The sequence below is a fragment of the Rhipicephalus microplus genome, chromosome 6, assembly GCF_043290135.1.
Source record: "Rhipicephalus microplus isolate Deutch F79 chromosome 6, USDA_Rmic, whole genome shotgun sequence".
NCBI lineage: Eukaryota > Metazoa > Arthropoda > Arachnida > Ixodida > Ixodidae > Rhipicephalus > Rhipicephalus microplus.
In genome coordinates, this window is record NC_134705.1 from 114,858,254 (window position 1) to 114,930,342 (window position 72,089).

Sequence of the window (72,089 nt, forward strand, 5' to 3'; positions counted from 1 at the left end):
CAGCCATTGGCATCTACATTGAGCACTATCTGACAAGAAAGGGTTGCTACGTTATACTCGCTGGGTGTAACCTACTTAGTTTTAGAAAGGTTTAGCGAGTGTTGAGCCGCAGTGCCATGAATGCAATGAACTAGTATATACCATGAACACGAGGTGGTTAAAGGTGAGAAGTAGATACAAAGCACAAGCCGTAAGAAACTGAAACCCTCATTCTCCTGTCTCCCATTTCCAATTAGCAGCTATTGGTATGTACATTGAGCACTATCTGACAGGAAAAGGTTGCTACGTTGTACTCGCTGGGCGTAACCTCCTCTGTTTTAGAAAGGTTTAGCGAGCGTTGGGCGGCAGTGCCATGAATACAGCGAACTATGGTATATACCATGAACTCGAGGTGGTTAAAGGTATGAAGTAGACAAGAAGCGCAAGACGTTAGAAAGTGTGTGTGTGCCACCTCTCGTTTAGTCCTTGGAATGTCCGCTGGATGGCGTGCTTCTATATGGGGAATATATGATGAAAAGTTGTGAGATGGTGGTACCATAAAGTTTCTTAATATACACCAGAGGGAACTCTGGCTGTAGTGTCTATGGGAGCTGCAACACACGGCGCTTCACCGAACATGGGAATGATGGGTAGTACACACATTTGTCTATATTTCGTACTTCTGGTCTGCTTCTGGCTCCGTGCCTGTCCGTGTGGCTTGGATCTGTTTTTTCACGAAAACAAAAATTAGCAAAGTTCACCGCTTGCGATCCACAACCTTATTCTTTTAGGCTTACCATTTCGAATCAAGTCACTAAGTTCAAAAGAGTTTGTTCTTTCTTTCAAAACAAAACAGAAACACAGCAATAAACGAATTCGCAAGTACGATTTGTCGCCCACATGTATGACGACCAGGCAAGTGTGTGTACTACCTATAATTCCCATAGTCGCTGAACGATCGCAGCGCCAGAGTGCCCTCTAGTTAATTTTGGGAAACTCTATGGGTGGTACTTCGAGTGTTGTATAGATGGACGAACGGACACACAGACAGATGCATGGGCGGATGCATGGACGAACGCAGGGACAGACGCATGAACAGACGCATGCACGTACTGGCGGATGGACACAAGGACGGTCCCACAGACAGACGTATAAACAAACGGAAGCAAGAAAGAATGGACGGACGAATTCTTCGCTCCACTCTCCATCATTCAGTCCGTGGATATGCTGCCAATTTTGTTTAATTGCCAGACTAGTTGTTATGTGGTTTAGCGCAATTGTAAGCCACCGGTGTAGTTGTTAATAGTGTTACATGATTTAATTCATGTGACTAGATGCAACAAAGTTCTTGTCAGGAACGTGTTTTAAGACGAGCTGTTTGCCTGGTTTAGACACAAAAATGTAATGTGATAGCCCGTTACGCTACTTCACGTGACTTCAGTTCCAAGACAAGTTACTGGGTGATTTTATTGACGGCACTAGGAAATACATGAGCGATTTAATGCCATGACTATAGTTGCGAGCTGTTCGCTAGGGTGCTATTTCTTAAGGCTGCGTTATTTAGTAACTTGCCAGTTTCTACAAGATTGTATAGGATTTTAGTGACGTAGCAACCACAACTACTAGGCTTCTTGCGTTCCACACCGGATGTGCTAGCACACGTGTTATGGGAGCGAAGCAAATGATTAAGCAGAGGACGAGGCAAGTGCGTGCCGCTTCATATAATGAAAGTTCCTGTTTGCACAACTTGGCACAGCAAAAAGCTTAAGCAGCTCTGTCAATGAAACTTTCGTTGATAATGATGTGATTACAATCCAGCCAACAACCTCTTACGTTGAGTTCTAATGGTGGAGCACGGGCAAACTTTTCGGCTTCTTTTGGAACAAGTAGGTTCCCATAGCAGAGTAATTGCGGGAGTTATATGTGCAAACAAAAAGTCCGAGTGAACTAAGATCGAGAGTGACTTTGAGGAGCAGGAAAAGTTGCTTCACCGAAATCAGCAGAGTAGCCCGAAATACAGCGTAATGCGCTCCGTTTAGCACGTTCGTCCACTTCATGGCACCACCGCCGTCACGTGCATGTTTAGTGACAGCTCCAAAGCTGCAGTTCCGGGACGAGCCGTTCATCGGACTGTGTCACCGACAGTCCTAATATGTATGAAACGGAATTCAAAAGCAATATGAGAGGGCAATCAGCGTAACGGAATACTTATGCCCAAATTATTCTGGGCAACATAAGAACTTATGCTTCCTCGTCGCTTCCTAGCTTGCTTCGGTTGAGTGCATTGTGTTCCACTCGCAGATTCAAAGGTGCTGCTCTACACCAGAGTCGAGTGTTCGCCCTCAGAGTTCATCGGCTGCTTCTATTCCGCCATCGGAACTCAATATCAGACCACGATTACTGGGGCCAGGAGCCCTACCCTATGCGCCACCGACGTTCATGCATGGGCGGGAACTTCCTGTATCTCTCATGTATTTGCTCTGGCATGCTGATACTCAGTGGCTGCGCCGCTTTCATTACTGGTGGTTGTCTGGTATTGTACCAGAAATAAATCACGAACAAAAAATTTCTTTCATAACGTCATTGGTGAGGTCACCAAATAGAAGGAAATGATGAAAAATTGAGAGAAGGAGGCTTGCCACGGAAGCCCTTCTTCCCCACTTCGCATACAAACGGAAGACGATCGTGCCTTCCTTCAGGCCCGCTGGGGTGATGCGGTCAAGTGTTAAATTTTCATAATCATTTTTCCAATTTCGTTCGTGTGTTGTGAAGAAGCGAAAGTTAAGCTGATTGATATCTCAGTATAAGACGAAACTCAATCGACACAAATAAATTGAACTTTTTATTCCATAATTTGTATAAAAAAAACATAGACAGAGTGTAAAAGTGTCAATCTATAAAATCAACTTTAACTAACAATAAACTTATGGACATAATGAGCAAACATTGAAGCCAGAATACCCAAACCATTGCGAAAATAATCAGTAATCCCGAGTTGGACACGTCGTTTTGACTCAATCTTGTTTGTTATGACGTCGCACATACTTTGCTTACAAAACTTGGGTACCAAACAAGACTGCAATTGAGAGGCATGGGGAGGCTTCAAGCGAGCAGAAATTCTTTGAGAAAGAAGGTCGCTGGAAACAGTGTTGCAGCAAGTTGACTTGTCCTCATCAGAGAAAGGCCATTGCCATGACAAAGAAAGTTTACTTGTCAAAACGGTGGCTTCACTGGCATTTTTTGTAATATTATTTAAAAGTTCATGACGTGTATATGAGTCACAGTATTAGAAGTAAAAAGTCGCAAACTTTCAGAGTGGCTACAAGGAATTCATGAGCAGGAAGTAGCCTATGTTTACTTGCCATCCTTTCAACTAAACGCAGACCTTCCTCTGCTGATAAAGCCAGCCTCTGTGTCAACGGACATATTGCAAGTATGCCGGCTCGGCAAATCCTGTTTCATCAAGGTGACCTTCAGAGGGGATTGCAGCCAGTCACATGTCAAGGTTGGTCACTTTCGTCACACTGTCCGACCATTCATCCCAAGGCGACTGCAGTGCCACAACTGTCTAAAACTGGGTCATGTTAGTGCTGTGTGTAACAACAAGCAAGCATGTCCACGTTGGGACGGACTCCACAAAGCAGAGCCTTGCCAAACAGCTCTCCTAAAATGCAGCAACTGCAAAGGAAACTATGAGACCTCATCCAAAGACTGCCCAGTATTCATGAAGAAGAGAAGCATTCTGAGACAAATGGTGAAAGACGGATCCTCACGAAAAGAAGTGGTAACGGTCGTTCAACGATGGCATTCCCGTGCACGGAGGTGCTCGAAGAAAAAAAAGCAGTCCTGGGCAGAATGTATCTTCCCTTACGCGGCCGCCACCACCACCGCCGCCGCCACTACTATTGTGACCTGCCCCGCCCCCTCCACCTGGTGAGGTACGTCCAGATGAGCCGTGGGACACTGTGGCACAACAGAGAACATTTGGCTCTGACTGGCCCGCTTTACCGTGGGAACCCGTGTCTACAGAACTACAACATTGACAGTCACCAACGGATGTGCCCCCAGCAGGCAGTCTATCCACACAAGAAGCACAACTTTTTTCTGCATTCAGTTCGTTTATGAGTGTTATCCGCACTCTCTTGGCTAGTCCACAGATCCCTGCCGCTAATTGCGCGCTGCAAGTCTTGGACACACTAGAACGAATTCGCGCTGGACTTCAGTAGCAAGATGTTGCACCATAGCCCACATCAGCCTTTTCGAGAAACTGTCAAGCGTTCTTCATTAATTCAGTGGAACGCCAGAGGTCTACAGTCAAGATTGCCTAAGTTTAGAGAGTTCATTTTTGAGAATAAGTTTCCCATCATCGTCATTTGTGAACCGCATTTTTCAAAAATACCTCGACTGTCGGGCTATGAATCGTTCGTTTCTTCATCGTGCATTGAGCGAAGTTAAGTTGCTGTGTGCATAAGTGTTTGCGAAAGAGTATAGTTTCACAATAGAAATCTCTGCGTGTGTTTATATCTTAAAAAGAAAAAGTTGTCGTTTACTCTGATAGGCGCATATATAGCACGTCACGTCAACTGAATCAACAGATAATAAATTATATATTTGCATGACTCCAGCAACTTGGACATTGATGGGCGACTTCATCGCCCATCATACACTGTTGGGAAGCATCAGGACAAATCGAACAGGCACCAACCTAATCGATCTTGCATCAGAGCACGCGCCTCAGGTGCTGAACGACGACCGCCCTACTTATCTCCGAGGACTAACTTATTGCCGTTGCCTGAACTTGACATTAGTGTCGCATGGCATTGTCGAGAAACTCAAAGGGTTCACAGATATTGAAACCCACGGCAGCGACGATATCCTCACGGACGTGACAGTCAGAGGTCTGGACGACTCTCCTTCCCCTGCACACTCAAGACACATTGACTGGAAACAGTATAATCTTGATCATCATCATCATCATCATTATCATCAACATACCCCAGACTACGTCTGCTGCAGGACAAAGGCCTCTGCCATGTTCCACCAGTTAACCCGGTCCCGTGCATGCTGCCAATTTACACCCGAAAACTTTTTATTCTCATGTGCTCAACTAACTTTCTGTCTCCACCTAACCCGCTTGCCTTCCCTTGCAATCCAGTTAGTTACCCTTAACGACCAGCGGTTATCCTGTCTACGCGCTATATGCCCGGCCCATGTCCATTTCTTCTTCTTGATTTCAGCTATGATATCCTTAACCCCCGTTTGTTCCCTAATCCACTCTGCTCTCTTCTTGTCTCTTAAGGTTACACGTACCAGTTTTCTTTCCATTGCTCGCTGCGTCGTCCTCAATTTAAGCTGAACCCTCTTTGTAAGTCTCCAGGTTTCTGCTCCGTAGCTAAGTACCAGCAAGATACAGCTGTTATATACCTTCCTCTTGAGACATAGTGGCAATCTACCTGTCATAATTTGAGAGTGCTTGCCAAATGTGCTCCACCCTATTCTTATTCTTCTAGTTACTTCAATCTCGTGGTTCGGCTCCGCGGCTACTATTTGCCCTAAGTAGACCTAGTCTTTTGCAACTTGAAGTGCACTATTACCTATCTCGAAGCGCTGCTCTTTTTCGAGGTTGTTGTACATCAGTTTTGTTTTCTGCAGACTTATTTTAGGACCCACCTTTCTGTTCTTCTTGACTAACCTCGTAGTCATGAGTGGCAATTTGTCCCCTGAGTTACTCAGCAATGCAATTTCATCGGCGAAGCGCAGGTTACTAAGGTACTCTCCATTAACTCTTATCCCTAACTGCTCCCATTCTGGGCTTCTGAAAACCTGTTGTAAGCACGCGGTAAATAGCATTGGGGAGATTGTGTCCCCCTGCCTTACACCCTTCATGATTGGTATTCGCTTACTTTTTTATGAAGCACTACGGTAGCAGTTGATCCCCTGTAGATTTCTTCCAGGATGCTTATATATGCTTCATCGACGCCCTGTTTCGATGATTCGATCCAATATCAGTGCAGAGCAAATGCATGCACAAACCGCTGGAATTCATTGAAGGAGTGATTTGGTGTGTGATGGAGACGTCCACGAAGATGTGTTCGAAAGGATCGAGACGTACCGCACTGGACCAAGAGTTGAAACAACTTCGAGTGGTCCGCCGACGTGCCGAAAGACGACACAGACGTACGAAATCTATCTATGACCTCAGAGAATCCAGACGCATTCAAAAGAAAATCCAGCGTCAAATGCACAAACTCCAAGAACAACGATAGAAGAGTTTTTATGACTTGTTAGACCCTCGAAAGCCTTTGCTTTCCGCATGGAGGATTCTTCGAGGTATTCACTCGCATCCGCAACAGCGTCATCCCTTCGCCGCTCTGGCTCTACATCAACGTCACTCACAGCTTGATGTTTCTGGTGAATTTTGTTCAAAGATCACCGGTGACATCTTTATACCAATCGCTCTATTGCCATAGGACGTTCAATTCGCACGACCACAGCAAATGAAGGTTGCATTCACTATGAAACAACTTGATACAACATTGAACACCTGCAGACGCTCATCGTCCCCAGGTCCGGAAGGAGTGACCTTCACTGCCCTACGTCACCTAGGCCTGAAGGCGCAGCGCCGTCTCCTGGAAATTTTCAATAAGTCTTGGCATGGTGGAATGGCGCCTGATGAGGGGAAGCGCAGTCGCCTGGTGCCTTTGTTGAAGCCCGGAAAGTCCCCACTGCATTTGGCATCATACGGGATTACAGCACTAGCAAGCTGCGTCGGCAAGGTCATGGATAGGACGCTGGAGAGGAGAGGATTGTACCTGGAATATATAACAACTATCATGATGCCATGGCTGACTTTCGATGAAGTAGGTCCTCAATTGATAGCGTCATTGACTTAGTGACCTCTGTTCAGCAACAGAAAGCAAAGAAGCGGCTGTCGGTAGCTCTGTTCTAAGACGTGGGAAGTGCCTATGACAACGTGACCCATGAGGCTGTTCTCAATGCTTTCGATGTTCTGAATGCTCTTGAAGCAGCAGAACTTGGAGTTCATGGCGTTCGATGGGTAAGAAACTACCTCACAAAGAGATCCTTGTTTGTTTTAACTGAAGATGGGCCTACGAATAAGCATTTCACAAATGGTGGGGTGCCACAAGCCGACGTTTTGAGTCCGACTCTTTTCAACCTTGTTCTGGTGGACTCACCTAAATACTGCCACAGACGGCTTATATAGCTCTCCACGGTGAGGACATCTACATTTGGGCGTCCGGTGCGACACGGCTTGAATTGCGCGCCAGGATACAGAAAGCAGCAACAATGACAGCGGCATACCGTCGCAAGCAAGGTTTGACTATCGCCAGTGGAAAAATGCGCTTCAGTGGCGTTTACACGCAAACCGATGTATTTCTACCCATCGTACATCGATGGCACATCAATCGCATGTAAGAGCATTCATAGATTCTTAGGTGTCATTGTAGATCGTGACCTAACCTGGAGCTCCCATGTCGCATACCTGAAAAAAAGCTCATTGGCATTGAGAATGTATTCAAGTTCGTCGCCGGAAAATCATGGGGCTCATCCGCGCACTCCATGTTGCAGCTTTATACAGCCCTCTTTCTCGGAATTCACCGGCACAGCCTTCCTGTCCTGTCCAACACGTGCAAGACTAACATCCGTGCACTACTGAGCTTACAAGACTAAGCACTTAATGCATGTCTCGGCCTTCCAAGACGCTCATCGACAGTGGCAACTATTGTTATCGCACAAGAACAGCCGGTCGCAACGCACATCATTGTTGAGACGCTGAGAGGGCGTTCATCATGGCTATCGTCACATTATTTAGCGTGTTCGACAGCACGGAGGCCCCATGCTTCCTTTTGCAGTATTGTGACAAAACATCAGAACCCATTACCGCCCAGCTTCAAAATAGCGATGCATCCAGCAGCTACGTTATGGAGTCTCCGTTGACCTGACAAGCGCTTATCAGTTCCTTGAATCGTTAAGAAGGCATGCATGTCACCGCTTGCCCTAAAGGAATTGACTTTGCGTCTGTTGAACAAAGGTACTTCAACCGCACACATGTTTACGCCGATGACATCACTGATTCCAAGCGCTCTACAGGAGCAGTGCTTTTTTTATCTGATAATGTGTTGCTTCAAACAAGTTTTCTCACACCACTACGTCGACAGCAGCAGAGCTCGCAGCGCTTCAAGGTGCAGTAAAATACATTCTTCGGCAGCAACCTAACCAATAAGTCATCTTTTGCGACTCGAGGTCAGCCTTACAGACACTACGGTCTTCAATTCAGCATGGGTTACACAAAGAATCACTATATCAGATAAGGCACGACTACCACGAAGCGCTGAAGGAAGGTCACGATATTGTATTTCAGTGATCCCTGAGCCATTGCAGAATTCACGGCAATGACCACGCGGATGAAGCTGCTTGATCGACTCATGACCAAGACCTGTGTACGCCCAAACCACTCTTGAGAACTGACGCTGCGAGGCGACTACAATCACTTGACACCGAATAACTCCTCTACAATGAAATACGCCGGTATTCGCTAACACGCACCTGTATTAAATCGGCCCAAACTTGCAACTTCGTTTGCCATCCGGGCTTTCACGATGCACTAAAACTTTACTGTGTCGCATGGGGTTGGGCGCAGCATCTACGAATGCGTACTCTTGTCTCCTTGGAATGGCGAACAATTCGGCATGCAATGTCTGCGCCTGCGAGGAAACGCTTGACCACATTCTATGCCGTTGCCCAGCATACCAGTCTGAACGACGTATTATGGAATCCAAGCTCTGTCAGCTGGATTCACGGCCGCTTTCAGCAGAGAAGATTCTGGGACCTTGTCCAGGAGTTTCCCATACGCGCAAAGCCACGAAAGCCCTCTTGTACATCTCAAGGACCATCAGGCTTGATTACCGATTGGGAAAAAACAGTCTGAGACCATGCTGTGTAGCCTCGAGCTGACCATGCATCCTTCTCTGCTTTTCTATCACTTTTCTTTCTATCATTATCCCTTTCCCCTCTCCACGTGTAGGGTAGCCAACCGAGCCAAGCTTGGTTAACCTCCCTGCCTTTCTTCTCTATTTATCTCTCTTTCTCTTGAACTAAACGCCTGGCCGCATTTTTCATGGAGGCGAAAATGCTGTAGGCCCATGTGTTCAGATATGGGTGCACGGTGAAGAACCCCAGGAGGTCGAAATTCCCGGAGCCCTCCGCAACGGCGTCTCTCATATATATATATATATATATATATATATATATATATATATATATATATATATATATATATATATATATATATATATATATATATATATATATATGGTGGTTTTGAGACGTTAATCATAACATACTAATGAACTGAACGCCAAAAGTAAAAGAAACTTAAACTATGTAGCAGAGCGAACTAGAAATCAAGCCTTTCAATAAACGCATTTTCCCTGCACGAGCTTGGCTGCCGTCTTCACCAATTAAACAAGTGACAGCGCACTTCTGTCAGTCCAGTTAGACTTGCAGGAAACAGTGTTTACTCATGTAGCCAAGTAAAATCAATACCTGCTCAAGTAATCAGTCGAAGTTCTTGGGCTCGCGCGTTGCCGATATGAAACACTGAGAAACCTTCGCGGAACTAGACATAACCGAGTAAACACACTTCAGAGCCGCGGAAAACATGTGTTGCCTGATTAAGTCATCATAGACAAATGCGTGGTTTACTTGTTCAGCGTAGCTCGCTTCGGCTTCTGTTCTCTGCCCGCCACTACTTGCTCTCTTTATCTTCCCCGTAGTCGCGATCTAACTTCTAAAATCACTGAGCGAGGGGTGAGAAAAAGAGGAAGCAAGCGCTATAAACTCAAGTGAATCACTTCATGCGCTTCGCCTGATTCAAAATTTAAATTACGAAATAAGAAAACGCATTTAAAACAAAAAGAGAGGAGATCTTTACCGATATATCAATCTTTTTATTTGTAAAAAAACTTGCGAAAGCCAATAAATGCTGACTGACTGATTGATATGTGGAGTTTAACGTCCCAAAATCACCATACGATTATGAGAGACGACTAGGCGGAGGGCTTCAGAAATTTCAACCACCTAGAGCTCTTTAATGTGCACCCAAATTTGATCACACGGGCCTACAACATTTCCGCCTCCACCGAAAAAGCAGCCACCGTAGCCGGGATTCGATTCCGCGACCTGCCACTTTAGCCACTAGATTGCCGTGGCGGGGTGAAAGTCAATAAATGCGAGCACTTAAATCAACCTCACTCTGTTCAACCGGGTTTCGAAGTGCCCGGAAACTGCGAGAAGCGTGCATGTTCTTGGAAACCGAAAACAGGACCAAGTTTCCGGGGCCAGGTAAGCGTACGACATTTTACAAGTGCGTCTTATGTCTCTCACTTCTTTTATCGTAGATGGGGTGGTGTGGCAATATGTAGGCGGGGAAGTGAACTATTGCATCGTCCCACTAACGAGCACTGGTGCGAATGCATGTGATGAGATTCCTCGCAACGGAGGCTTTCAATGCAATATTGTAAAATACTCTGTCGTTGACGCATTGCTACCGACGTGAACATTCGGTTTTGTGACTGCTCAGTGCACGCTTTGCCTTTCGTGTCATGTTAGCGTGCCGACTCCATGTGCGAACCCACGTTAATCTGCCAACCACTGCTTAGGGTGCGATAGCAACAGATAAGAGAAATGTGTTGTGAAGCGCGGTGAGTGTTTTGGGGCAGCAAGAATATTCGATCATTACAACGACTATAGGCGGCGCAACGGTAGGTCGAAATGGTGGACGAGACGGTGATATCGCTAGCGTGCACATCAGCGTCGCAGAGCGTGAAGACGCGTTTATGACTACTGAGAGACCAAACTGCATCGCAGATTATCACCGTGTGACAGCTTCAGAGCACGGCTGCATAGCACCGCCTTTGTGGCTGGAATGACCGAATACGATCACATTTTATTCAGTGGCTGTGGTAAAGTTAGTGAAAATGGACAGTGAAAGAGACGCCCCTTCTTGGTGGAACGCCTTCCTGCGTTCATGGCAGAAGCTACGAGCCTTGTCCCTATCGTTCCTGTAGCAATGGCAGAACCACTGCAGCGTTCATCTACAGTGTTGCCAACCAAATATACAAAAACAACCAACGGCCCTGTCAAAATATCTTATCTTACATGCACAAGTTTCTTCAACCTACGTTTCACATGTACGGCTAAAAAAATGCCCTGTGTAGCAATAATAAAGTACATACTATACATCACTGTGATATATGCAGTATAATATGGCCTTATTTTTACCATTAGAAAGAACGGTGAAACATTTTTTTCTTGAAATCACAACAACTTAGGTAACATACGAGCAACTTAGCATCGCACTGATTGCGCCAGCTTATGTGGGAGAAATGTTCCATACAGAAGTGAAAGTGGAACGAATATGTCCTGCTGGGCTGACGCAGAAGCGTTAGCTTCCGAGCTTTCCAAAGGTAACCTTCAACCATTTCTGTAATGAGCGGTAATTATCCACCTCTCATGTCGTTTGCCTAGAGCATATTACATAAACATAAATGTAAGATGTGCGAATGTCTTACTGCGCGCTCCCACCGGCTAGAAAATATTGTGAGTTTTAAAGGTAACAAATCAACATGCATTCACAACAGTACATTTTTCACTCACGCCCGTCGCACAAACTTAAGACCCACCCTTCCCTTGTGTGTAGGGTGGAATGTGGGCTGTCAGTAAAGAGTCAGCTTCTACACGCCTTACCAGGAGCACATCATGTTTCCCGATAAAGTTACGTGAATCCGTATAAACCACACAGTCGTTACGAATCTCGTCTAATCTTGCAGTAAAGAAGCAGGTGCTCCAAATGCACTGCTCGCGAATATAAGAAAAAAAACACACTAAACAAAACCCCTAAGAGAGCTGGTTCATGCGTTAAATTTGTTCTTGCGGTTGTTTAAGAATGGTGCGCACCTGGAGGTGCAAGGCTTCTGTGCATTGTTGTGGGCTTCTGCGTGTTTATTTAGAAAAATACGTGGGCTAGATGAAAACAACTCAAACTAAACGACATTGATCGATGTTATACCAACAAAACTTGTCTGTATATTTTTCATGCTTTGTATATCGGGTGATTGCATCACGGAGTGCGAGGCAGTATATATAGCAGTGTGAGGCAGTATTCGAAGCTAGAAAGGTCCTTCATTATGGAGTTCCGAAAAACTGTTTGCCTCATGGCCTGCGGTAAGTATTAGTGTGCAGCAGCAGGTTTTTATTATTTAAAGTGCAAAAAGAACACTTTCGATGAAGGCTTAGTTTTTTTATTGATTGGGTTTGGACAGGGAAGGGGTGATAGCACACTACGAGGTCTAGTGCATAAAGAGCCAGCATGAATAATTGCACACATCACAATAATTTCAGCTTTGTTAAAGTTTGCGGCCCAACAACCAATGCGGTGCCGCATCGAGTGCATGTTAAACAGTCAATAGAGCTGATGACGTCAGAACCAACGGCACGCTATGCGTATGCTACCCAATGGCAATCAACACAGTAAGACAGGTTCCACTGCTGTAGGAATTTTCTCGCCACCTCTCTTTCGTGCAGCGCAGCCGTTTTCACAAAGAGGAGTAGCTCCTTATCTTTGTATGTGATCCGAAGGATGCTTTTGTGTAACAATCCTTTTAACATTGCACTAAGAGAAATTGCCATGGTTTCATAGTATCACCCATAAAACCGTGAAATTGTGGCAGGCAGGGTTGCCCAGCGGGACCGTGCCCCGCCGTTCTTGCTCAAACTTATTTGCAAGGAAATAGCGAGTGAAAAACGACCGTTTCCAGGGATTGCCCCCTCCTCAAAAAAGGATTTTTCCCGCCCTCCAAAAAAATATTTCTGTCAATGCACCTGCTCTATTAGCTTTACTTGTTAACAAATATATATCTGGTATTCTTTTGGATAGCATTAAAACCATCTTACTTTTATCGAGTTTTGGATACACATGTATTTTCACCGTACTGCTCAGCGATGTGAATATTGCGCTTGAAAACTTTTCTTTAATGACATACTCAGTTTTCCGCACGTGTTATTATGTTACTTTATCTTTAGCTATGTGTACATTTTTGCGAAAGATATATAACTTTACGCCCCACGATCCTCTGATGTGGCGGAAGTCTTGCTCACTTACGTTCAAGCATTTGATGGCGAAATTGTCAAATTTGTTCTAATAAGTAATGTGGGAATTTGGTCGTGCACGAAGTGGCGAATGTAATACCATACCAAATATATGTTTTTCTTTTTGCTTTTTCTTACAGCGATCCTCTTTTCACTAGTCGTAGAGCAAGCATACGGACACGTAAGCCTCACCTCTGTATATATAAATTGCCAATGAAACCGCAGCTTCAAGAAGCACACACATTTTATATATCATAGCTGCACGAAACATACTGTTTTACACTACGCCTGAGCACATTATTTTGAAAGTGCCGCCTAGGCGAAACGGTGGCTACAGTGCTCGGTTGCTGATCGAGAGGTTGTGAGCTTGATAGGGCCGAGGCTGTCGCATTTCTATGAATGCAAAATGGCAGAGACCCGTGTAGTGCACGATGTCAGTGTACGTTAAAGCACATTACACGGTCAAAAGTTCTAGAGCCCTCAACTTTACGGCGTCTCTGGTAATCATATTGTGGTTGTGAAAAGTAAAATCTCCATTACTAATATTACTTGTCAGCCAATGAGTGGTCACAGGTCACTGACAAATCAAATGTTGATTAATAAGTTGAGGAGTTCAAGGGGCTTCTGGTAAATAGCCTGCGTAACGGTATTCCGCAATATGAACCTAAACATCATAACAATTCCCACTGCTTTTCCTCTGATAATAAAGTTGTAAGACAATCTACCAATGAATAAAACAAGAGTAATGTTTGAAAGCCCAAAAGAAGGACGAAGTAAATAGGAGAAACTGATTCATTCTTCATTTTTTATTTACGCACACACTTAAAATACAGTCCAGAGACTGCAATTGAAATGATACGTATCATTTGCAAACCTTGTGTGGTGTTCTGTGCTGAGTGAGTGCGTTGGTACTATTTTGCCTGTGTTTGGGTCGGTGTACCTCACCGTGGTCCTCATTTCAGTTTTCAAGGGAGGTCACACACACCTGAGAATCATTTAGGAAAACAATTGGTCACATGTTTTTGGCTCCGCATGTCGTTTACTGGGAAGCTACCGAAAAAAATTTTTTGAAGTGTATAGAGGCATCCAAGTATGGTTGAAGATCAGGAGTACCTATTTCAAGTAGAGAAGGAGGGGAAATAGAAGAGAACGCAAGTAACTTACCAAGGCGTATGCCGCGTTGGCTACCCTAAACTGAGGGAACGTAAAGCTAAGTATAGAGATGAGACAGAGAGAGAAAGATAAGAGAGACGGAGAAAAAAAAACAAGAAATGTGTCAGCACATGGGCTGACATCAAGGCACTAGTTGCACTATACAAGAGTCCAAGGCAATCGTCTAGATTCGTAGTGCTAAAGAAGAACAAAAGAATTTGATTGCATTGTGAGCCGATGAAGGATAGACTGTGCTCCAAAAGCATCTGCACGTAGTAGCCAACACTAATTGTCGCAACGCGTCAGGGTGTTTTCTTCTCTTAGAGGCAAATCGAGGGCAATAGCAGAGCAGATGACCGATGTCTTCTTCGGTGCCGCAGAAGTCGCACTCCGCAATTTCGGTCACTCCAATAAGCGTTGTATATGCTTTTGTGAAGGCAGCCCCCTAGCTAAAACCTACAAAAAGCAAAACTTGAAAAAGAAGCAAAGCAAGTCCGGATGAAGGTTGGAGGTCAAGTTGAAAGCTTATTTGATGGATTCTTGTATGTCTTATGCTTTCGGTATTCCACTCCAGCAGACACAAACTACGTGCCAGGCGAAGAAGTTACTTTGGAGTGTCTGTCGTTGATTTGGGTATCGGAAGGGTGTGCTCTATTTTATGGGATGTGTGAGTCGCGTTGTCTGCGGAAGCATTGCCACTGATCCCACAAGAACCAGGTAACCACTGTAAGTTTACCTCATTGCGTGTTTCTGTAACGTGATGATGAGGCTTGAAAATCTCTTGCGTGAGCTGCTCGTAAAACCTCGTCGGAGAACTAACTGCATGAACGGTAAGGCTGGTTTCGAGTCAGAAAACACAGTCCAGTTGCTTGATCTCTGGCAATCGACGTGCCCTAGGCCACCGCACCGAGCCGGTATTTCTGCCACGGTAGATGTAGTGATATGTAACAGCTCGATTCGCATCGGTTATTTCTTCGAGTTCGTATTCCTCGAGCCACCAGACCAAGACGCTGCGGTCTAACCATTTGTGTAGGTATGCACGTGGTCACTGTAAATGTCATGCAAGAGAAGCATGCTAAATTGTTTAAAGGCTATCGAAGGCAAGTTCGATTTTTTCTGCAGCCCTGATATTGCAAAACGTACTTGTGGAAGGGTCAGGCACCGTTGAGAATACAGCCGCTCTCCAAAGGCGTATAATCTGAAGTAATTGATGCAGAATGCGAACAGACAATTGCACAGAATATCGTACGGGGCCTTTGAACAGCGGATATTGTCAAGTAGTGAGATGGCTTCCTATAATTTTGTCCGAGGCAAGTACACATTTTTCCAACAGTGATGTGCATCATGATCGAGTAGCCCGTGCAATGGCAATTATTTCAATCCTTGATGCACTTTTTCGTAAATGAATGCATATCCTGAGAACCTGGGCTTGAGTGTTTGGGGGTGTGCGTATGCTAGTTTTGTACGTAGTAAATATTAGAGGTAAGCTCTACCACAGAAACTCAAATAATATCCTGTACAGCTGTAATATAGACTGCAAGGACATTGTCCTAGTATTGCCTGCAAGAACCTGAATCAGTGCGAATGGCAGTCAGCCGCTTTATAACGCGTTTGACCGGGGGGAGGGGTGGGGGATGTCCAAGACTTGTGTCGGTCGATCATGAAGAGCAAACCTCTGAAGCGCGAAAATGCAAGCGACAGCGACGAGCGATGCTATGAACGACGAAACAGGGCGTTCGCGCGACGTGTCGGGTGCTCGTTTTCACGCGATTGCTCGTTTCTCCAGATTTGGAAACCGTCGCTTATCGCCCGGAAGTCCTGGGCTCAAGCAGCCAATAGCGAAAAACCACAAAAGACAACGAGTACATAGGTGCACGTGACCCTGCCCGGGTCACGTATGCGCAACAAGAAATAACGCAATGTTTACGCATGTGCATATAAAAAAATTGCTGCAAGGCACTCAAATACTTTCCTTTCCATTACACAAATATATGTCTTATTTTTAAATTCTATAGCACTCGCTACGCAGTTTTTTTGGTGCGAGTAGACGGCCTCATGCCAGCAACAGTGCAGTTCGCTCGCCGAAGCCGTCGCGGTAATCAGGTTTGCCTGTTCTAGCGACTGATCGCGTGAAGACGATCTACGTCGTATCACTCGTCGCTGTCGCGGGCATTTTCGCTCTTATGAGGTTTGGCCCTGACTCCCAAGAACCTTTGACTCTGGGTGCACTACACCAGTCGCCCACTAATTATTACACCGTAAGCGGATATCGGCTGTCTGGGGAGCGCCACGACTGCACACTTTCCACTTGCGATATCAAGCTCTTGCTTACGTAGATAGTGCAATGTCAGTGATACTGCCTTCTGAACTTGAGCGCGAAGTTTAAATGGAGTCGCACTTGACGTTTATACACAGACGCTCATTACGTTCACTTATTTTGAGACAATGAATGAGGCGAAGGTCTTTAGGAAGAGTGACAGATAATTATAACACCACAAAAATGATTGAAGCAGCGGTTTTTAAAAAGCACTACGTAGCATGTAACAGATGCACGACACCAGACGCGAGCTCTTCTTCCCTTTTGATCAGATTATCAGACATTCCACAATAATCTCTTGGTGCTATGCGCAAATTGAGAAATGTTTACTGACCCTTAATTAAAAACGCCTGCTACGAGAATATATAGACATGCACGTTTAATACTTCATTTTGATGCGTTTGTGGCGTGAGCAGTGAAGCGTTAAACGCCTATTTCACTGCGCTCGTCAACTTGGCTGAGTAGAGTGTGAAGGTTGGTCTACTTCGTTGCACCGTCATTTAGCAGCCAAGCAGACTGCATCTCGGCAAACGCGATAGTAAAAAAAACAAAAAAACAGACACCTGTGTGCTTCCTAGGAACATCTCGGCACGCTACGTTATCACGGGGTGCGTGCCAGTGGTGATCAGCTAAATGTGTCTAATATCAAGGCTGGCTAACAAGTCAGAAGCGCACCCGACATTCAACGGAGGAACCCGAAGGTGCTAAAGGTGGTTCTTTCAAAACAACCTAAAAGCAACTAGTACAGACAAACACATTCCTTTGAATCTCGGAGTAACGAATATGGATGTCATCGCGATGAACGGCACGCTCTCACTTCGCTTTTTTTAACCCACTGAGAATGAAAGCACTCGAACCTCCGGCACAATCTCAATATCGGTGGCGGTTGAACGCGTAGCACTGCCAATTGGGAGAGTTTGCAGGTGTACGTGCACTTTGTGAATATTTGGTGAACGAAGCACATCGCATTACCACGCAGTATTTCACGAGCGCAGAAAAACACGGCCATTGTCCTGCAGTCACTCAAAAAAAAGATGAGCACCCAGCGACCAGATCCGTAAGGCTAAGCAATCCTGCTATCTCGAACGGTGGGAGCAAGCATGCGCCCGTCTAGTGGGCAGGAGATGAAGGCTGCAACTGATGAATGACGTCACAGGCCATGGCCGTAGTAGTGAGTGGGCCTGAAATATTTTCCTAGGTGGCGTTGCTAAGGCGATCGCCACTGCGACAAACTCTACACAATTTTTTTCCGTACTTAGCCTTCGAATCGTTGTGATCAGGTGCATTTTTAATGGGCTCTCAACCCCACCTGCGATTACGGAATTGCTGGGAAAGACGTGTTGAAGCTGGTGCTTGGCACTGCTTCCTTTAAACAGCTTCCTCAAAGGAGAGTGATCGCAGCTTAAGAAACGAATATAAAAACAAGCAGGAAAGCTTCCATGATACCACCCTCTGCTCGAAAAAATACCTTGGACGTGGTGCTGTAGAAGTTCCTAGTGGATGCTGGCGGGATGACCTTCAAGTCACAATCGTCTGTACAAGTAATAACCGTTGCCTCTGCTTATCACAGCGATGAGCTACCGCGAAGCGAATGTCGCAGTTTTACGAGAAGCGTCAGGGAACTTTGAAAATACCGCAAGAAACCAAATGTGTCACATAGTATTTTCTTTTGCGTCTGTCACAAAGCTGATCTCAACACACTAGTGCACAACAATTTCCTTACCAAGCTTTTTGAGCAAAAACTACACAAAAATACGAACAGGACACTTTCCGAGGTCTTTATCGATGCAGCTTGAGCCGTTTTGTGCACGCTAACAAGGACATCAAACTTTATTATGCCCTTGTCCTGTGTTTATATATGCAGGTATACTGGGCATATATTTTTTAGATACCGAGCATCTAATACTCGAGGCTTGTAGTGCGGCGCCGTCCGTAAGCTTGCTCCTCCTTCTTCCACCATCTGTGCATCCCTTCCTCCTCTACACACCGCGCGCGCTTCACTCCTCCACCATCTGTGCACCCTTCCTCCTCTACACACCGCGTGCGCTTCTCCTCTTCACGAACATTCGCTAGCTGTATAATGTAGCGCGCATGCGCCGTCACGCTTCGAGAACATTGGCAGCTGACGCGCGCGCATGCGCCGTCGCGCTTCGAGAACATCGGCAGCTGACGCGCGCGCATGCGCCGTTGCGCTTCTCCCCCTTCTCGAACATTCGACAGCTGACAGTGCATGCGCCGTCGCGCTGTATATATACTCAAGGTCGGTGCTCGCTCGCTCAGTTGCCGCTCGTCGGTTAGTTTGTACGGCGCGTCGACGTCCAAGGTCGCGGTGAAATGAATTCCAACGAATCCACAAACACAATGAACGACGTCCCTTCGACCAGCGCCGCCCTTTCGCATACGTGTGTACGTGTTCCCTCATTTAACACCCCCTCCTACAACCACCTTAACCAATTTAGCCATCGACCCAAGTAAGTCGCAATTTAACACCCCATTTCACAACCACGTTAACCAAATCAGCCTTTGACCCAAGTAAATCGCACTTTAACACCCCGTTAACCAATTATATGCTCCGCATTCTCCTCAGTGTTCCCCCGAGGGAAGCTGTGGGCAATTTTTTTATTTCTAACTCAAACTCATTCGTTTCTGCAGTATCGTAATGACGCTTTTTTTAAAGGAAGTCACTGCATCTTACCCCTTATTTCATTATTTATTTATATTTATGTAATCTGCTTTCCCCCACAGAAACTGTTGAACCAGCTACGGAACAACTTTTTGGAAGGTTTAACGTTGTTTCAAAAGGTTCCTTGGAGATTATGCTGCGAACGCGATCTGTGCAGTTTGTTCTACAACCTATGGCAGGCGCAGCAAAAAAGATCGAAGATGCAATCACCGATTAAAAAAAAACGCTGTTTTCCACCGATAATAAAGAAAACAATTAAACAGTTGTATTAGAATATGAGGAGTTCCCGCACTCGCGGTTCTCATAAAACAGCGCAGAATGTCTTTAACGGCAATGCAAGGTGACCTTCACGAGATTTCGCTGTAAAGTTCCCGGGATGAATTACCATGCTAAAAAATCTTGCTCCTCATTTACTAACCTATGTGTAGTTTTCACTGAATATATATATATATGTATATATATAAATATATATATATATATATATATATATATATATATATATATATATATATATATATATATATATATATATATATATATATATATATATATATATATATATATATATATATATATATACATACTCTCTGAATCCGTCGTTTCGCCTCACTCCACCAATTGTTTCTTAAAAAGCCCCCTCGTGTGCCGGGATTATTGTTGAATAATAAGTGGGGTTTGACCTCCCAACAGCACCATATTATAAGAGATGCGGTAGTGGAGAGCTCCGGAAGTTTAGATCACCGGGGTTCTTTAACGCGCGCCCAAATCGGAGAAAACGGGCCTACAGCTATTTCGCTTCCACGGAAAATGCTGCTGCCGAAGCCCAGATTCAATCCCGCGAATGGGGGGGGGGGGGGTCAGCAGCCGAGTACTTCAGCCATTTGAGTGCGCTTGCAGCGTTTATTTAATGAGTAAGCTCTCGAAGAAACTTCACAAGCATGCACGTAATTTCGTATAATTTTTCAGAAAAAAATTCTAAATATTACTTTGAGATTACGTGCGCAACGCGACTGGTGAAGCCTGTTCGATAGCTTACTGGAGAACCAGCACTTAGACTTCAAGGTGCGTTCACTATTGTAAAGATCGCGACGTTTTGCGCCGGTAATAACAAACAATAACAGAGCTTCCCTACATTCAGTCAGTTTGGTTCGGGCCGCAGTGCTGTTCTATGTGCGCTACGTTATGTTCTGACAACTGAAAGCTTACGTTGCTAGTGGTACCAGCTGAAGGATAAAATTGTTTCTCGCCTTTTTGCTTCTACCTTTCATCTCTTTTACAACTTCAAGTGCACTATTACCTATCACAAAGCGCTGCTTCTTTCCGAGGTTGTTGTACATTACTTTCGTTTTCTGCAGATTAATTTTAAGACCCACCTTTTGCTCTCCTTGTCTAACTCCGTAATTATGAGTTGCAATTCATCCCCTGAGTTACTCAGCAATGCAATGTCATCGGCGAAGCGCAGGTTACTGAGGTACTCTCCAATAACTCTTTTCCCTAACTGTTCCCAATCTAGGCTTCTGAAAACGTCCTGTAAACACGCAGTGAATAGCAATGGGGAGATTGTGTCCCCCTGGCTTACACCCTTTTTTATTGGTATTCTGTTGCTTTCTTTATAAAGCACTATGGTAGCAGTTGATCCCCTGTAGATTTCTTCCAGAATGTTTATATATATTTCATCTACGCCCTGATTCCGCAGTGTCTGCATGACGGCTGATATTTCTACTGAATCAAACGCCTTCTCGTAATCTATGAAGGCTATGTATAGTGGTTGGTTATACTCTGAGCATTTCTCTATTACCTGATTGATAGTATGAATGTGGTCAATTGTTGAGTAGCCTGTTCTAAATCCTGCTTGTTCCTTTGATTGATTGAATTCTAATGTTTTCTTTACTCTGCTAGCAATTACCTTTGTAAATAGCTTGTATACTACAGAGAGCAAGCTGATCGGCCTGTAATTCTTCAAGTCTTTGTCATCTCCTTTCTTATGTATTAAGATGATGATAGCGTTCTTCCAAGACTCTGGTACTTTTCCCGTCAGGAGACACCTCGTAAATAGAGTGGCTAGTTTTTCTAACACAATCTGTCCTTCATCTTTCAGTAGATCTGATGTTACCCGATCCTCACCAGCAGCTTTGCCTCTGTGCATGCCCTCTAAAGCTTTTCTGACTTCTTCTATCATTCCCGGTGGGGTGTCGTCTGGGTTACTGCTAGTTTTTATAGTATTAAGGTTGTGGTTGTCTCGGCTACTGTACAGATCTCTGTAAAACTCCTCCGCTATTTTAACTATCCTATCCATATTGGTAGTTATTTTGCCTTCTTTGTTCCTTAGTGCATACATCTGCCTTTTGCCTATCCAAAGTTTCCTCTTAACTGCTTTGACGCTTCCTCCGTTTTTCAGAGCGTGCTCAATTCTCTCCATGTTATACCTTCTTACATCGCATACTTTACGTCAATTAATCAACTTCGAAAGCTCTGCCAGTTCTATTTTGTCTGTTGTACTTGACACTTTCATTATTTGATGCTTCTTAATTAGGTTTTTCGTTTCCTGGGAAAGCTTGCCGGTGTCCTGTCTAGCTACCCTGCCTCCAACTTCCACTGCACACTCCGTGATGATACTCGTCAGATTATCATTCATTGTATCTACGCTAAGGTTGGTTTCCTCGCTAAGAGCAGAATACCTGTTCTGCAGTGACACTCTGAATTCCTGTACTTTCCCTCTCAGTGCTAGCTCATGGATTGGCTTCTTGCGTATCAGTTTCTGTCGTTCCTTCTTCAAGTCTAGGCGGATTCGAGCCCGTACCATTCTATGGTCACTGCATCTTACCTTGCCAACCACTTCCACATCCTGCACGACTCCTGGGTGTGCAGTCATTATAAAGTCTATTTCGTTCTTATTTACGCCATTAGGGCTCCTTCATGTCCACTTCATCTCTGGGCTTCCGAATCTTTTTATTGCGATAGAAATTATACAGACACTCTCAGCTGGATTTCACCGCTGGCATCGACGTCGATATCACGCATCGTATATATATATATATATATATATATATATATATATATATATATATATATATATATATATCATGCGACCTCCGCGTCTAAATGAGAGACCTGAACTATTGAGCCACCGAGGGGTGCCCTCTTCGACGCTCAAACTGCAAGCTATTTGTACCTACCACTTACCGTTGTTGGCGGGAATCTCGGGGGGTGAACTATCGTAATTTCAGCATTATCTGCAAGATGGCGCAATGACCGCACGGCGGCTCTAATCTCTCACGCGTACTTTGGCCCGCGGAGAGGAGGAGAGGGCTGTGGCCGGTCTCTCACGCACCCTTGTTTCTCAGTGGGGAGGTTCATTCGTCGTGGTACGTGTAGGGCTTGCACTGGAACGATTCTGTTGTAGTTACGGGGCGCACAAAGGTCACTGCAAACACTACACAGCCTCAGTTTGCGAAATGGGCGCGCTTTTCAGGCACAGTGAAGTGACAACTGAGACTTATTTGCATTCATATGTACCTCTGAGAACGTTTGGTGCATTGTTTGTGCGTGATAAGTGCAACACATTTGGATCTACTTGCCATTCTGCTTGTGACCATCCAATTCATTGTTATCGCGTTCATTGATTCACCTTTGTGGCAAAGCAGTAACTTTTTTTATGCGACCTAGTGTCTAAATACGTTTTATAAGGTACAGGGGGACTGAACCCCTTTTTCTGTATGGGCCGAGTTCTTTTAGGCGACCAAACTTAACGGAACATTACCCAGGACCGATGAATGTGTTGCCGTTTTCGCCTCATGTTAAATGTTCCTTGTTTTACTGGGCAGAACTTCGAGCCCCAAAGCGTTTTATTTTTACCACCTGCGTTTTTCCTATTTCATCCTGACAACCATACGATAATACGAAATGCGTGTTTTCGTGCGATTTTTTTACTGTAAATATCCGGAATCTGTTTCTTATAACACAAAATAAGTCATTTTTTGTTGCAGGCACCTCGCAAGCCCGTCTTCACAAACATTTGTCAGCGCGGCTGCCTCAAGAAGTGCTGCACCACCGGAGATGGAAAACCGTTCCCTTGCGATACACTATGTGAAGATCAATGTGAAAAGCGATGTCCAAAGGTCATTCTTCCGCGAAAATAAGGGGGTGGGTGCGTCACCATTGAAAAAATTTGTAAGTGGTGGACACAGGCAATGTCATTTCACGAAGGATGAAATTGTTTCAATAAAAGAAGCCTTCGCAAACGCCGAATTGTGCAAAAGTCACTAACTTGCGTCAAAAAGCCAATTTGGGCTCGAAACTGGCACAGATTATGTTGCTCTATCGGCGCTACGTAAGTTCTCCGAAGGACAAGGTAAGATAATTTACCAGTCACGTTACATTGACACCATTGCTTGCATTTCTGCACTGAAAGTGCTGTCTTGTGGGTGCGAAATACCAGGAATAAAGGGCGCTGATTCGAATGTAATATTATGAAGTTTTATTGTTTATGTGTAAATATATAAGTAGCAGAGATTTTATATGCATTACTATATATAATGACTCAAAAGACGTGACCAGCCCACTGCGGTGGTCTAGCGGCGGCTGCCTTTCCGATGGCGGCAAAATGCTGTTGACTCGTGTGTTCAGATTTGGGTGCACGTTAAATAAACCCAGATGGTCGAAAATTCCGGAACTCTTCACTTCGGCGTCTCTCATAATCATATGGAGGTTTTGGGACGTTAAACCCCACATGTCACTCAATCAAATCAATCAATCAATCGGTAGTCCGCTGAGAATAAAAACACTCCAACTTCCGCCGCATTCTCAATATCCAGTAGAGATCGACCCGCAGCAGGGCCCATCGCGTGAGCTAGCAGGTGGACATTCAGCAAACGAAGCACATCACATCAGGCGCAGTAATTAACAAGCGTGGAAAAACACGGTCATCTTCACGCCGTCCACAAAAGAAACACGAGCACCCCACGACAGGCTTCGTCAGGCTTAGCAATCCTGCCATCTCGAACGGCGGGAGCACGTATGCGCACGTCTAGTCAGATTGAGATGTGGGTCACAACCGATTGACATCACAGACCATACCCGCAGTACTGAGTGGGCCAGAATTATTTTTCTAGGTTGCATTGCTAAGACAATGAGCACTACGACGAATTTTACACAGTTTTTATATATTTTGAGCTTTCAATTTTTTGCTATAAGGTGTATTCTCGGCGGGATTTTATTTACCTGGGCGATTGCGAAATTGGTGGGAAAGATGTGTTGAAACTGGTGCTTAGTACTGCTTCGCATAAACAGCTTCCTTCGACAAGAGTAACCGCAGCTTGAAGCAAAAAAAAAACGAGTCAGCGAAGTTCGCGTAATACCACCTTCTTCTCGATAGAATATTCAGCGATGTGGTGTTCTTGTAGTTCTTAGTCGAAGCTGGCGCGATAGCCTTCAAATCACAATCGACTGTACAAGTAATAACCATCGCCTCTGCTTAATACAGAAAATTCTCCGCGAAGCGAACGTCGTAGTTTTACGCGAAGCGCAAAAGAGCTTTGAAAATACCCTAAGGAAGCCGATATGTCACGCGGTGTTCGTCTTTTCCTTTGCCAAGTTGCCGCAGTGAAATGAAAAAACACGAGTTCACATTCGTTTCCTTACCAAATTTTATGGGAAAAAACTAACCAGATATACAAACTTGGCGCACCCTGAAGTCGTTAGTGGTGCGCATTGGGCCGTTTCACTAGCGATAACAAGCTATCTGAACTCTATTATACCCTTATCCTTCTGTGTTTACAATATGCACGCATACCTTTTGATTTCTTCCTCAATGTTATTCTTTTTGTATCATCGTAACGATACTTCTTTAAACGACTCCACTGAACACCACCACTACTTCATTGTTTCGTTGCGATGTGGTTTCATCCGTAGAATTTGTTGTAACGGCTAAGCAACAATATTTTGAAGGGTTTGACATGGTTTTAGAAGGTTCCTTCGAGATTACGTTGAGAACGCGATTAGTCAAGTTTGTTCAGAAGCTTGCAGGAGCCCCAAAAAGAATTATCGGAGATGCGATCACTGATGCAATAAAAATGGCAGCACATCCACGGAGTGAATGATGGATAGGGGGGCCAAGCATCCATCCGTCCATTTTTTCTTGCTCCTGTCCATCCATGCGTGCGTCTTTGTGGCCGCCCATGCACCCATCCGCCCGTCCGTGCGTGCGTCTGTTCGTGCGTCCGCACGTTCATCTGTGCGTCCGTCCCTGCTTTCGTCCATGCATCCACTCCTGCGTTCATCTGTCTGTGCAGCCATCCGGGCATCCATCCATGCATATGTCTGTGTGTCCGTTCATCCACCTATTCAACACTCCAAGTACTACCATCTCATATCTTTTCGTCATATATTCCCGATATAAAAGCACCGCCATTCAGCGGGCATTCCAAGTACTAAACAAGAGGAGGCACACGCACACTTTCTTACATACAGTTTTTAATATACATTAGATAGAACTCTGGCGCTATTGTCTAAGGAAGCTGCAACACGCGGCGCTTCAGCGAGCATGGGAATGATAGGTAGTACACGCATTTGTCTAATTTTCGTACTTTTGGCCTGCTTCTGGCTCCGTGTGTGTTCGTGTGGCTTAGAACTGTTTTTTTACGAAAACATAAATTAGCGATTGTTCACCGTTTGCGCTTTACAACCTTATTTTTTTAGGCTGACCATTTTGAATCAAGTCACTCAGTTCAAAAGGGTTCATTCTTTCTTTCAAAGCAAAACCTTAACCAGCAATAAATGAAGCCGCAAGTACAAATCGCCACCCTCAAGTACGAAGACTAGGCAAAAGTGTGTACCACCCATCATTCCCATGATCGCTGAATGATCGCAGCTAAAGAGTTCCCTCTAGTTAATTTGGGGAAACTTTATGCTTTCTTACGGCTTGCACTTTGTTCCTACTGCCCACCTTTAACCACCTGGGATTGGATTGGATAAACTTTTATTTGGTCCTCCAAAACACAGATCACTGTGTTGCGGGCAGCTCTGACGTGGGGACTGAGATGCCAAGTTCCTCAGCCGCCTCGCGGGCTTTGTGGACAGCCCAGAGCTGATCTGCCAAGGATGAGCTGTGGATTGCCGCCTCCCACCTGCAGAGGTGATGTTCGATATATGAGCGAATTTGGTGCACTGCCAGAGCATGTGTTCTAATGAAGCTCTTTCCCCACAATGTGGACAGAGATAACTTGGGTATAGGTCAGAGTACATGATGTGTAACATTTTCAAAGTAGGGTACATTCGCGTTTGCAAAAGCCTTAAAGTAAGTGCTTGGGGCCGGGTTAGATTTTTGTGAGGTGGAGGGAAAATCCTTCTAGACAGGTAGAAATGTTTAGTGAGCTCGTTATATGTTGTAAGAATTTCCCGGTTATCCCCTTCACCGGTAGAATGCATCCCCGGAGAGGCGCGGTTGGAGAGTTTTCGCGCTGCCTCGTGTGCTGCTTCATTGAGATTGGGAGGGGAATCGTTGATTTGCCCAAGGTGAGCTGGGAACCAACTCAGAAGATGATGCGTGATGTTCTTGCCTTGCAGTATTCTCAGCGTTTGCACTGAGACCGTCCCCTTGCTGAACGCCCGTAGTGCTGCCATGGAATCACTATAGACGACTTCAATGTTATCCGTCTTGAGTGCTAAGGCGATGGCCACCTGTTCCGCAATGATTGGGTCTTTCGTCCTGACTGTCGCTGAGTTGACGACATGGCCAGCCCCATCGACCACCACTGCCACAAACGCTTTTCCATTGGCGTAGGATTGGATTGGATAAACTTTTATTTTATTGGATAAACTTTTATTATTGGCGTAGGAAGCCGCGTCAACAAATACGACTCCTCGTTCTTCGTTTGAGACTTGACGAAGTATAGTCCTGGCCCTCGCTACTCTTCTTCCGACGTTGTGTTCTGGATGCATGTTTCTTGGTATAGGAGACACCGTGATATTATTCCTGATGTTGTCAGGGATATCATTGTAATTGTGCCTGATTGCCATTGGGTGTTGGCCCAGCTCCTGCAGAATCATTCTCCCCGACCTAACCACCTTGAATTCATGGTATATACTAGTTCACTGTAGTCATGGCACTGCGGCCCAACGCTCACTAGACCTTTCCAAAACCTAAGAGGCTACGCCCAGCGAGTATAACGTAGCTACCCTTTCTTGTCTTCTGTGCGTTGTTGAACAATAAACAATTCGCAGGGGCGCGTTGACTAAAAGCCGCATTCTCCTGTCTCTCATTCCTCCTTAGCAGTCATTGACATGTACAATGAGCACTATCTCTTATTGATAAACAACGCACAGAAGAAATCTCTCGCCGGCACCACTTTGGAGGTCAATATGTTATACTTGTTACACACTACAACGGCTACGAGGGATGAACGGATGCCGCTATAAGAAGCTTCGCTCCTAAAAAACGCCGTTTTTTGCCGATGCCAAAAAAATTTTTTATGCAGTTACAATAGAACTTGAGGAGTTCCTGCACGCGTTCTTCTAAAAAAACAGCGCATAATGTCTTTCACGCCAATGCAAGGTGACCTTCACAAGCTTTCGCTGTAAAGTTCCCAGGTTGAATTATCATGTTAGCCAATCTCGCTCCTCATTTACAGACCTATGGGAAATTTTCACTGAACTAAACATTGTATATCACGTTCTTCTCTTATGTCGCCGTCTAGTCTAACTCTGCCAAATGTTTCGTGAAGAGCCGACTTGTATGCTGAGATTATTATGTAATCGCAAGCTCTCGAACCAACTTTACAAGTCACGTTCTGCGCGTAATCACGAATGAATCTTTTAAAAAAATTTCAAAAGATTCCTTCGAGCTCACGCGCCGAGGGCGACTAATGGAGTTTGTTCGAGAGTTTACTGGAGCATGAGCAAATAATGTTGAATGAGTGATCACTGATGTAAAAAAGAGGAAGATGCCTCGTACAGTGGGAATCGATGATATATATGAAGCACAAATGAGAAAAGTCGATATGTCACTTTGAGATCAGCACAAAGTTACGAGGTGGAGGTAAATAATGCGGTACATAACTTCCGTATTATGATTATCAAGTTTTATAGTGTTGTTTACCTTCGTGTTCTATTTACGTCACGTGATAACCAATGTAGTATATGTGGAAATGGCGACGAGCACGCCATGAACGTGGTATGTTGTCATTCTCTTAGATGACACGCGTGTCAATATTGTCGCGTTTGCAACAGTCATATACTGTCACCAACCATTGACGACACGTAACACAAAATTTGGTATTTGTCGATCTAGCAACACAGCCGCAAACGCGTCATGAAGGGCCCAATGTACACCAAAATGGCCTTCACGCGTGCGCACGCTGGGCACAGCAACGCTGCGTTAGCAAAACGCAAGCACTGTATAGTCTGACGCCATGCACGACCGGCGCGATCAGCGTCCGTCGGTGCGGCATGACGGCAACCGGCGCGAAATGTGACATGCTGCATTCAGTGCCGATGCGTTACCCAGACAACACTGCGTCTCCCTCTTTTGGTGCCGGAGGGACGCCGAACGTGCAGAAACTCGCATTAGGCAAAGCAACGCAGCGCGGCGCGGGCCTGTGAGTATATGGCAGAACTGCGACCTGGCGTGGCAACACCGACGTGACGCGACGAAATGAACGCCAGCAAGAACGCGCATTGCGTCAGGTCGAAATGTATTGGCGCTTTGACTGTGGAATGTAGTCATGTTCTCACATGACACGCATCTCATCATTATCATGTTTGCACCAATCACATGCCTTTATCATGAATTGAGGTCACGTAATACCAAATTTGGCATATGTGAAGCCAGTGAGGCCGGGAGCGCATCATGAGTGTGGCATGTAGTCGTGTTGTCACATGACATGCATGTCGTGTTTCTCATGTTTCGATGTGCCATTTAGCTATGTGGTACGTTCGCGTCGCTTGATACCAGATTTGGTACATGTGAAGCTAGACAAACAGCCATGAGGGTATCATGAGCGTAGCATGTAGTCATGTAGTTGCATTACACGCAATTCATGCTTATCATTTTTGCACCAGTATCATACCTTCGTCATCTATTCGCATCCCGTAAAATCAAATTGGGTATAAGGGAAGCTGGCGAAACGGCCACCAGCGCATCATGAGCGTTGCATGTAGTCGTGTTGTTACATGACACGCATCTCATGATTATCATGTTTGCACCAGTAACGTACCTGCGTCATGTATTCACGTACCATAATACCAAATTCGGTAGTTGTGAAGCTAGTGAAACGGCTGCCAGAGCATCTTAAGCATAGCTTGTAGTCATGTTGTTACATGAAGCGCATGTCATAATTTTCATGTTAGGGTGTGTGGTTTGTGTTCGCAATGCAAATATTCTATATTATAGCAGTTTTGCAACTTAATTGCATTGAGAACAAAAGCACCTCAAGAGCTGCAGCACCTCAAGAGCTGCAATCATGACATTCATGACATATATGATGATTTTAATGTTATGACTAGTCTAGTATGTTTTCTATACAGTCATGATAGTTAATACCAAGCTTGGTATCGACACCACAATCGAAACGGCCAGGAGAGCTAAAAGTCGTAGGCGGCTAAGTAGATAGATAGATAGATAGATAGATAGATAGATAGATAGATAGATAGATAGATAGATAGATAGATAGATAGATAGATAGATAGATAGATAGATAGATAGATAGATAGATACGCTCAAATTCACCAAAGTTCGCTAACAATTGCTTAGCAATCAATAGAAAAGACGACGTTTTTCGCCGGTAATAACAAACAATGAGATAGCTCTTATACAAGCAGCAGCTGCAGTCAGCTTCGTACGGGCCACAGCGCTGGTCTATCAGCGCTGCATATTATTCAGACAACTGACGATGTACGTTGGTAGTGGTACCACCTGATCAATACCAAAATGTTTCGCCTTTCTTTTTCTACCTTTTATCTTAGGCTTTTCGAATCTTTGTCGACTTTTTCAGTTTTTCGTTTACAACTGATTTTCTCCTGCCTTTTTTTTTAAATGGCATAGACTCCGAAATTCTTTAGGGCACAGTGAAACCAATTACCTTTTTCAGTATGAACCAAGTTCTTTTAAGCGACCAAACTAAACAGAAGCTCACCCAGGACCATTATATGTGCCTGCCGCATTCGCCTAAGGTTTAGGTTACTTGTTTTATTGGGCATTAGTTCGAGCACATAACCGTTTCATTTTCACCACCTGCATTTTCCAATTTACACCCTGACAACCATACAGTAACATGGAATGCGTGTTTTCGCGAAAATTGTTTACTGTAAAAATTCGGCGTATGTTTCTTGTGACACAAAATACAATTTTCCGATGCAGGGAGCTCGCCCGAGTGTGAAACCCGCAGGGGAGTGTATGCGCAACTGTGTCCTGGAGTGCTGCCTCACCGGAGTTAAAAACCGCACTTGGGCAATTCAGAATGTGAAAGTGGATGTGAAGGGCGATGTCGATAGGCCAGGCTTGTGCAGAAGTAATGGGTGAGTGCCACGTCATTGAAAAAAGTTGTAAGCGGTGGACACAGGCACTGGTATTTCACAATGAACAGAAGCGTTTTAATGAAACAATCCTTCGGAAACGGCAAATCGTGCAAAATGCCACTCTAACTGCTTGTTTAAAACCATAGATCGCATCAAAAGGCTAAATTGGGTATGGAACTGGCCCAGATATGGTTGCTCTATCGGTGTTACATAAGTCTTCCAAAGGACAAGGTAAGATAAGTATTCAGTAACGTTGCATTGGCACGATTGCTTACCTTCCTGCAGCGAAAGCGCTGCCGAGTTGGAGTGAACTACCAGAAATAAAAGGCGATTGTTCGCATGTCATATTGGGTTTTAATGTTTTAATATTTAAGTATGTATAAGTACCACAGACTGTCTATGCACTAATGTGTAATGCCACTCATAACACGGCCATCCCCACCCCGGTGGTCTAGTGGCAGAGGTAGTCGGCTGACGGTCCGCAGGTCACTGGATCGAATCCTAGCGGCAGCTGCATTTGCGATGGTGGCGAAAATGCTGTGGGCTAATGTGACAGATTTCAGTGCGTGCTTAAGTACCCCAGGTGGTCAAAACTTTTCGAGCCCTCTACTACGGCCTCTCTCATAATGATATGGCGGTTTTAGAACAATAAACTTCACATATCAATCGATCAAATCAGCCAGTCTGATAGTAGTCCGTTGAAATTTAAAGCACTTGAATTTTCAACCCATTCGCAATATCGGCGACAGTTCAACCCACAGCACTGCCCTCCACGGGATCTTCTAGGTGTGAACAAAGCACATCAGATCACAAACGCAGTACTTAACAAGCGCAGAAAAACATGGTCATCTTCACACACTCGCCATAAGAAATATGAGCACCCCACGACATGCTTTGTCAGGCTTAGCAAACCTGGTATCTCGAACGGCGGGAGCATGTCTGCGTACGTCTCCGGCAGGAGATGAGGGTCACAACTGAATGACGTCACAGGTCATGCCCGTAGCAGTGAGCCACTACGATAAGCTCTGCACAATTTCTCTCCATTTCGGGCCGTCAATTTGTTGCAATCAAGTGTATTCTTGATTGCAACAGCATGCATTTGATGGTCAGCATGCATTTGAAGCACTAAAATAGGGTATTGAGGATGAATGTCACCGAGATCGGCCTGGCCGTCTGCATTAATAACTTCTGCGGCAGATTTCTCGTATGCGAGGATTTACCGCAACAATTCGCGCCCATGTATTTATTCACACCGCGCCTTCGCCTATTGCCGATCGAACTTTGGTTCTCGTTCTTGCATTGGTTAACAAATTCAAATGTACACACGTGACGTAGACTGCGATGACAGTGATGACAGTTCGCAAGTTATCCACGTTACCGCCGTTAAAAGATGTCCCGTTCTAATGACGTGTTCAAAGCTAGGGATACACGTTAACATGCCTTATATGTTCATGTCAAAGCTCCTTTTGGAGCCACTGCAAAGGCGTCTCAGCGCGCGATGCGTGGAGGCATCTTTTGCTTCTGCTGGGACATTTGTGTGTTATTAGGAAGCTGTCATGTGCTTGTGCTTGCACAGAACCAACGCACCGCAACGTCGTTGCATCAAATCTGCGTATATCGATGAAGTAGCTCTATAGGATTTTATGCGTATAGAGACGACTTCACTGACGACTTCAGCGAAGTCGTCTTATGACTTCACCGTCGTCAGTTTTTGTGCCTCTCGAAAAATTCACAGTCCTCATGTATAAATATTTTTCGATAAATTATGCAGAAAGCAATCGGCTGAAACTGATGGTTGGTCCTTCGAGGGTGGTGAACATTTGTTCCCAGCGGCGACGCTTCCTTCGTTTATAGTGGATTACTTTGCAGCGTTCTGGGCTCTATTTCAACGCTCTATACGTAGACAATTCACACTGACGTTGATTCTCTACGCGTGTTTGATTTGTTGGTGGCTTTCTGTATGTTAAACTTTGTTCTTTTTTTTCGAATTATGAGGCCATCAACACGGAACGGCAGCTTGTTTTGAATAAATTAAACAAGAAAAACTCAAGCGCTTTCTTGAATTGCGTCGGCTTGAATTGCGTCGGCTGTGTGAAAAAATGCACTTCAACTCTGCATTTTTTGCATGAGAATAGAGAATCCTCCATCTAACCAACTCTTGACATGATCAGCATAAAATAAGTAAAAAGTGGAGCAAACAACAATGCAAAAAGTACTGAACCATCTCACCGAATTTTAATCCGGAAGAAGTAAGGACATGTGTAAATTACTCCTGAGGTGCCAGGGAAAAACTCCGGATAGCTGGAGCGAAAAACCCGCGGGAAATGCTCCGCAGCTGCCACCCACTCCCTCCGGGCAGCAGCAGTGAAATTCGAGTTTAGGCACTGTGGTGGCGAGGCTGGCAGGAATAAGCTAACCTCCCTGTCCTTTCTCATTCATTCCTCCTCTTCCTAGCAGGAATAAAAACTTTGTTCCGGAGGACCTGAGTGAAAAATATTCCAAATAGAGGGGAAGGGGGAGGGAAATTGATAGACTTTACTCCTACTTGTGAGTGATTTTCTCTTGCAGAGTATTCTAAACTATAGCGCCATTTACAAACATCAATTGAAATGTCATCATATAACGAGGGGCCATTTCTAATAACACACTGCTCCTAATAATGCTTTCCTAATAACATACTTATTTGCAGTGGTTAAAAGAAATCTCATCACCTCGGAAGGATTTCACTGAATCTTCGTTTTAAGGGCAGTTGAGCACAGAGGCCAACCAATGAGCTAGCACTGAGAGGGAAAATACAGGAATTCACAGTCTCGCTTCAAAACAGGTACTCGGCTCTTAGTGATGAAACCAACCTTAGCATAGATACAATGAATTATAATCAGACGAGTATCCTTAGGAAGTGTGCAGTTGAAGTTGGAGGTAAGGTAGTTAGACAGGACTCTGAAAAGCTTTCCCAGAAAATGAAGAATCTCATTAAGAAGCGTCAAATCAGGAAAGTCTCTAGTACAACTGACAAAATAGAACTGGCAGAGCTTTCAACGTTGAATAATATGCGTAAGGTATCCGATGTAAGAAGGTATGATATGGAGAGAATTGAAAGCGCTCTGAAAAACGGAGGAAGCATGAAAGCAGTGAAGAGGAAACTTGGGATAGGCGAAAATCGGATGAATGCACTAAGGGACAAAGAAGGCAAGTTTACTACCAATAAGAATAGGATAGTTAAAATAGCGGAGGAGTTTTACAGAGATCTGTACAGTATCCGGGACAACCACGACTTTAATACTATAAGAACTAGCAGTAACCCAGACGACACCCCACCAGTAATGATAGAAGAAGTCGGAAAAGCTGTGGAGAGCATGCAAAGAGGCAAAGCTGCTGGTGAGGATGAGGTAACATAAGATCTGCTGAAAGATAAAGGACAGATTGTGTTAGAAAAACTAGCCACCCTGTTTACGAGGTGTCTCCTGACGGGAAGAATACCAGAGTCTTGAAAGAACGCCAACATCATCTTAATACATAGGAAAGGAGATGACAAAGACTTGAAGAATTACAGGCCGATCAGCTTGGTCTTTGTAGTAGACAAGCTATTTACAAAGGTATTTGCTAACAGAGTAAAGAAAACATTAGAATTCAATCAACCAAAGGAACAAGCAGGATTTCGAACAGGCTACTCAACAATCGACCACATTCATACTATCAGTCAGGTAATAGAGAAATGCTCAGAATATAACCAACCACTATACATAGCCTTCATAGATTACGAGAAGGCGTTTGATTCAGTAGAAATACCAGCCGTCATGCAGACACTGCGGAATGAGGGCGTCGATGAAGTATATGTAAACATCCTGGAAGAAATCTACAGGGGATCAACTGCTTCCAAAGGGCTTCATAAAGAAAGCAACAGAATACCAATCAAGAAGGGTGTAAGGCAGGGGGACACAATCTCCCCAATGCTATCTACCACGTGCTTACAGAAGGTATTCAGAAGCCTTGAGCGAGAACAGTTAGGGATAAGAGTTAATGTAGAGTACCTTAGTAACCTGCGCTTCGCCGATGACATTGCGTTGCTGAGTAACTCGGGGGACTAATTGCAACTAATGATTACGGAGATAAACAAGGAGAGCAGAAAGGTGGGTCTTAAAATAAATCTGCAGAAGACGAAAGTAATGTACAACAACCTCGGAAAAGAGCAGTGCTTCGAGATAGGTAATGGTGCACTTCGATTTGTAAAAGACTATGTCTACTTAGGGCAGGTAGTAACCGCGGAGCCGAACCACGAGATTGAAGTAACTAGAAGAATAAGAATGGGGTGGAGCACATTCGGCAAGCACTCTCAAATTATGACAGGTAGATTGCCACTATCGCTCAAGAGAAAGGTATAAACAGCTGTATCTTGCCGGTACTTAGCTACGGAGCAGAAACCTGGAGACTTACAAAGAGGGTTCAGCTTAAATTGAGGACGACGCAGCGAGCAATGGAAAGAAAAAAATGCCAGCATATCCACGGAGTGAATGATGGAGAGTAGGGCGAAGCATTCGTCCGTCCACGCCTCCGTCTGTGTGACCGTCCATGCGTCTGTTCGTGCGCCCGTCCCTGCGTTCGTTCATGCATCCGCCCCTGCGTCCTTTAATGCGTCCATCCATGCATATGTCTGTGTGTCCGTTCGTCAATCTATTCAACACTCCAAGTCCCACCTTCTCGCATCTTTTTATCATATATTCCCCATGTAGAAGCACCGCCATTCAGTGGACATTCCAAGGACGAAACGAGAAGTGGCACACGCATACTTTCATATGGCTTGCGCTTCGGGTCTACTTCCCACCTTCAACCACCTTGAGTTCTTGGTATATACTATTTCACTGTATTCATGGCACTGCGGCGCAATGCTCGCTAAACCTTTCTAAAACGAAGGAGGTTACGCCCAGCGAGTATAACGTAGCAACCTTTTCCTGTCAGATAGTGCTCAATATACATGCCAGTGGCTGCTAATGTGAAATGAGACACAGGAGGAGTCAGCTTTTAATTTCTTACGGCTTGTGCTTCGTATCAGCTTCCCCCCTTTAACCAACTCGAATTCATTCATGGTATATACTAGTTCATTGTATCCTTGGCCCTGCGGCTCTACGCTCGCTAAACCTTTCTAAATCTAAGGAGGTTACACCCAGCGAGTATAATGTAGCAACCCTTTCTTGTCCGATAGTGCTCAATGTACAGGCCAATGGCTGCTAGTGGGAATCGCAGCGTGCGTGTTGGCTAAAAGCCGAATGCTGCTGTTTCTCATTCCCCATTAGCAGCCATTGGCATGTACATCGAGCACTACTTTTTATTGTTAAACAACGCACAGAAGAAATCTCTCACCGGCACCGCCTTGGAGGTCAAATGTTATACCTATTTCGGGTATGTGCCACTGGTGGTTCTTGACCAGCTCACAGATGCTCCATGCTTTATGCATTGTCAGAACTAGAGTTTTCTTGTTTTTATTCCTTTTATCAATCTTCTCTACAGCAATATTTTTCACATATATTACTGTTTACTTGTGGTAAAAAGCAGTGGCGTGAAACGCAATGTGATGAAACGTGAGAGAAAAGGCTAAAAACATCTCGTACACAACTTGCCTCGCGCCTCACGTCCATGATTGTCCCCGAATCTACGACACCCATTTTGGCAACGATTGTCTGCTTCATTAGGGAGTCGCTTGCCTTTTTTTGGTGGCGAAGTATGTGATTCAGATAAAAGAAGCCTACTTCTTATCAACAAGATTGTCACTTGGGACATTGATGAAGTTTGTCAGCGTTTTCTGTGTACATTCATTGTGTAGGAAGTGATCGTTTCGTCAGCGTTTTCTCCGTACATTGTATATAGAGTGATTGTTTTGTGAGCATTTGCTCATGCTTTGTGTGTGGTGTGTTTGCATGAAACGTTATATCAGAGCGCGATGCAGTCTATGAGAGGTCGTTCGACACGGTTTTTTATAGAACATAGGGGCACGTCGCCAGTGATAAGTCTGCAGAAGTCTGCTGTCTGCATAATGCTCATAGGTTGAATAAGTGTGCATGGGTGCGCGTTTGGCCTATTAAACGGCTTTTGAGTGAAAGTTTTTAGAACTGGCACTCTGCAGTGGCAACTAGCGCTCAAAAATGTGTCTCTTAAAGATGTGTCATTACCATGCGTCATTGCATGCGAAGATTTCCGCTGATGCTCCCATAATGGTGGGTGTATCGGGGGTCAGCGGTTTCCGAAACGGTGAATTGATCTTTTTTCGTGGCAGCCTGTGATTTCACATTGCTATATTGTATTGGTGCCTATATAATAACACAATATTGTTGATGACGCGTCTAGGAACCGCAGCCTTCAGCTGCAAATCTCGTGAATATAGCGCACAGACAAACGAATACGTAAGAAGAAGCATTTTGAAATGCGATGGAAATAAATAAATGAATACATAAATTAATAAATATATATACACCTTTTCCACTGTATTGACAATGCTCTGGGCAATCTTGTTTGGAGATTCAAGTTTTTTCAAGTTTGACTTTATTCAACCACGTGAGAAGTACACGAAAATACACTGTATACGTGGTTTGGTGCGAAAAAAAGCTGCATTTCACAGCTTGACCAGCCCCTTCAACCAGAAAAAATCTAAACTACAAATTTACAAAAATTACAAAAATTACAGGCACCAAAAAGCGACAATACAAAAACAAACATGCATGTGGCCCATGACAGCAAATAATAGATAGATAACTCAGAAATACATACAAAAACTTTCATAACAAAGCAATGTATAAAAGAAAAAAACTGAATAACCATTACAGAAATCACCCAACATTCACTTAAAACACAATCAGAACATCTGATTTAACATTTCAGTTTTAGACAATATACGTAGATTATCAGTTGTTAGTTTCCATTTGTTCATCACACTTGGAAGGCGGTAACGAAGTGCTTCAAATCCATAGATGGGGAATATGTCTAAACCATATGATCCTGTTCTACCTGTGGGGAAAAAAAACTGCGGGGAGAGAACACTTCCGAAAATTTCGACAGTGAGTGCTCCTTGTTAGACACCTCTAAAATTTAAGAAGTAGGCGGTGCCTTATTTTTGCGCCACCATTTTGCGTGCCGTAAATAAAATAATTGGCAAAACCTACGACCTGTGAGAATCGATTATATGTGAAGCACGAACGAGGATGCTTGATAAGCCACTTTAAAATGGACTTAAGTTATGACGTACATGACTGCCATGCCATGATTATGATGTTTGGATGTGTCGTTTACCTTTGTCGTCTATTCACGTCAAGTGATACGAAATTTATTATCACGTGACGTGATATATGTGGAGCTAGCGAAATGGCCTCGAGCGCACCAGGAGCGTACCCTGTAGTCATGTTTCGTAAGCCACGCATAACCTCAATATCATGCTTGGACGTGTCATCTACCTTTGTCGTCTATTCACGTCACGTGATACCAAATTTAGTATACGGGAAGCTTAGCGGAACGAGCGCGAGTGCACCATGAGCGTGGCGCGTAGTCATGACTAGTCATAACATAAAAATCACGACATGTGTGTCCTGCTTTCCACGTTAGGGTCTGTCCCTTAGGTTCGCCATGCAGTTATGTCATACCAGAACAGTTTTGCAAAATGTCATGTGAACTAAACCACCGCAAAAGCAGCAAGACGATCAAAAGTATATAATGACATTCATGGAATACATGTAATGATTTCCATGTTATAACTATTCAGTTGAGTTCGTCATAAAGTCATGTTATGCCATACCAATTTTGGTATTGATACCATTATTTAGACGGCTAGAAGAGCTAAAAGCCGTAGGCAGCTAGATAGATAGATAGATAGATAGATAGATAGATAGATAGATAGATAGATAGATAGATAGATAGATAGATAGATAGATAGATAGATAGATAGATAGATAGATAGATGCCAAAGTAATGCTAATGCCAACTACAGACTATGAAACCGGATGCAGGGCTGACGTGCAGAAGTGTGCAGCTGAGAAAAGAGTTAGACTGTGAAAATCTGACACCAAACATCCGGTCTCGGACTTCTTCATACGCAATTCAGGGCGATTCTCAAGTAGCTGACAGGCCCTTGGAAATATTACCACAGAAAAAAGTTGATGCTCTCGTGATTCTTGGAAGATTAGCTCATTGAATACACCACGAGGATTGAACACTAAAGGATGCTCTAAAGGATGCTCTAGAACACTAACACTAAAGGATGCTCAGAACACTAAAGGATGCTCTAGTCAAACAAAAATATCCGCCGCAATTAATTGATGACGCAATAAAACGTGCCGACATGCATAATCGTAGAACGCTGTTGTGCGCTGTTAAAAACTCGACTCCCTCACCGCAGACAAACTTAGTCCTTACCCATTCTGCGTCAGTTCCGCGTGTTTCGAATGTGCTGAGAAAGCACCACAGTATTCTAATGCAAAGTGAACGCTTAAGAAACATTTTCACTGAACCACCTAACGCAGTGTATCGCAAAGCTAAAACTATTCGAGACATACTCTCATCGTCATCATCATCGAAAGCAAACAGTCCTGACACGATCGGGTGCCATCCTTGTTAAAAACCGCGATGCAAAGTATGCCCTCACATGCGCACATGCCAACAGGTCACCAGTACTGGTTCCAACTGTTCCTTAAAAATCAAAGGCAATCTTGACTGCGATTCTAAGAACGTGATATACATGATAGAATGTGCGCTATGTGAAATACAGTACATTGGTCAAACAGAAGGGCCTTTTAGACTGCGTTTTAACAACCATAAATCTCATGCTAACACCTTGCTCCACTTGCCCATTTCAAGACACGTTCATCTCCCTGGCCACTCTTTTGAAAACCTACAAGTCACATTACTAGAATCTGGTTTCCGCACAAATTATGATAGAGAAGCCCGTGAATCATTCCTCATCTATAAGTTCAACGCCGTCGCATCTGGTCTGAATGAAAACGTAGGAAAACTTAGTTGCTTATCTGCGTAGCTTGTATCACCCTCTCCAACTTTTTTCAACCTTGCTCAGCAAGTCGCACTACATTGTCTGTATCCGTTGATTACGTAGCAGCTTTGTAATGTCTGTCATTTTATTAGTATTTTATAGTTTTTTCTTCTCTTGCTTTTACCAGTCGGACTACTCTTCATGTTATGTGTTTTATCTTTTATGCGTTTCATCTTTTATTTGTAAACAACGTGCTCGCGCATGGAAGCAATATCTTTTTACTCGTAGATTAGGTGCTCTTTATATTGTGTGACTTGCATATATATATATATATATATATATATATATATATATATATATATATATATATATATATATATATATATGCCCATGTATAGCCTTTCAGGTCGGTTTTGACATTTGTATCTTACTGATATGCACATGTATATATACAGCACTCGTGCCATAAACTGTATTTTGATGAAGGCCGGACCCACGGCCGAAACGTCAAATAAAATAACTTCGTACGTGCGTCTTCTTTCCTATACGAATATATATATATACATATATAGATATCATATGATATATATATATATATATATATATATATATATATATATATATATATATATATATCAAAGGAAAACAAAGATAAAAAACCAAATGAATTAATGAATAATGTGAAGAGTATAACTGAAAAAGAATACAAAATGTTGTAATACATAACATGTGGACATTCAAAGAAGGTAGCGCTATGGTAAGAAACAGTACAACTAGGCATGCGTAATGTGTGATTGTAGTATTTTTCTTGTAGTGATGCAAGTTTCTAGCATTTTTATTAACAGATAGTATTGTGTTCTAAATTGCTATAGGTGAAAATTCAGCAAATAGTTTGCCATAATTACTACTTACCTTAGGCGAAAGGACGTTATTGTTACGTGAAAATCTAGTATTACTAAGGGCAACTAGGTCGAAAGATGAGAAGCAGATAGGAGGTAGTGTTTTGGTTAGGTATTTATAGAATGTGATACCTAAGTTATAATTGAGGAGCTCTGAAATGGTCAGAAAGATGTTATCATGAAGCAGGCATTTACCGTTAGAAAAACGTGAACTGTTAGTAATGGTTTTTAGGATTGTTTTTGTAGTACTTTAAGGGAAGCCAAATGAGTATTATAGGTGTTACCTCAGCACATTATGTCATAATAATATGAGAATGAACTAATGAATAGTAGAGTGACAGTAAAGTGGAACGTGTGAAGTATAGACGAGTTTTAATCAGAGCGTGGATGCCGTATGCTATTTTAGATGTGAGAAATATGATCTATGTATTTCAAGCTAGAGTCGAGAGAATTTCCGAGGAAAGAAACGCAGGGACTGGGAAAATTGGAGTGCGAGCCAAAAGTCTACGAAGGAAAGGATGCTGTATATTTTTGATGCGGTGAAAATACTACAAATTTAATTTTGGTTGCGTTCGTACTTAACAACAAGTTAGCACTGTACCAACTTAAAATATTTTTCAAGTCTGTGCTTAGCTTCTCGACGAAAATTGAAATACTTTTGTCAGAAGTAAATATGGTAGTCTCATCAGCATAGAAAATGGAATAAGTGAAGGACAGACAGCAAGGAAGATCTTTTTTATAAATCGTGAACTTTCTTACAGCGCAACACCGGAAAAAATACAGGACAGGGAAGGAGTAGAACAGAAAGAAAAGACGGCGCTGACTCACAACTGTTGTTTATTGGAAAAAACGGGGTGAAAAAATATTGGCAAAATATATAGGTCCCGGCAGCCTACACCACAACATGCGCAGAATACGAGGTGCACCGAGGTAGCGTAATCACACTCATGGCGATAAACAAGCTTGGCCTAAATAACTTAATTCTTTTTCATGCAGTGTGACGGATGGTTCACTAACGCAGTTGCTACCCCTAATCTTTATATGATATGCCTCAGCGATTTCTCTTGTTAGCTGGTTAGGATGCTTGAAGATGATGGTGGTTCTCTCAAAAATGGGACGACAACCGCATGACCTGCAATGTTCCGGCAGATGAAGTCGCGCGATCCCTTGAAGAGATAACTCATGCTCCCTTAAACGAACATTCACACATCGTTTCGTTTGTCCCACGTACTCCCTGTCCCACGATAATGAAGTTAAATACACAGCTTTCTTTACGCATGCGATGTACTTGTTTTTATGATTCACAGCGCATCTCCCTTTGGCCTGTTTGTTCCTCAGCGCATTGTCAACCATCGGGCAAATGCGACCTACCTTATGTTTGGCGGAAAAAAGAACGTCGACACCATACCTTGAGCCTACGTTTTTCAACCCATGCGCCAATTTGTGTACATAAGGAAAAACTGCTCTTTTTCTTTTTTCATCAGAAGTTTCTTGAGCTCCTTTGTGTTTCACAAGCTTAACGCTCCGAACCATAGACTCACACACAGACGAAATCACATTGTCGGGATACCCAGCATCTACTAAGCGTGTTACCTGGTTATTAAAAGCAGTATTCGACACGTGCACCCAGGATTTCCTGAGCGACGCATTTAAAATTGTCTGTGCAATCGCTCTCTTCACAATCTTGGAATGGCCAGACTTGTAGTTTAAGATAGGCTTAACTGATCTCGGCTCATATTTCCAACACAAATGATCTTTACCAAAAAAATTGCCCGCAGCTTCCCTCGGGGGAACACTGAGGAGGATGCGGACCATAAAATTGGTTAACGGGGTGTTAAAGTGCGACTTACTTGGGTCGATGGCTAAATTGGTTAACGTGGTTGTGAAATGGGGTGTTAAATTGCGACTCACTTGGGTCGATGGCTAAATTGGTTAACGTGGTTGTAGGAGGGGGTGTTAAATGAGTGAACACGTACACACGTATGCGAAAGGGCGGCGCTGGTCGAAGGGACGTCGATCATTGTGTTTGTGGATTCGTTGGAATTCATTTCACCGCGACCTTGGACGTCGACGCGCCGTACAAACCAACCGACGAGCGGCAACTGAGCGAGCGAGCGCCGACCTTGAGTATATATACAGCACGACGGCGCATGCACTGTCAGCTGTTGAATGTTCTCGAAGCGCGACGCCACATGCGCGTTCACTGGAGAATCAGGAGAATTGTAGATGTCGAACGCGGTGTGTAGAGGAGGAAGGCTGCACAGATGGTGGAGGAGTGAAGCGCGCGCGGTGTGTAGAGGAGGAAGGGATGCACAGATGGTGGAAGAGTGTGCGACGGCGCATGCGCGCGCGTCAGCTGTTCGAGAAGCGGTGTGAACGGCGCGGACGACGCGGACGGCGCACTACAAGGCGCGAGTATAAGATGCTCCGCATCTAAAATTAGCTTTAGGTCAAGAAACTGTAGCTCGTAATCCTTACTGACTTCGTGGGTGAAGGTGAGGCCTATACCGTGCTGACTGAACAATTTAAGAATGTGGTCAGTGTCTTTATGGGGAATGTCATTGTGGGAAAAAATGACAAAATCGTCGACGTAACGAAAAACAGCACTGCAGCACTTACTAAGGTGACCTTCTAGCTGCTTGTCAATGTAGCCTAAAATAATGTCACTAATAATAGGGGCCACGCTGGACCCTATGCAGACACCAGACTTTTGTACATGAAGATCCCCCCGCCACGACACAAAGGTACTTTCAAGATAAAATGACAAAAGTTCAAGAAATGATTCCAAAGAAATACCGCAACCATCGATGGAAGATTGTTCATCGTTGTCAAACACAATGCAGGCTTTTACGCATTTCATAACCTGGCAATGCGGAAGGGAATAATATAAATTTTCTACGTCAACACTGAAGGCACTACGTAGGCTCATCGAGTTATTTTTGAGGTACTCGCACACAGAATCCGAATTCGGTATGCGGAAAGGGTCAACAATATTCAGGCATGCTAGGTTCTTTTGCAGAAAACGTGAAATATCTAACTGCCAACTACCTTTTTCCGAGACTATGGCCCGGAAAGGCATGTCTTCCTTGTGCGATTTCACCGTAAAGTAAACTTCTAACTCCAGGATTTTCGCCCTCTTTACGCTGGCTGCCAAACGTTGCAGATTCATTCCTTCTAACAAGGAAAGCGCTCGGTGTTTTACTTTTGTGGTCTTAACACTGACACGCCTGAAATTTTTCTTAACTGCGGCCTCGCTCTTCTGTGAATACGCTTCAGAATTCATAATGGCAAAGTATCCCTCTTCGTCGGCTACTAGTACATGCAGTTTGTTTTCACAAAGAAAATCAACTAGCGGCCTTAGTGAGTCCGTGCCCCTCCGCGCCTTTCCCGTTCTGGCAATGGTATCAACACAGTCCGAAACACACCTTGAACGTTCATCTTCCTTGGCACACCTTGAGACCTTCCTCGCTGTGGCTACCTTTTCAAAGGAATTCAGGCGAGGCTCGAAGCAGTACTTCGGGCCGAGTCCCAGCACCCTCTCATGTTCCTCCGGTATTGGCGTTGTGCTAAGGTTAAGCACATGGCCCTGTACCAACTTTGCTTTCTTCTTCACCGGAAGCGTCGGACGTACAATGCGCCAGAGGAACTCGCTGGTGGATTCGGCCGTGTCGCACCACTGTCTGTACCGGCGTGAACCAGGGTTGTGATCCAGATAACTTGAACATGCAATACGAAGGATTACGAGCTACAGTTTCTTGACCTAAATCTAATTTTTGGTAAAGATCATTTGTGTTGGAAATATGAGCCGAGATCAGTTAAGCCTATCTTAAACTACAAGTCTGGCCATTCCAAGATTGTGAAGAGAGCGATTGCAAAGACAATTTTGAATGCGTCGCTCAGGAAATTCTGTGTGCACGTGTCGAATACTGCTTTTAATAACCAGGTAACACGCTTAGTAGATGCTGGGTATCCCGACAATGTGATTTCGTCTGTGTGTGAGGCTATGGTTCGGAGCGTTAAGCTTGTGAAACACAGAGGAGCTCAAGAAAATTCTGATGAAAAAAGAAAAAGAGCAGTTTTTCCTTATGTACACAAATTGGCGCATGGGTTGAAAAACGTAGGCTCAAGGTATGGTGTTGACGTTCTTTTTTCCGCCAAACATAAGGTAGGTCGCATTTGCCCGATGGTTGATAATGCGCTGAGGAACAAACAGGCCAAAGGGAGATGCGCTGTGAATCATAAAAACAAGTACATCGCATGCGTAAAGAAAGCTGTGTATTCAACTCCATTATCGTGTGGCAGGGAGTACGTGGGACAAACGAAACGATGTGTGAATGTTCGTTTAAGGGAGCATGAGTTATCTCTTCAAGGGATCGCGCGACTTCATCTGCCGGAACATTGCAGGCCATGCGGTTGTCGTCCCATTTTTGAGAGAACCACCATCATCTTCAAGCATCCTAACCAGCTAACAAGAGAAATCGCCGAGGCATATCATATAAAGATTAGGGGTAGCAACTGCGTTAGTGAACCATCCGTCACACTGCATGAAAAAGAATTAAGTTATTTAGGCCAAGCTTGTTTATCGCCATGAGTGTGATTACGCTACCTCGGTGCACCTCGTATTCTGCGCATGTTGTGGTGTGGGCTGCCAGGACCTATATATTTTGCAAATATTTTTTCACCCCGTTTTTTCCAATAAACAACAGTTGTGAGTCAGCGCCGTCTTTTCTTTCTGTTCTACTCCTTCCCTGTCCTGTATTTTTTCTGGTGTTGCGCTGTAAGAAAGTTCACGATGGATCCTAACCAACTGGCCCGACTTACCGTCTTACTCTTTTTTATAAATTGAGAACAGGAGCGGTCCTAAATTGGATCCTTGAGGGACACCAGTATTAGTAGATAACTTCTTAGAATATACATTAGAAATGGACACATGTTGAACGCGGTTATGCAGGTAGCTTTTTAGTAAAGCTACAGCAGGACCACATACACCGATCTTTTCAAATTTAGTAAAGAGAATGATGTGATTTAAACTGTCGAATGCTTTTGTTAGATCCAGGAATACTAATCATGCAAATAAACCTTTGCCAATGAATTTTTCTAGTTGATCGGTTAGATGAATTAGTGCTACATCAGTAGAGTAATCATTGCGAAAGCCGAAGAGAAAAAGGGACAGAATAATGAATTTATTAAGAAAATTGATTAGGCGTACTCCAATAACTTTTCAAGAACTTTACCAAAAAAGGGGCAGAATGCAAATGAGTCTGTAATTATTAATCAGTGTCCTATCCCCTTTTTTATGAACTGGGATCATCTTACCGCGTTTAAGCTCTCTAGAAATACGCCTGTCTTGAATATCAAATTCGTAATGAAACACAATATATCAGAAATTAAGGGTGAAATGAGTTTTATATGAGCAGGCAGAGCTTCATCGATTCCTGCACGGGTAGATTTGAGGTGTTTTATGACAATATGTATTTTTTTAGGAGTAGTGGGAAAGAGAAAAAACGAATGAGGGAGGCGTCTAAGTGGTGTGCTTTGTGTGGGACAGGGTGCGTCAGCGCTTAAAAAGTAGGAACAGAAACCGTCAGCTATGTCGATAGGCGAGGTAAATGCAATGTTGTCGACTACGATTCTGTATACTTGGTGGCGAGAATTCCTGTTTAGAAAGAAGTTTACAATGTGCCATTTTTGTGTAGCAATATTACCTGCTTGCGATATTTTTTCTTCTAGAAAAAAACGTTTCGCAGCCTTTAAGTGCTTGTTTACAGTGTTGCATAATTTTTTGTAGCGGGCAATAAACTTAGTATGAAACGGCTGACTTTTAGATTTTTCGTAGAGATTGTATTGTCTACGCAAAGCAGCTAATAGGCTTTCAGACATCCACGGATTCTGAGAAAATGCTAATATTTTTTACATTTAGTTTTGGAAGTGAATTTTCGGTTATGCGATATAATTAAGGAAACAATAAAGAAACGCTTTTTGGGGATTATTACAACATTTAACCTCGGTCTAATCTAAGTCCTCTATGGCAGTTATTAAACTCTCTTTATCCAGAACATATTTGGAATGAGAAAGAGCGCAAGGACGTAGTTGTTGATTGAAGCGTAGGAGCAAAGGATAATGATCAGTAATGTCACTATCGAAAACTTTCACCTGTGGAGATATTAGCGAGTTAGAAAAAGCATGATCTATCAGGGTCCCAGCACCGCTAGAAACTTGCCGTGTAGGAACATCATTTAAGGACTCAAATCCATAGCTTTGCGGTAGACTAGTGTAACTAATAACAACAGGTGAAGTGTCATTGAGTAAGTTAATGTTGATGTCACCCATTAAAATGGCAGTTTTATTCTCAAGAGAAATGATATGTAGGACATTTTCAAGATTGTAAGAAAAATCTTCGACTGAGGATGAGGGAGATCCGTAAATGAAGCCAAATATGAAATCTCTCTCATCACGTGATAGAGAGCAACTAGTGATTTTAATCCAAACTGATTCGCAATGAGTTACAGGCAAGTGCAAATCATGCCTTCTCCTATAAGAAAGATCAAAAGATATAAAAAAGAACGCACCACCATGACTGCTAGTTGTTATGTCAGGGTAGTCTGAGTTATAATTTAGAAAGCAATAGAGATTTCCGTCAGCAACTGATAACCATGTTTCTGTTAAGGTATTAAGTGCAAAAAAGTTACTATATGAAGAAAGGAGATAATGGATTTCATCGAAGTGTTTACGCAGGCTCCTAGCATTGAAATGAATGATAGAATTATATTCACTTATGAGTTAACATGGTCTGGTTCTATAAGAGCATCCATGTTGGTGCGAGAAAAAAAAATGATGCAATGATCACATTGTGCAAGGCTTAGTCTATGTTTGTCAAATCCAAGTCATCGCGAATGCGAGAGACTCTGATATGAGTAGTCTTTCTAGCTTTAATTTGACGTTGCCTGTCCAGAGAAACATCCAGTTCTTTTTCTTTTTTAGTGTTAAGGCCTTGGAAAAGAAGACCTTGTTGCTTGGAGTCATACGATCATTGATAAAGACAGGGGCGTTAGTACCACCAGTGATACAAAGATCACTAGCACAGAGCTTCGCCTTACATGCTTTACTGATGTAGTCAGATTTCTTAGTTTGAGAGCAGGAGCGCACAATAATGTTTATTTTATCTTTAGAACGTGTAGGCACGCGATGCACAATGCCGAGATCAGCAGGCAATATGGGACAGCCAGCCTTCTCTCCTATTATTTTCACGATTGCACTGCAGTCTTGCCCCTGAGAGAAGGGCACACCCTTGATCTCCACATTGCTCATGTGCGAGTATGACTCCAGTTCCGCAACCTTGCGGCTGAGGGAGTCATTCTGGGTTTTTAGCTGTTTGTTCTCATTTACCAATGGAACATTTTGGTTACGTAGGTCATTTACAAGTCCGTTCAAGTGCTCTGCACTCAATTGTATGGGTACAACTTCTTGTTTTAGTTCAGCAACATCTATGCCCGATTCTTGCAGCTTGAGTAAGAACCTGCCGAAGACCTTTTCAGATGTGTCCTTCGCCAAGCTGTTAATTTTTGCCTGAAGATCTTAATTTTTTTTGAAAATTTCAGCAATAGTTGGCATGGTAAATACTCGTGACAAAAAAAAAAACAATTGCAGACACAGAAAAAATAAAATGCAAATCAGAACACAATTTGGGGCTGCAGCGGCAGTTGAAAAGAATAGAAACAGTACAGAAAAGAGCTTGAAAGAATAGCAGCAGGAACAGGGAACTCTGCCTAATTTGTAGCTCGTGCAATGCCACTGGTGCCAGTGAAGAGCCGGTGCTGGTGCTGGCAAATGTAGAGGGCTTGCTTGCCGGGCAGCGACCACCAGCGGCGAAATCGTTGAATGCTAGCAGCAGGCCACAAAGTGACCGCGCAGTCACAGCTTCACCACGTGTGGATGGTCCAGCACCTTCCAAGGGCAATGCGACGATGAATCACCACGAAGATAACCGCCGATGAAGCAGCCGGGACGGGCAAAGAAACGGGTGGTCAGGATAACTGCAAGAACAGGGAGCTCTGCTTAATTTGTAGCTCGTGCAAAGCCACTGCAGCCAGTGGAAAAACAAAACTATATTAGGCATAACAGGAATATAAAGACGTAACTCATGATGCACGCCACATAAAAAGGGGGAGGGGAAGAAGCACGTTCGGAAAAATGAAGGCAATTCACACTTCAAAATATAGGCACAAAATTCGATGTTCTGTGAAAAGTATGCAAAAACAATAACTTGTATTGCAAATATTTAGTGCAATTTAAAGATTCTAGGTGTTGGTTTTGCTTGCACGTTATGCTAAATTTGTGGACACAGTATGTTTTCTGCGAGACAACATACGCCATTTTTTTTCTGACGCAGCGAGTCTAGAAACAACTGAATTCACTCATGATTGCATGAAATATTGCTTATTCACTGGAACAAAAACAGCAATTGATTGAGCCAATAAATGTTCAGCCAGGTGTAATAGTTACTGCAGCAAGCGTTGAAGTCAACTTAAGAAGTTATTCGTTGAGGGAGACGTCATGTAGTGAAAAAGCTGGTGGGCACGACAAAAAAAAAGTCATTCGTGTTTAAAAAAACGCATTTCAAATTTTAAACTTTGTGCTACCCGCCTACTTATGTAAAGCTTGAATAAAAACTTCGTTCAGGCCGCACTGCATTCGCCTAAGCCAGCTCGAAAGTGACAACAGTCTCCTATTGTTCTTCCCAGTCGATGCACTGAGCCTAATCCGCCCACCCGCGTAATTTTTGAGCACCCACCATGGCTTTGAATTCCCTCTAATATAGGAGGCATGGCAAATTTTCTGCAGATCAGCAACTATTTCACTGCCTTTGTTATTTTCCCACCTGTGAGCTAGCGGATATATTGTCACAAGGTCGTCACGTGGCCGATGACAGGAAACTTCGTGTTGGGATTTACCTGTTAATGTGGGCGGACCGATGCCCGGTAAAGGGAAAGTCTAATTACAGCAGCAGTCTTGCACAGATAGCAGTCTCGGACTGATAGCGGCGAACGCAGCGTCGGCCTTCGATCAACAACAACAGGCGGCGAAGCACGTCGGCATTTATACTCTTGCCGTCGAATGTTCTAGCGTTATCGCTGGCGGTGGCGTAGGTTCCAGAACATTCTGTACCGTTCGCACATTGGGCGTGATCTTATCGAAATGATCTACTACAGTCGGGAGCCTTCTCGAAAACTGCAGGCGCGGTCTGCGCTGAGAATCGTGTGGTGTTTTGGGGCGATAACAAAAACTTGGGAAATGGAACGTGGCAATATGATCCAATGTAATCGTAGTGTGTCATCTTGTGATTGGGCATCTTAGAGATATCATTATGACGACAGAAGTCTATGTAATTTTCGACATTATGATGACCTTATGTGGTGACGACGTAGCCTAAGCACAATTGTTTGTTTACCTCGCATCGGTGGTGATGCTTCGGACGAGGGACGTCGACTCCCACGGACAATGTTTGCGCTGAATGAGCTATGTGAGGCTTTGGCCTTTGCAATAATTGCCGAGATTTCACATTACCTACCCACGTCACTTTTGTTAGGGTTGTCGTACTGGAGGGCGCTGAAACTGTTTTGAGCATTTGGTATTTTTCAACTACCCCCGAAATTCAGGCACGCGGGACTCTAGCGTTTCGAATAAAGCGAAATCAGGCGGCCATGCCATGCATACGATCCCGCGACCATCGGGCCAGCAATGTAGCACCGTGCGCATTACACCATCGCGGTGGTTTACACAAAATACCTCAGACTTATGCAATGGGGAACGTTCACATGTGCTATGTGCCCCCACTACGTCCTGCACTACTACAGGTCTGGTCTTCTTGTAGACGCTACAAAACTCTTTATTTAAACGACGAGGAACAAAAGTTACACAGCATAGAACATCGGTTATAATCACTTCTTGAAGCCGAAGCGTTGCGTCGCTGTTAACTTTTAGCATTAAAGATGACAGACCCAACGTACAGTGTGAATCGAGGCTATGCAAAGCACGAATAAGACAGTTGATATGTCACTTTACAATCAGCACAACGTTACGAGGTAAAGGTAAATGATGGCTAGATGACTTCCATGTCATGAGTATCTTGTTTAAATGTGTCCTTTACCTTCGTTATCTATTCACGTCACATGATACCAAGTTAAGTATGTGTGGAGCTAGCGAAACGGCCACGAGGACGCTATTAGCGTAGTATGTTGTCATGTTCTTACATGACACGCGTGTCAGCATCTTCATACTTGCACCAGTGATATATTTCGTAATTAAATCACGTCACGTAGTGCCAAACTTGGTATATGTGGAGCTAGCGATACGGCCGCGAGCGCATCATAGCCCAATATATTACAATGTCACGTTGACGCGTGCGCACGCTGGGCACAGCGATGCTACGTTAGCAAACTGCGAGCACTCTATAGTCTGACGCCAGGCGCGACCAACGCGACCAGCGTCCGTTGGCATGGCCCGACCGCAAGCAGCGGAAAATTCCCGCCGTTCCGTTAGCTAGACAAAACACTGAGTCTCCCTCTGTTCGTGACGGAGGGACACTGCATGCGCGCAAACGCGCATGCGTCAAAGCAATGCCGCACCCTTCCGAGTATGTGGCAGGACCGGTGCCATGGCGTGGCAACGCCGGTGTGAAACGAAGAAATGAACGCCGGCGGGTAAGCGCTCCGCGTCACGTCGAAATGTATTGGCGCCTTGACGTTGTCATGTAGTCGTGCTCTCACATGACACGCATTTCATAATTATGATGTTTGCAACAGTCACATAGCTTCGTAATCCATTGGCGTAACGTAATACCAAATTTGCATTTGTGAAGCTAGCAAAACGGTCGCGAGTGCATCATCAGTCCGGCATGTAGACATGTTGTTACATGACACGCATTTCGTCATTATCATGCTTGGATGTGTCATTTACCTATGTCGTCCGTTCGCGCCGCGTGATACCAAGTTTGGTACATGTGAAGCTAGCGAAATGGTCACGAGCGCATCTTGAGTGTAGCATTCAGTCATGCCGTTGCATGACACGCATCTCATTTTTAACACGTTTGCACCTGTATCATACGTTCGTCATACATTCACGTCCCGTAATACCAAATTTGGTATAAGTAAAGCTACCGAAACGACCGCCAGCGAATCTTGTTGTCAGGCTGTTACATGACACGCATCTAATAATTATCATGTTTGGGTCTGTCGTTTGTGTTCGCCATGCAAACATGTCACACCATACCAGTTTTGTAACATGCCATGCGAACTAAACCACCGCAAGAGCTGCAGGACAATAAATTGTAAATCATGACATTCATGACATAGATGTCATATAATTTTCATGTCATGACAAGTCAAACATGTTCTTCATATTGGAATGTTTTGCCATGGCAAGTTTGGCAACAATACCATTATCCAAACGACCTGGAGAGCTAAAAGTCGCAGGCGGCTAGATAGATAAATAGATAGATAGATAGATAGATAGATAAATAGACAGACAGATAGATAGATAGATAGATAGATAGATAGATAGATAGATAGATAGATAGATAGATAGATAGATAGATAGATAGATAGATAGATAGATACGCTCAATGTCGCCGAAGTTCGCTAAGAAATGCTTCGCATTTAAAGCACCTGCGCACATATTACTCTACCTCATTATTTGTAAAAATAGAGCTCACCTAATTATTGAGTACATTATGTTGTGTTCCACTGCATCTTAATGTGCAGACCATTCACCAAAAGACAAAGTTGATGAATACCGTCATCGTGTGGCCTAGTGTAGTGACATAGTGACGAAGTTTTGGTGATCTGTGATGTGATGACGGCGTCCAATCTTAATATATTTGATTGATTGATTTGTGGGGTTTAATGTCCCAAAACCACCATATGATTATGATAGGCGCCGTAGTGGAGGGCTCAGGAGATTTGGACCACCTGGGGTTCTTTAACGTGCACCCAAATCTGAGTACACGGGCCTACAACATTTCCGCCTCCATCGGAAATGCAGCCACCACAGCCGGGATTCGAACCCGCGACCTGCGGGTCAGCAGCCGAGTACCTTAGCCACTAGATCAGCTCGGCGGGGCAATCTTAATATAATGTAGTGATCATAAACGCACGTGGTGCATTCGTAATTATTGTATTTAATGTTTTAAATGCGAAGCATTTTTTTGCGAACTTCGGCAACTTTGAGCGTATCTATCTATCTATCTACCTATCTATCTATCTATCTATCTATCTATCTATCTATCTATCTATCTTTCTATCTATCTATCTAGCCACCTACGACTGTTAGGTCTCCTGGACATTTCAATAATGGTATCGACACCAAACATTGTATGGCATAACATGACGTTATGAACAACATATTTGACTTGTGTTAAGTCCGGTGTTGTCGTCGGCCCATAGACGTACGCGTTGGTCGCGGTAGACTAAAAAGCTCAGACAGCCTCGAATGGTTAAAAACAAGTTTATTCCTATTCGGAGGGAGGCGGTGGCCGAACTGCTGGGGGAAACGAATGGTGGCTCGTTTGCGCCGAGCGGGGGAAAAGGAGGAGTCAACATCTGGAAACAGTTTCAGCATCCGGTCCTTCGCGGGTTCGGAGGCTCGCTCGTGACACAGGGGTGCTTGGAACACAACATCTTGTAAAGACCCTTATTAGTGTTTATCGTGAGCAGTTCGGACGTTGATTCTCTCAATTTGAGCGGCTGGTAGGCTTCTGTCAAGTCCAAGGTGCTGACTATTTTCCACCACGAAGCGTGCTAAAAACCTCTTCCGGTGTCGGAAGTGGGTAGGAAGATGCATTTGTCGCCAGGTTGACAGTGCTGCGGTAGTCTCCGCAGAGGCGTAGAGTACTGTTCTTCTTTCGGACGACAACGAGTGGTGTAGCCCATTCCGAATGTTGCGTCGGTTCGATGATTCCTTGTTCCTGCAGTCTGTCAAGCTCATTCTCGACTGACGTTCGTAGGGCGAAAGGCACCGACCTAGCATTCAAAAATTTCGACGTCGCATCCTCCCGCAGCTCAAGTGTGACTGGAGGTCCGTTGTTCCCTGGTATTGCTTCAGACAAAACCGCTTTGTACTTATCTTGAAGCTGCTCCACTGACGGATAACTGGGTGTGTGGTGAACTCCACCAATGACCACTCCAAGGGGGGTGAACCAATTTCGTCCTAAAAGGCTTGATCCAGAACCGTGGACGACTAGCAAGGGGAGCTGATGGGTCTGCCCGTTGTAGTACACGTCTACGTTGGCACAGCCCAGCAGCGGAAGGAAATGTCCGGACCACGTTCTCAGCTGCGTGTCGTCTTGCTGGAGAGCTGGCGCGTTCTCACGCCAAGTAGCGCGAAAAGTGTCCTCGCTGATGAGTGTACATGCTGCTCCGGATGCCACCTCAAACCTGATAGGGCGCTGGTGTACCATAATTTCAGTTGTAATCTTCGGTCTCGTTCCGAGGTTCACAACGGCGTTTAAGTCATATACTGCCGATGACGTTAGTGCTGTTCGGCTTGTATCTTACGTCTGGCCCTCCTGTGCGTCGACATTGTTGTTCCGTTGCACTGAAGTCTTCGGTCCAAGCTGTTTGCGCTTCGAGATTCATGCCCTTTCAATGTGTCCCAGTTTTAGGCAAAAATTGCAGGTCGCTGTGTTGAATCGACATACCTGGGAATCGTGCATGTCGTCGCATCGCCAACAGCGCTGTGTCTTTCTGCTTGATTTCGCCTTAGACGTGGAATGTCCTGACTGCTGACTGGTGTGATGCACCGGCTCGACGTTCTGTCGAATATCCATCTGCTGGTGAGCGGCGCTCTCCGCTCGTTGGGCGATGTCGTAGGCTTTGAAGAAGGTGAGATCCGTCTCCGCGAACAGGCATTGTTGTAGGCCTGCGTCACGCAGTCTGCACACAAAACGGTCACGCAACATAACGTCCAAGGGGAGCATAGTGGTGTTAGCAGGTGGGGCAGTCGATCCTCCCTCCTGCACAGTAGCTGCAGCTGTCGCGGTCAACGTCCCGAAATTGCAGTGAGCAGCGAGCGTTTTGAGAGCTGCTACGTATTCGGCCACTTTTTCGCCTTCCAGTTGGTCTTGCCGTTGGAAGCGGGCTCGACAGTAGACTTCCGATGGCCTTGGGTAATAGTGCTCTTGTAGCGCTGCTACGATGTCGTCGTAGTCAACGGCTGCAGGAGTGCGTGGCTGAAACAGGGCACAGACTGTGTCGTATGTCTGCTCCCAACACAGCGTTAGCAGGTTGGCCCTCTTCATTGCTGCATCAGTGATGTTGTTAGCCTCGAAGTAAAATTGCAGGCGTCCAAACCACGATAACCATGATGAGCCGTTGAATTCGGGTAACCGATTTGGGAGCCCATGCGTAGCCACAGCTTCCTCGTCCACTTCCACTTCCTCGTCGCCACTGTTATGTCCGGTGTTGTCGTCAGCCCATAGACATACGCGTTGGTCGCGGTAGTCCAAAAAGCTCAGACAACCTCGAACGGTTAAAAACAAGTTTATTCCTCTTCGGATTGAGGCGGCGGCCGAACTGCCGGGAGAAACGAACGGTGGCTCGTTTGCGCCGAGCGGGGAAAGGGGAGGAGTCAACATCTGGAAGCAGTTTCAGCATCCGGTCCTTCGCGGGTTTGGAGGCTCACTCGTGACACAGGGGTGCTTGGAACACAACAACTTGTTATAACATTAAAAGCTTGACATGCACGTCATGAATGTCATGATTTACATTTCATAGTCCAGCAACTCTTGCGGTGGTTTCGTTCACATGGCATGTTGCAAAATGGTATGGTATGACATGATTGCATGGCGAACACAAGCAACAAACACTGATTGATTGATATGTGGGGTTCAACGTCCCAAAACCACTTTATGAATATGAGAGACGTCGTAGTGGAGAGCTCCGGAAATTTAGACCAACTGGGGTTCTTTAACGTGCACCCAAATCTGAGCACAAGGGCCTACAACATTTCCGCCTCCATCGGAAATGCAGCCGCCAAAGCCGGGATTCGAACCCGCGCCCTGCGGGTCAGTAGCCGAGTACCTTAGCCACTATACCACCGCGGCGGGGCAAGCAACAAACCCTAACATGAAAATCATGACTTGCGTGTCATGTAACAACATGACTACATGCCACGCCCATGATGTGCTCGCGGCTGATTCGCTAGCATGACATATATACCTAATTTGGTATTACGGTACGTGAATGGATGACGAAGATACGTGACTGGTGCAAACATAAAAGTCATAAGATGCGTGTCATGTAACAGGATGACTATATGCCACGTTCATGATGCATTCGCGGTCGTTTTGCTAGCTTCACATATGCCAAATTTGGTATTACGTGATGTCAATGGATGACGAAACTATGTGACTGGTACAAGCATGATAATCATGAGATGCGTATCATCCACGAACATAACTACATGCCACAGTCGAGGCGCCAATACATTTCGACGTGACGCAGTGCGCATGCTCGCTGGCGTTCATTTCGTTGCGTCATGCCGGCGTATCCACGCCAGGCGCCGGTCATGCCATATACTCGCAGGCGCGCGTAGTGCTGCGTTGCTTTGACACATGCGCGTTTCGGCGCGTCCAGCGTCCCTCCGTCACGAAGAGAAGGAGCCGCAGTGTTGTCTGGGTAACGCATCAGCGTGAAATGCAGAATGTCGTACTTCGCGCCGGTTGCCGTGGGGCCGCGCCTATGGACGCTGGTCGCGTCTGGCGTCAGACTACAGCCTGCTCGCGTTTTGCTAACGTAGCGTCGCTATGCCCAGCGCGTGCGCGCGTCATCGCTACATTGCAGTATATTGGGCCATTCATGATGCGATCGCGCACGTTTTGCTAGCTCCACATATACCGAATTTGATGTTTCGTGACATCAATAATTGACGAAATATATGACTGGTGCATTATGATAATCCTGACACGCGTGTCATGTAAGAACATCACAACATACCACGCTCATAGCATGCTCGTGGTCGTTTCGCTAGCTACAAATATACCAGATTTGGTATCACGTGACCTGAATAGATTACGAAGGTAAACGACACATTCAGAAATGATAATAATGACATGGAAGTCGTGCACGGTTTCATATACCTGCACTACGCAACGTTCTGCTGATTTTAAAGTGACATATCAGCCTTTTTCATTCATGCTTCGCATACCATTAATTACGACTGCTCGTGGGACGTGCCATTTTTTTATCGGCGCCGCAACTAGTCTATGGCTATGGCTGCAACCAGTTTTGGTAACACTGTGTGCAGCAAATGTCCGGAAATTAAAAAATATAAATTTGTGTATTTTGATATGAAATATTTCTTAAGAGATGACTAAAAGCAGAAAGCGTAAAATCGCCAGCCCTTCAAATGAAAGTCTTTCTCGGAATCGGTGTTCACAGAACAAGATGAATTGAGAAACTGGCGTAGTTCTTGTTTTACGGCTGCATACTGTTTTAATCTCGCCCATTTCGAAAAGCCAAACATTTTGCAACAGTAAGCTCACCTTGGAGAAGGTAGAGCTGTTTGGGCGTTTGCTAGTGCCGTTTAAAGTGCCCGGAGTTTAGTGCGCGTCTGTGGACGTCCCTGTGCGTTTTACGTCAGGGGCGTCCGTCAGTAGGAGTCATGTGCCCGCCACATCTTGGATGCCTTCGAAGGCGCTTGTCTTCGACGTGGTTGTCCCTACGGAGAGTAGTGCCGAGATCGTCGTTGATGCGATGGGCTCAATAGCCGGCCTCTCAGAGGTATACTGCGTGCAGCATCAGGGAGCTCAAAACATCCAAGTCACCGTAAAGAGCATATCCTCCATGTCTCTAATCGTCAATGCTGGCTGTCTGGTGATTAGCGGCGAGCGCGTTCAAGTCGTCCCCGTTGGCCCACAATTTGCCAACGTCGTCTGCCTTTTCCTGCCGTTGTTCGTCTCAAACGAAGCTCTCGTTCTAGCGTTATTCCCATATGGCAAGCTGCTCACCGTCACCAGTGGTTTGATGAGTGGGCGACACGGCGTACTCACTGGAACGCGGTTTGTTCTAAAGGAGATGAACGCCTCTAATCATGCGCCGAACTACCAGCGAATCTCCTCTTACCGTGCCACGTTCGACTACCGTGGTCTCCAGCGTGTATGTCAAAGATGCGGCTCACAAGACCATCTACGAGCCCAGTGCCCAACACCGTATTGTGGTCGCTGCGCTGTGCACGATCACGTTAGTGAAGGATGTGACCGCCCGTGTCGGCACTGCGGGGACGGCCACCCAACTGTGGATTGCCCTGTCCGCCGCTCTTACTCAGACGGTGCCGCTAGTGCTGTTCCACCACTGACACTGGCAACGGAACTAACTACCGACTTGGGGGACGCAGAGGAGGTCACCGACGCTGTGCTGGGCTCACCCCTACAAGTTCCTTCGAACGAAGCGCACAACGAAAGCGCGATTGTCGGTGCAGGAACCGTGCGCCTCGAAAGACGCAACGCACTACCCTGCAAGTGGCGTCGGCGTCTCTTCTCTGACGCCACTCGATGTTCTGTGCACAAATTACCCCAGTTCTCTGGCTGCTATTGCTGGAGTTGACCCTATGACCATTGATATTTTGGACAACAGTGCCAAAAATACCACAGCCTCTTCTATTGCTGCCACTCCGACCACGTCGACATCTCGTCGTACACGTAAGAAATCGCCCACACAAAGGGTGCCTACGCCGGCCGGCCGGGAAGTGGATAGTGCTACCAGCATCAAGGACGTGAATCCAAGCCTAAAGAAAGCTCAGTCCCTACCTCCGCAGAACAAGTATTCGCAAGATGGCCTAAGCCTGGGACCGTTTAGAACTGAGCGTCCATATTATTCTTTACTTTTCATTATAGCTACAACTCTGCATATTATTTCATTGAACGTTCAGTGTTTGCCAAGTCCAGCAAAGCAGGTAGAACTAATTAGTGTTGCCCGTTCTGCAAATTGTGATGTTTTGTGCCTGCAGGAAATAAATTTGTTCTCGCTATCCGACGTGCTTGCTTTTAAACGAAAGTTCAACCTAGATTGTTATTTTTCTTTCGCTACATCTCGTTTTACAGAAGTAGGTATTGCTATTTTTGATCAGGCTTTTTTATGGAATCATCATGCTTTTTACGATGGCGAGGGCAGGGTTTTGGCTTTAAACTGCTGCTAGATTTCTTTCAGATTAAGGATACTGTGTTTGTACGGGCCATCACATGCTGGACAGTCTAATGACTTTTTCAGAGACCTGATTGTGTTTTTTTATTGACAGTCCTAATGTCATTCTGATTGGCGACTTAAACTGCGTTCTAAATACGCGAACCGATGTACAAGGTCCTGGCTGGGGCTGGTCTGCGTGGCGTTCACGCGAGCTGTGACGCCTTGTCCACCACTTTTCATTGCTGGATGCACACAATGTAGTGCACGGAAATGCCTTTGTTTGGCCAAGGCAATTCAGACGATCCTCCAGCAGGCTCGACCGGGCTCATGTCCTTTGTGCGTTAGAAGCATTTGTCTCTGATTTATGCGTTATGTCCTTCCCACCTTCTCTTGTGTACGGATCTGATCATCGCCCTATTGTCTTGGAGCTCGAAGTTCTATTTTTTTTTCGCGAAATTCATGGCATCTTTATGTTCGCGTCCTGCAGCACGCACGCTCAAGATCAGACATGTCACGCGCAATACGTGTGTCGCTCATGGCGTCTGGTCCTGAAGACTGGGATGCGCTTAAAGCACAGTGGCGCCTGCGCTGCGCAGTAGAGGGGCGTTCGCTTCGTCGACGCGTTTCTAAAGAGCTTGCTGATACTGCGATGAAGTTACGCATTGCTTTGTGCGCCGAGACACCTTCTCCTCTGATGCGAGAGTGGCAGCGTGAACTGCGTGAACGCTTTCAACGCTTGACTGCTGCTTCCTCCCGGGCGGCAGCAGCATGGCGCTGTAGACACAACCCATGTGCACATCCCGAGGTGCTGCGCTACGCGAGACATTCGTTTTTTGGGCAATTAGAGCCATCTATCTCTAGGACAGCACAAATACCACCTGCGCAGCGGCTTCCTACGCGTGATCGATCTGTTTTTTGGCACATTTTGAAGCAATGTCATGTTCGGCCATGCGGACTAACTGTGACGAAACACCACAAATGCTTAGAAATTTGCCCCGTATTCATCACGAGGCTTCAGATTGCCTGCACATCCCTCCATCGGCTGAAGAGGTAAAGGCGGCACTGAAATCTATGGAACGTGGAACGGCCCCAGGGCCAGATGGTTTTCCTGTTGAGTTTTACTTGACATTTTGGGATGAGATTGGTGCTGCCTTTACCGTGGTAACCCGGCGATGCTACAAGGACTGTGTCTTACCATCAAGTTTTCGAGATGAACGCATTGTGCTTATTCCAAAGGGTGATGTTAATCTGTTAATCCTGAAGATTGGAGACCTATCACGCTCCTCAACGTTGACTATAAGATTTTCGCAGCGGTAGCCGTTCAACACTTGACAGGTTTGTTGAACACCCTGGTAGGTCATCACCAGACTTCATCATTGCTTGAACTAGAAATAAACAACTTGTATATACCACACGAGACATCATAGCCTATACTCTGTCACAATCTGCGCGTGGTATCCTTGTGTCGTTGGACCAGGAAAAAGCGTTTGACCAACTAGAGCACGCGTATATCCTTAATGTGCTCCAGCCTTCGGCGTTTCTCATTCGTTTGTGGAAATGATTAAAAATACGTACACTGGTCTGCCCAGCACACTAGTTCTGGATGGCTGGGAAAGTGCCGCTTTTTCCATAACACGTGGGGTTCGTCAGGGATGTTTATTGTCTCCTGTGCTATTTGTCCTCAGCCTTGAGCCATACATGCGTGCTCTTGACGCGGATTCACGTGTCCGGGGTCTTGCGCTTCCTGGTAGCAGTGTCGTGAGAGTCACAGCTTTCGCTGATGTTATAATCTTGTACCTTTCAGATGAAGATAGTCTTTCACGCAGCCTGTGTGTATTTTTCAGTATGGCCACATTTCAGGTGCAGCGTTGAACATCTCCGAATCCCGGTATTTCTTCATTGGCTCTCCAAACTCCACGTTCAGCGCCGGTTTTCATTCCATTTCATTTCATTTCATTTTATTACCTTAAAGACCCCATTGAAGGGGTATTACATAAGGGGTGGGTACACATATGAAAACGTGAAAGCAATTTTTTTTACAATGTAAGGTGATTTGGTACGGTGTTCAAAAAGGTGGTAGGACAAGTTATGGCGGTGATTTCGTTAGAAAGGCCATTCCAGTCCGTAGCTGCACGAAAAAAGAATGAGGACGAAAAAGTGACAGTGCGTGTACGTGGCCGCTCAACTTGTTGCGGGTGACCAGTGCGATGCGAGATGCGTGCCGGAGGAAGAATGTATGGTGGCCTGCCGAGCGAGCTGTAAAAAAACTTGTGAAAAAGAGAAAGACTAGAAATGCAACGACGAGATGCAAGCAATGATAGGCCAGATTCTGTTTTCAGTGCTGATATGCTGACGTCGTAAGAGTACGTAGAATGAATAAATCGTGTGGCTCGATTTTGAAGTGACTCGAGTTGATTGATGAGATATGCTTGATGCGGGCTCCAAATGGCTGATGCGTATTCTATCTTCGTCCTTACGAGAGATTGATAAGCTCGTAATTTGACATTATTAGAAGCGTGACGCAAATGGCGTTTTAAGAACCCGAGTGTTTTGTTAGCAGATGCAATGATGTTCGTAATGTGCGTTGCCCAGGTTAAATCGCTACAAAGGGTTACTCCGAGATATTTATAGGAAGGAACTAATTCGAGGTTTGTGTCAGCAATTTGGTACGGGAATACTATCGGATTTCGACGGCGGTGAAAGGAAACAGTTTTACATTAGTTAGGGTTGACTTCCATTGGCCAAAGACTACACCATTCCTGTAAGCTTAGTAAGTCAGTTTATAGAGACGTGTTATTCGAAACGTTGTTTATTTTACGATAAATAACGCAGTCGTCTGCAAACATGCGTATGTTAGAAGATACATGTAATGGTAGGTCATTAATGTAAATCAAAAACAAAAGCGGGCCTAGGACAGACCCTTGAGGGACACCTGAGGTTACCGGGGTAGTGTTAGACATTTGATTGTTGACGGAAACTGATTGCGAACGATTAGTTAAGAATTCGTTAATCCATGCTAATACGTCATCATTTAAATTCAACGCGGCAAGCTTTAGTAGTAGGCGCTCATGAGGAACTTTGTCAAATGCCTTTGCGAAATCGATGAAGATGGCGTCAGTCTGAAGGTTAGAGTCGAGGTTAACATGCAGGTCGTGAACAAACATAGCTAGCTGCGTTTCACACGAATACTCTTTCCTAAAGCCATGCTGCGCACGATGAAAAAAATTATTGGAATCAAGGAAGTGCATGATATGTGTGTAGATGATATGCTCGAGGAGTTTGCAGGGTACGCTGGTTATTGAAATGGGACGATAATTTAATGGTGATTGTTTGTTACCTGATTTGTGGACTGGAACAACCTTTCGTGCTTCCAATCTGGAGGCAGCATTTCTGTTGAAACTGACTGTGAAAATAGTAGACACAGATACGCTGCACAGATATGTTTAGTATTTTTCAGGAGTTTGGATGTAATGTTGTCTAATCCAGCTGAAGAAGAAAGTTTGATTTTGTCTATTAGTGATGAAATACCGCTGGAAAAAAACGTATTTGGTGGCATGGTACATTCTAAGTTCGCATGAGGGATGGTAAATGAAAACTCGGTTTCTTGGGTGAAAACGGATGCGAAGGCGGCGTTAAACACGCGTGCACATTCCGTGTCATTTAGGACATCCCCTAACTCATTACATAGTGTAATATTGCGCGTGTCCTGTGGGTTTATGACTTGCCAGAATTTTGGGGGGTTGTTCTTAAGCATTTTCGGCACGTGCGAATGGAAGAATGAGTGTTTGGCGTGACGTATGGCTTGCAGATAAGCAGATTCGGCGGCTTTTTACTTGTTCCATGCATCAGGGGTGTTACGGGACTTGGCTGCGCGGAAGGAGCGTTTTTTCTTGTTTTCTAATCGTTTCAGTGCTTTATTGAACCAGGATTGGGCGGTATTAGGATTGATGTTAATTCGGGGAATGTATTTATCAACCATTTCGTTTAGCTTATCTCTGAAAATCAACCAGTTTTCGGTTACATTATGATCAGAAAAGGCAGTGTCAAAAGTGGAGTAAACATTCGTTAGTTCAGAGTTAATTGCTTCGTAATTTCCTTTATCATACAAACGAATAGTTTTTTTTATGGTCGGGGCAAAAGCGGGCTTAATCACGAAGTCAGCATGAATGATTTTATGGTCACTGATTTCAGGCAGGTATGCGATGGAGGACACGCACTCGGGATGGCTGGTTAATATAAGATCCAGAATGTTTTGGCAGTTATCGATAACGCGGGTTGGTTCTGTAAGAACTTGAGATAGGTTTAAGTTAAGGCATACATCAAGGAAATCGTTCGATTCCCTTGACGTAGCTGCTGGTGCAGGCTGGCTTGCCCAATCGATATTAGGAAAATTAAAATCGCCAAACAGAATTACATGCATGTTAGGGTGTTTGGTCGTTATTTCGCTTAGGATAATATTGAGCTAAGAAGAAAAATCGGGAGTACTGTGAGGGGGCCTATAGCAAACGCCTAGTAAAACTGAGTGCGGTGTGGCATGGCCTTTAAGCCACAAGATTTTAGGTTCGGACACAATGTTTATAGACGAACAGGATATGTTGTGACTGACAGCGACGAGTACTCCTCCTCCTCTCGTGCCGCTGCGATCGTTTCGAAACACTCTAAAATTGGGTAGGTCAGCGAGTACCTCGCCGTCAGTCACGTCACTAGTAAGCCATGTTTTCGTTAGTATTAGAAAGAAGGTTGCTATCAGATGATAACACCAGATTAGAAATAATGTCACGTTTTGGAATAAAGCTGCGTATGTAAGTAAAGATAGCAGAGAGCAATAAGTTTGATCGAGGGGCGGATCGAGGGCGGTGAGGCCTATTTTGATGATGGGGCAATTGCTACAACATTTCCTGAACAGAATCTGTGGAGTGGTCATACATGTAGCGTTTGGTACCAATGTGCAATGTTTTGAACCGCAATGAGTAGAAAGTAGATTTTGATTTAGCGAAGGCGATCAGTTTTTTACGAGCAACTCTAACGGGATGAGAGAAATCTTCACCAACACTAAAATTGCTTCTCTTAAATTTGGGGCCATTAGAAAGTAGAGATTCTTTAAATTTGAAGTGATTGAATTTTACAATGAGTGGCCAATTATGGCCTCCGAATGGCGTCCTAGGCGATGTGCGCGTTCAATGTGATTAGGGTCAACGGTGAACTTCAAGCGATCATGACAATGACTGGTGACGATTTCTTCAGATTTTGCGAATGTTTCTTTAGAGTTTGGGTCGGGAATGTTATAAAAGATCAGGTTATTGCGACGGGACCTGTTTTCGGTATCATCCATCTGTGCAGCAAGACGGTCAATCTGGTTAGCCATTTCAGTGGTATCTGTTTTTAGAGTGTCCAGGTTGGTTCGGATGGTTGAAATGGTGTGATGATGTCCTTCTACATCAGTCATGCGTTTATTGAGGTCTGATAGGGTTTTGTCTGTAGTAGCTGGTTTTTAAGGTCTAGCATATCGGTAATCAGCTTCGACTGGCCAGCCGATAACTTTCTAAACTCGTTCATTACGTCCTCAATACTGGGAGGGCCAGGGTTGGTTTCAATATCTCCCGCCAAAAGCGAAACGACTGCAGCGCATGAACACATTCAACAACAATTGTAGCGCAACACCGTGGGCTCGGTAGCTGTATAAGAAAGTAATTGCTAGTTTTTTTCCAAAAGAATTTGACAAACCTGCATGGCGAAAAGCAACGAATTAGTGGTCTGCGCTGAAGCAGAGCCACTGAGCCCACAGAGCGTGCGGGACGACAGGGGCGGTTTTATAGCTAACTTGGTGGAATGTTGCTGACGATAGCGATTTCCAGGGTGATTGGGGAACCAAAGAGGGCAGTGGCGGCGCTGTTGGGCACGCTGAATCGGTCGCGGACGGAGCAGGGCAGGGGCCCGCACCGGGCGTGCTGGAACGGTTTGCTGCGATCGCTGTAGCTTGGGGGAGGGCCGGAATTGCGGGCAAAAGTAGTCCAGTGAAGAAACTGTGGACCTGTATGGCGAAAAGTAACGAATTAGTGGTCTGCGCTGAAGCACAGCCACCGAGCCCTCAGAGCGTGCGGGACGACAGGGGCGGATTTATAGCTGACTTGGTGGATGATGTTGCTGACGATAGCGCTTTCCAGGGTGATTGGGGAACCAAAGAGGGCAGTGGCGGCGCTGTTGGGCACGCTGAATCGGTTGCGGACGGAGCAGGGCAGGGGCCCGCACCGGGCGTGCTGGAACGGTTTGCTGCGATCGCTGTAGCTTGGGGGAGGGCTGGAATTGCGGGCAAAAGTAGTCCAGTGAAGAAACTGTGGACCTGTATGGCGAAAAGTAACGAATTAGTGGTCTGCGCTGAAGCAGAGCCACCGAGCCCTCAGAGCGTACGGGACGACAGGGGCGGATTTATAGCTGACTTGGTGGATGATGTTGCTGACGATAGCGCTTTCCAGGGTGATTGGGGAACCAAAGAGGGCAGTGGCGGCGCTGTTGGGCACGCTGAATCGGTCGCGGACGGAGCAGGGCAGGGGCCCGCACCGGGCGTGCTGAAACGGTTTGCTGCGATCGCTGTAGCTTGGGGGAGGGCCGGAATTGCGGGCAAAAGTAGTCCAGTGAAGAAACTGTGGACCTGTATGGCGAAAAGTAACGAATTAGTGGTCTGCGCTGAAGCACAGCCACCGAGCCCTCAGAGCGTGCGGGACGACAGGGGCGGATTTATAGCTGACTTGGTGGATGATGTTGCTGACAATAGCGCTTTCCAGGGTGATTGGGGAACCAAAGAGGGTAGTGGCGGCGCTGTTGGGCACGCTGAATCGGTTGCGGACGGAGCAGGGCAGGGGCCCGCACCGGGCGTGCTGGAACGGTTTGCTGCGATCGCTGTAGCTTGGGGGAAGGCCAGAATTGCGGGCAAAAGCAGTCCAGTGAAGAAACTGTGGACCTGCATGGCGAAAAGTAACGAATTAGTGGTCTGCGCTGAAGCACAGCCACCGAGCCCACAGAGCGTGCAGGACGACAGGGGCGGTTTTATAGCTGACTTGGTGGATGATGTTGCTGACGATAGCGCTTTCCAGGGTGATTGGGGAACCAAAGAGGGCAGTGGCGGCGCTGTTGGGCACGCTGAATCGGTCGCGGACGGAGCAGGGCAGGGGCCCGCACCGGGCGTGCTGGAACGGTTTGCTGCAATCGCTGTAGCTTGGGGGAAGGCCAGAATTGCAGGCAAAAGTAGTCCAGTGAAGAAACTGTGGACCTGCATGGCGAAAAGCAACGGATTAGTGGTCTGCACTGAAGCACAGCCACCGAGCCTACCTCCCATTTTTCCATTCAGCCGGCCGGGTCTCTTCGTATTTTAGGTATTTTATAAAACCACTACCACTAGATTGCCACTATGCCTCAAGAGGAAGGTATATACCAGCTGTATCTTGCCAGTACTTAGCTACGGAGCAGAAACCTGGAGACTTACAAAGAGGGTTCAGCTTAAATTGAGGACGACGCAGCTAGCAATGGAAAGAAAAATGGTAGGTGTCACCTTAAAAGACAAGAAGAGAGCAAAGTGGGTTAGGGGACAAACGGGGGTTAAGGGTATCATAGTTGAAATAAAGAAGAGGAAATGGACGTGGGCCGGACATGTAGCGCGTAGACAGGATATCCGCTGGCCGTTAAGGGTAACTAACTGGATTCCAAGAGAAGGCAAGCGGTTTAGGGGGAGACAGAAGGTTAGGTGAGCAGATGAGATTAAGAAGTTTGCGGGTACAAATTAGCAGCAGCAAGCACAGGACCGGGTTAACTGGTGGAACATGGGAGAGGCTTTTGCCCTGCAGTGGATGTAGTCAGGCTGATGATGATGATGACAACCACTACGGCATTTGCGAATCTGATTAGTAAAACGCTTTCGAAGAAGTAAGACTGAAAATTCAGGATGCACGGGATTTTGACTTCCCGCTTCTTGAGCGCATACTGTATTTTTCGGTCGCATTTGGCACCTTTTTCACGTCGTACAACCATCTTTATGTATCATGCGATCACTGCAGTCTGCTTTGTGTTCCTTTTTTTTCGGTCAGGCGGCACTGAGTTGGTCTCTCACGCGGCACTGGGACAGCAGCATTCTCAGGGAGGCTTTGCTTTCCCTTCAGTGTCCATACGCTGTCGGCTGCTGGCACTACGCTTCCTCTTGCGCCTAGTGCAAGGGGAGGAATCTCCCGCACGAACACTTGCATATTACTTTTCGGGTACTCACCTTCGGCATTTGATGCCTAATGTGCAACCTAACAGGGGGCTGCAGTCAATTACACTTCTTGCGTTTTATGCAACAACTGTTGCAATTTTTTCGCCATGTGAAGTCGAGCTGTCCTGGCATAGATGTTTTGAACAACCACATAGCTAAGACAACTGCTGCTTTGTTGCTCCCGTTGTCCCTCCAGGCCGCCGTGCTCGCTCTAGACGGGTGTCTTGGAGCACCTTAACGGCTTCTTTCCTGCCTGGACACCTCCGGGACTTCATGCGGCACCTGGGATGGGGGGTGCTTCCCACTCTCGACCGCCTCGAAAGGTGGAGAATAGTCCAGTCAGCAACATGTCCCAACTGCTCCCTTCGGGAAACAAATCAGCATTTTCTGAGACATTGTGTCATTGCTCGCGTTTTTTGGAGAGCCGTACATGCCGGATTTCACTGCCTCAGAGTAAATCGCATCGTTCCTTCTGGGCGTTGTTCGCGAGGCCGCTTCGCTTGTCTTCTCATTGTGGCCGGCTCTTTCTGCCTCTGGCGCAACCGCTGCGAGGCGGTTGCCGCGGGCCGCCGTCACCACGCGCTCTACCCGATCCTAGAAAGATTTTACTCGGAGCTGCTGTCTGTTTTGTCAGAGGAGCTCTTCTTCCCCGGTGAAGAGGAATTTTTTCGGCACTGGTCTTGCCCTTTTGTGTTGGTCTATTACGGACGAGTGAAACTTGTCTTTCGGCCGGCCTGGTATTGGTAGGCTGATCTGTTAACGTGCCGGCAGAAATGGCATGCCAACATGTAAATATGCAAAATTTGCATATTTATGTTTTATTTGTGTCTCTTGTTTACCTTGAAGTATTTTTTGTGGTTGTGTTTGTGTGAACCATCGAATGTACCTGTTCTTTCAACGTCATCTATTTTCCATGTTCATGCAAATGACGTCTGTTTTGTCATCATCGTTAGAGTATGTCTAAGAAGAAGATGTTCTGTTCAGTGTTATTGACGTTTGTGGCAATAAATTTTTTCTAAACAAATTGTACGGCAACAATATTACAAGCCGTGCTATTTTGTCATAATTACTAGCATTCCTGCATTAAAAGAGCTCCCCAGTTGGTGTGGACTAGTAGGAGTGAAACTACTTCATTATATTTTAATGATAAGCTTTATTATCTATAAATAAAAGAAAGCCTAATAAAACCTAATATAGTACGTAATAAATACCTACTATGATGAATACATGAACACATCAAATATATGCTTCTCAAAAAACGTCCACGGACAGACTATATATAGAATATTTCTACCGTATAATCAAAAAATGTTATTTCCTACATTGTGCTTACGAACCAAAATCATCTAAAAAATACTCAAAACCGTTTGATCTATTGGTACTTTGTCCGGTTTCAACCTTGCACCTTGTCGAATGTTCGTGACAGCGCCCCCTAAAGCTGGACCTTGAACGATTCACCAGAAAACAGAGAACTGATCACGTTCTACATGTCTAAGGTTGATACACCCCGGGGTTTAACAGCTGAAAAAAACTAGAATATAATGTTGCGAGAAGCCGTGGCGCAAGGCTCACAAATATCTCCACACATTGGATACTTGAACATCCACCGAAATGTAAGTACACGGTCGCAAAGCATTTGCACCTTGAACGAAAACATGGCAGCCGCGACCGGGTTGCCCTGACATGACCTTCGGATAAGCAGTGGAGCACTATAGCTGCTAGAACAACGTCATTGGTGAAAAGAAGAAGAAGATATTCCGCAAAGCGAATAAACGAATTACTTGTGCACATTTCCTCAGCAGCCTCAACGAGTAAGTAGCACGAAAGCATGTGAATAAGGTATGCTCATTTCAACATATTACAGAACTATTGTGTGCGAAAGACCGGGACTAGTGGCCTAACTCGTGCACTCAGACTTTTGCTCCCGTCAGCATTTTTCTCACAAGGACACTGTTGCTTGGGTGTTGTCACAATGAGTGGACGACCTTCCCATGACCTCGGCGATGTAGAGCTTTTAGCGTACATGCCTGAAGCAACACGTGCCTAAAGGGTACGATAGCTTTCTGGCATACGTAAAGAGTAGGAAGCTTTCTGCCGTACGTAAACGGTTGAGAAGCTTTCCAGCGTATGTAATGAGCATGGACGCTTTCCACTGTACATAAACAGCACGGAAGCTCCCTGCAGTACGTAAACCGCACAGAGTTTTTCTGCCGCACGAAAGAAGTGTGGATGCTTTCTGCTGTTCGTAAACAGTACAGACACTTACTGCTGCGCGTAAATTGTATGGAAGCTTTCTGTCATACGCAAGAAGCACGTAACCTGTCTGCAAAGAGTACAGAAGCTTTTTGCCGTGTGTAAAGTCCACGCAATTCTTCCGCCGTACGTAAACAGTACTGAAGGTTTCTAGCGTACTTAAAGAGTGTAAAGCCACATGTTAGCAGATCAGAATCTTTTTGCCGTACGGAAAAACTACGGAAGTTTTAGTACGTAAACAGTACCGAAGGTATATACCACACGTAAAGAGTGCAAAAGCTTTGTGCCATGCGTAAACAGCACAGAAGCATTCTGAAGATTGATATGTTGGGTTTAACATCCAAAACCACCATATGATTATGAGGGACGCCGTAGTGGAAAGCTCTAGGAATTTCCACCACCTTGAGTTCTTTAACGAGCACCCTAATCTCAGCACACGGGCCTACAGCATTTTCGTCTCCATCAAAAATGCAGCTTACGCCACCGGCATACGATTCCGCAATCTGCGGGTTAGCAGCCGATTACCTTAGCCACTAGACCACTGCGGCGGGGACAGAAGTTTTTTGCCGTACGCCAAGAGCACAGGAGCTTTCAGCTGTACGTAAACAGTACAGACTATCTTTACCGTACGTAAAGAGGGCGAAAGCTTTTTTGTCATAAGTAAACAGTACAGAAGCTTTTTAGGGGTGAAGCTCTTTATAGCAGCACCTGTTCGTCCCTCGTAGTCGTAGTAGTAATCGTAGTTTTTAACCAGTCCTACATTTTGACCTCCGAGGTGGTGCCGGTGCGAGATTTCTTCTGTGCGTTGTTGAACAATGAAAAAATCGCAGCGGGCGCGTTAACTGAACGCCGAATTCTCCTGCCTCTCATTTCCCCTTAGCAGCCATTGGCAAGTACATTGAGCACTATCTGACAAGAAAGGGTTGCTACGTTATACTCGAGGGAATAACCTCCTTGGTTTTAGAAAGATTTAGCGAGCGTTGGGCCAGAGTGCCATGAATACAGTGAACTAGTATATACCATGAGCTCTAGGTGGTTTAAGGTGGGAAATAGACACGAAACGCAAGCCGTAAGAAAGAGTGCGTGTGCCACCTCTCGTTTAGTCCATGGAATGTCCGCTGAATGGCTGTGCATATGCGGAATATATGATGAAAAGACGCGAGACGGTGGTACTTGGAGTGTTGAATAAATCGACCAACGGACACGCAGACAGATGCATGGACGGTCTCACCGATGGCTGCACCAACGGATGGACGCATGGACAGACGCAGGGGTGGATGCATGGACGAACGCAGGGACGGACGCATGCACGGACGGGTGAATGGACGCACGCACGGACGGGCGAATGGACGCACGGACGGTCACACAGACGGGCGCGTGGACGGACGGAAGCAAGAACGAATGGACTGACGGATGCTTCGCCCAACACTCCACCATTCACTCCGTGAATATGCTGCCATTTTTTGCCATAACGAAAGACTGCAAAAGCTTTCTGCCACACGTAAACAATACGGAAGGTTCCGACCGTACTTGAGAGAGTGCGGTAGCTTTCTGCATACCTCAAATGTACATTAGCTTTCCGTGATACGTGAAGGGTACAAAAGCTTTATAGACGTACGTAACAATGCTGCTTCTCACAAGTTGTCACTCTGTTTCGAGACACAATTTGGACCGATGCACGATGGCAAGTTGTGACCTAACCTTAGAACGCAATTTAGACAGGCCACGATGGCTTTAAGCATAAAACTACAAGTGCCTCGTTTTATGTACAGACATTACTTGCTACACTAACGAATGCAAGAATATTTACAATGAAAAATAATTCAAGTGTATAGATATAAAGCGTAGCTCCTAAGTTGTAGATATAGTGTGAAGCAGGTACGAAGATTACTAAATATTTTAATATACCAAACAACGTTCATACGAGAAAAACAAAACAGTCATTCAGATACCACGCGAGTGATTAAGGGATTCGATAACATAGCAGCTAACGAGGTGTGAGAGAGATTTTCAAGAATTTTTCGCAAGGTTTCAGTGTTAATAAATATTTTTTTTCTCATGCAGACCTACGCCTCTTTGTACGTAATACATCCAAGATAACTGCATTGTATGCTTGAACTGTTTATTGATGAGAGATCAGTACTATATTAGCTGGTTAAACATATATGACGAAGTGTGTAAAAGAAACTTGGGAACCAACAAACTACTGAAAAACGCACAGATTTGGTCTCGCAATACATACATCAAAGGACCTTAGTATCTGGTTTGGGCATTGCGAAGAAGCTTAATGCTCAGGCAGACCTCAGAGCTCATTGTGTCACAAATCAACAGTCGCTGAATCATTAGAAACTTTCAGGTATCAGTGGGACTGAAAAATTAGTCGCACGCTTTTCGCGCTTTTTCAATGAACGTACCAGCCAACAAGGCACACAGAAAAAAAAATGTGGAGGGTACCACAATGGGACCAGAAGTTATGACCAATTCCAGCAAGCTCGTACCGGTGGACTCGCGGACTGAGGGCCCAACCACGTTCGCCAGACTTTTCTTTTAATACGAAAATGTTTGATGCCAGAGCCCACCAATGCTTCATTTACATCAAACTGGTCGTCGATGCGACATCGCATAAATGCACATGGCAAATTGAAGATCAACAACGTTATATCTGGGCTAGTATGAGACAGATATTTATACTGCATGGTGAAATAGTGCATCTTTACATGTCATTCTTTTCCCCTTGACCAC

The 72,089-nt window shown here is 45.0% G+C and overlaps 1 long non-coding RNA gene across 1 annotated transcript; it reads left to right on the forward strand.

Annotated features, from left to right (window-relative positions):
• Nucleotides 1–12,178: 12,178 nt before the first annotated feature.
• LOC142764888 (uncharacterized) lies at nt 12,179–23,549 on the forward strand. The gene is made up of 3 exons (XR_012883945.1): nt 12,179–12,225; nt 13,290–13,330; nt 23,288–23,549. It is a non-coding gene; the product is annotated as an uncharacterized LOC142764888 (long non-coding RNA).
• Nucleotides 23,550–72,089: the final 48,540 nt, after the last annotated feature.